General features: G+C 39.8%; 8 protein-coding genes and 1 pseudogene across 8 annotated transcripts; 4 read left to right on the plus strand and 5 right to left on the minus strand.

Annotated features, from left to right (window-relative positions):
* Positions 1-3,172: 3,172 nt before the first annotated feature.
* On the minus strand, positions 3,173-5,604 carry LOC106416530 (UDP-glycosyltransferase 85A4). The gene is made up of 2 exons (XM_013857447.3): positions 4,970-5,604; positions 3,173-4,225 (listed from the first exon to the last, which is right to left on the minus strand). The coding sequence occupies exons 1-2, from the start codon at positions 5,484-5,486 to the stop codon at positions 3,318-3,320; spliced, it is 1,425 nt and encodes a 474-aa protein (XP_013712901.1). The 5' UTR covers positions 5,487-5,604; the 3' UTR covers positions 3,173-3,317.
* Positions 5,605-5,624: 20 nt separating this feature from the next.
* LOC106417554 lies at positions 5,625-18,287 on the plus strand (annotated as a pseudogene).
* A 2,451-nt stretch (positions 18,288-20,738) lies between these two features.
* Positions 20,739-22,552, plus strand: LOC106418419 (14-3-3-like protein GF14 omega). Its single transcript, XM_013859122.3, has 4 exons — positions 20,739-21,333; positions 21,822-21,944; positions 22,043-22,159; positions 22,242-22,552. The coding sequence occupies exons 1-4, from the start codon at positions 20,857-20,859 to the stop codon at positions 22,305-22,307; spliced, it is 783 nt and encodes a 260-aa protein (XP_013714576.1). The 5' UTR covers positions 20,739-20,856; the 3' UTR covers positions 22,308-22,552.
* Positions 22,553-23,965: 1,413 nt separating this feature from the next.
* On the minus strand, positions 23,966-25,141 carry LOC106416444 (VQ motif-containing protein 9-like). The gene has a single exon (XM_013857324.3). It carries the CDS (start codon positions 25,129-25,131, stop codon positions 24,118-24,120), a length of 1,014 nt encoding a protein of 337 aa, XP_013712778.3. The 5' UTR covers positions 25,132-25,141; the 3' UTR covers positions 23,966-24,117.
* Positions 25,142-29,624: 4,483 nt separating this feature from the next.
* LOC106417552 lies at positions 29,625-31,153 on the plus strand. Its single transcript, XM_013858339.1, has 2 exons — positions 29,625-30,373; positions 30,529-31,153. Exons 1-2 carry the CDS (start codon positions 29,625-29,627, stop codon positions 31,151-31,153), a joined length of 1,374 nt encoding a protein of 457 aa, XP_013713793.1.
* Positions 31,154-31,704: 551 nt separating this feature from the next.
* On the plus strand, positions 31,705-32,403 carry LOC106417551. Its single transcript, XM_013858338.1, has one exon. It carries the CDS (start codon positions 31,705-31,707, stop codon positions 32,401-32,403), a length of 699 nt encoding a protein of 232 aa, XP_013713792.1.
* A 5,796-nt stretch (positions 32,404-38,199) lies between these two features.
* Positions 38,200-39,455, minus strand: LOC106418428 (glutathione S-transferase U19). Its single transcript, XM_013859141.3, has 2 exons — positions 38,988-39,455; positions 38,200-38,753 (listed from the first exon to the last, which is right to left on the minus strand). Exons 1-2 carry the CDS (start codon positions 39,300-39,302, stop codon positions 38,409-38,411), a joined length of 660 nt encoding a protein of 219 aa, XP_013714595.1. The 5' UTR covers positions 39,303-39,455; the 3' UTR covers positions 38,200-38,408.
* A 10,122-nt stretch (positions 39,456-49,577) lies between these two features.
* On the minus strand, positions 49,578-50,983 carry LOC106417550 (glutathione S-transferase T2-like). Its single transcript, XM_013858337.1, has 3 exons — positions 50,750-50,983; positions 50,438-50,692; positions 49,578-49,607 (listed from the first exon to the last, which is right to left on the minus strand). Exons 1-3 carry the CDS (start codon positions 50,981-50,983, stop codon positions 49,578-49,580), a joined length of 519 nt encoding a protein of 172 aa, XP_013713791.1.
* A 13,903-nt stretch (positions 50,984-64,886) lies between these two features.
* On the minus strand, positions 64,887-67,238 carry LOC106441091 (9-cis-epoxycarotenoid dioxygenase NCED9, chloroplastic-like). Its single transcript, XM_013882871.3, has one exon. It carries the CDS (start codon positions 66,975-66,977, stop codon positions 65,172-65,174), a length of 1,806 nt encoding a protein of 601 aa, XP_013738325.2. The 5' UTR covers positions 66,978-67,238; the 3' UTR covers positions 64,887-65,171.
* Between the last annotated feature and the right edge of the window lie 3,743 nt (positions 67,239-70,981).

The raw sequence follows: 70,981 nt of genomic DNA on the forward strand, positions 1-70,981 counted from the left end.
TAAATCCATCACTAGCCTTGCCAGAGTAGATCGTGTAGCGGTTGAAAACTTTCTCCCTTCAATGAATCCAGTGAAGATGGAGAGGTACGCGAGCCGCTTGCGATCTTCCCTGGACCAATCCCCGCATCTCTTCAGTGCTGCTATTATCTGATCAGTAGTTGGCCTAGCTTCCAGATGAACTCCCAGCATCCCCCAGAAAGAAACCATCTCTGGGGTAACGTCACATTTTGGTGTCTCAAGGTCCTCGATGTACTCGCAGTTTAGACCAGTGAGGTTTTCAAACTCTAACAGTGAAAACCTCAAAGGTTCTGGACCAACGAGAGACCACATCTCATACTTCTTCTTAATGTCCAGCTTGAAACTGAGCATGTAGTGAACCAGCCTTGAAGCCCAACCAAATCCCTGCTCCTTGAACTTGATGAAAACTCCCAAACTCGACTCCTTGAGCTCTTCAAATTCGTCATCAGTAAGAGCTTTCCTAAGAGCAGTATGCAACTTGCTGTTATCCGTATGATACGAAATGCTATTGTGGGCTTCTGGCTCTTCCCCTGATGTGTATAACCTACGGGGGAGTTCTGGAATATCCATCCTTTTTGTCTGCAAAATAATCAAAGACAACAATATAAGTCCAGACGACTTAGTAGACGACTTATAATTAAGTCGTCTGGAAAGTCTTCCAAATGGACGACTTATATTTAAGTCATCTACTAAGTCGTCCAGTTGGAAGACAAAGCCGGACGACTTAAATTACTTACAAGTCTTCCAGTCGCAGAAGGAGTTGGAGTACTCGTCATTGCGGTTATAGATCTGAAAAAATAAACGTGAAACGGTGAGAATGAGTAAATTGATAGAGACAACGTTTTATGTTCATCTTTTCCTCGAGATTGATGACTTAGCGGCGTTAGGGTTTACAGAGAAACGGCGCTAAGGTTTACAGAGAAGAAGCGGCGGCGCTAGGGTTTAGAAGAAGCGGCGGCGCTAGTGTTTAGAGGAAGCGGCGGTGAGAACGTTGGTGACCACGGTGGCGAGGGCGACGGTTTGTTCGGAAATAGTGGAAGTGGCGGCGCTAGGGTTTAGAGGAATCGGCGGCGCTAGGGTTTAGAGGAATCGGCGGCGCTAGGGTTAGAAGAAGCTGCGTCGACAACGGTGAGAATGAAGTGAGATAGATAGCCGACGTTGAGAACGATGGTTTGTTCGGAAATCGTGGGAATTCGAAATCGCCTTTGAGAGAGAACTGTTAGGGTTTTGAGAGAGAACTGTTAGGGTTTCTGAATTTCGCGAAAAATGAAACAAAAAAAAATCACCTTATATATTGGGTAAATAATCCGGTTAGCTTTAAAAGTACATTGGTAAACTTTAAGGTTTGGTCCGGTTTAGACGACTTATTCTGGCTGATAATGTACAACAGACGACTTAATATTTAGTCGTCTGTTTTCAGACGACAAAATATTAAGTCGTCCTAGACCCTAAAATGAACCCCTAAACTAAAATGACTAGATTAACTAACTAACCACGTTATAAAATCAAATTATACTTAAATAGTGTTTACTATACACAGAAATAAACACGCATAAGTAATTTTAAAAATTTTCAAAAACGGTTTTAATGCTTTCCAAAATCTAACCCTAAGAACACATACAATACTACAACATATGTTGATGAAACATAAACTAAAGAATATCATGACTCACTACTTTCACTCATCTATGCTGAAAACAATTGAAATTTGTTATATCTTAATTTATACCTCCTAAGACATATGTTAATTACATAATTCCCATTTTTCACTTATCAAAATATTTTTTACAAAATTTTTAAATTATGTTTAAGACTAACTGTCCAGACGACTTTCAGTTAAGTCGTCTGGACGACTTATTTTCAAGTCGTCTAAACAGACGACTTGCGAGGGGTAGAAACGTAAAAAAAATTCCGTTTTTTTGTTTGGTCACAAGGGGATAGTTGTAATTTCAATAGCCTTTTAGGTTACTTTTGCCTTTGACCCAAGTTGGGGTATTGCTTTGGGTTTGACTCCAAGTTTTGAGTCACACTTGGCAATTCTCCCTTTATTTTATGGTGCTTCTTTTATTTTCTCCAGAATCTGAAGCACCACAACAAGTATCACTAGACGGCGAAGCAAAACCTACACGTGAATCAACAACAACAAAGAACCAATTTCTTTTTAGTTCTCTTGCATTTTTTTCCAATTAGTACAAGCTAGCTTCACATTCTTCTTACCTACACCAGAGGTAGGCCTGGGCATTTCGGGTATCGGTTCGGTTCGGCTCGGGTATTTCGGGTTTTGGGTAGTTCGGATAGGGGCTAAAGGATCCATTTAGTACTTGACCTATTTTCGGTTCGGTTCGGTTCGGATAGTTTCGGGTTCGGTTCGGTTCGAATAGTAAATGTAGGAACCGGAAAATATCCGGAAAAAGTTTGGTTCTCATTTGGATCCGGTTCGGGTTCGGATAGTTCGGGTAGTTCGGATAATTTGGATAAAATATCGGTTATCTAGAGTAAAATATCAAATAATTAGGATGATTTAGATAAAAAATTTGGATATTTCGGATTACTTTGGATATTTCGGATAAAACTATCTGGATAGTTTTGGATACTTTCGGGTAGTTTGGATACTTTATAATAATTTAGTTATCCTCAACTATTTTTAAATACTTTTAATAGAATTTTAAATTAAAAATATATATTTAGTGATGTTATATGTATATATAATTAATATTTTTATATATTCGGGTACCCGTTCGGTTCTCGGTTCGGTTCCGGTTCGGTTCGGTTATTTCGGATATAAAAATATAGGAACCGTTCGGGTATTTGAGGGTATTAGTCCGGTTCCGGTTTCGGGTATTTCGGTTCGGTTTCGGTTCGGTTCTTCGGTTCCGGTTATTTTGCCCAGGCCTAACCAGAGCTATGACTTGAGCCCCAAGAAGACGACTCAAGATTGTCCAAACTTTTAAAGACGGCTCTATCTCTTTATAATACTCTTGTCATATTTTTTCCGACGGAATCCATATGTAGATCGAGTCCATCATATCCTTTTTACTCACTATTTATATTATTATATAGTTTCAACTTTATCCTATATCATTCATATATTCATGCTTTTCTCCTCTCTTTTTAGTTTTTACCCTCTCACTTGCTTGGGAGTTGGGACTTGTGATTTTATAAAATTTGAGTTTCCCTTGTATTCATCCAAAGGCAGCTCGACTGACAGTGAAAGACATTTCTCCATGCATTTGGCAGATAATATCGGCGTATCAAGAAACAAATGGGCTCTTAGTTACGCAAAGCCCAATAATACCGCTCTAACCGTCAACCATAAGCACTTCATTAACCACCGTTTGAAAATTAACAAAAGACGAACCACACGGTGGCGCCGAAGCTTCTCCCGCCACGCGTCTCCACTCCATCACCTTCTCTCTTATCTCAACTCCTCCCGCTCCGTCCATCACCTCCCTAACCACCGCCTCCACTCTGTCCCTCTTCACTTCGTCGCCGATCTCCATCCCCAACCCCCACTCCTCGCAACAGAACTTCCGATTCGTCAACTGATCGGCGAAGAACGGCCAACATATCATCGGAACACCGGCGAACACACTCTCCATCATCGAATTCCATCCGCAGTGAGTCAAAAATCCTCCGATCGCCGGATGCGAGAGTACCTTCTCTTGAGGACACCATCCCGTAACCACCATCCCTCGATCCGCCGTCTCCGATAGAAAATCCGCCGGGAGAATCGACCGCACCACCCAGAGAAACTCCTTCCCGCTCATCGCTAACCCCCACGCGAACTCTAACAGCTGCTCGCTCGTCAAAACCGTTATACTCCCGAAGTTGACGTAGAGAACACTCTTCTTCTCCTTGGTGCCGAGCCAATCTAAAGATTCCGTCTCTTCTTCCCATAGATTCAATCTCAGCCGTCCGATCTCGCTGTCCCGGTTAATTTCCCGGTCTTCCAACATCGGTAACGGTCCGACCGGGTAGATCCGAGGGTGGATAATCGATCGCAGGGATGAGACGACGTCGTGTTCGAGGTTTTCGAAAGTGTTGATCATTATAGCGGAAGCGCGTTTGGATCTTTGGGTGACATGTGTGATGAAATTAAGCATGAGATGTTGATGATCACTTTTAATGATGAAGTCTGGAAAGTCCTTAAGCTGAATGGTGTTCATGGATGGTATCCAATATATCTCCGTCTTCAAATCGCTCTCATCTAGTAAAAATTTGCGTGTGTTTTAGATCATTTTAAGTGTATTTTTTCTACTAAAGCTATTATTATTTATAAAAATTACAAATAAACTTCAATAATTACTATGATAAAAATTATATTATATTACACAAAACCTGATAAATTTTAGCTTAACTATCAATACTGATTGACGCATTTTTATAAATGACTAATATTTGTTTACAAATATAATAGATTTTGATTGTTACACATTTTTATCAAATACATAATAAACAGTAGTATTAATCTGATTCGTTGGTGTTATAGCCTATGCTTTATGATTTAACAATTTAGACGGTAGATATTTAAATTGTGTTTTTAATTCTTTTACCGTAGATTTATTTTCAAAAATACTCAAAGTATTAAAAAAACTGTAAAAATCATTTTCAAAATTAATATATTTCATTTTATAGTTTTAGCTATTAATTTATGTTTTTAAATATGATTACTTTTGAAAAACAATTAAGTCCACAACTTTTACAACCCTTTCTAATCAATACATATCTTACAATTAAAAACTGAACTTTATTTAAAAATAAAATAAATACCCATTATAAATTTTTTTATCAAAAATAGTTTTTATGAGAAAATGTTTTATTTTAAAATAGGGTTTTGAGGAAAACTAAGTATGAGCTAGAGATGTCCAGTTGACAAAAAAAAGAAGCTTGAGATGTCTTAAGAAAATTTTCAAAACAAAATGATTATAAACCAAGTCGAGATGCATGGTACCTTTTACAGGAATGATTCCTTTCTCCATGAGTTTTTGATAGTGGAGATACAGCATAAGTGCTGTAGCACTGTTCGTCCAAAGCAGAACAACCGGAATCTCAAGCTCCTCCCCCGCGTCAATCGTGAAACTCATGGAAGCGTCAGAGACAATACAGCTAACCGGCGGTACATCAGAACTGGAGTTTAACCGGGTGAGGAGATCTTTGAATGGAGATAAACAGTTGTTCATGGTGGAGTCTATAAGCTTAAGCATGTCCTGCTTAGCGTCGACGTCGGTCCAAGGAAGACCATCCGGGATAGTCTCGAAGCGAAAGGAGGTGAGACCGTCGAGAGCGTGAGGGCCACGTGATCGGAGGATGCGGCGGTGGTTGTAGTCGGTGTTGACAAAGGTGACGTGGAAGCCTCTGGCGTGGAGAAGCTTGGCTACTTTCAGCATGGGGTTGATGTGGCCTTGTGCTGGATAAGGTATGCAAACTGCATGTCGGTTCGGTAAGGGAGAAACAGCTTGTGGCTCCATTTTTATTGTTTTTTAGCTTGTTGTATAACTTGTTAAGAAGAGAAAGACAGTTGTGATGGATGATACTAGACTGTGGAGTAGTCCTCGTTTTTATTATATAGTACAAGATCTTGTAATTTTATGTACATAATGTTTATAAAAACAACTGTTAACGTTTATTTCCATCTTTGAGGTTATTTTTAACTTCTGTAAAAGATATGTATTCATCGATTCATTTAGCACTTTGGACGTAGTTCAACCTTTTAACCTGTTTAAGTAGGATGGATATCTTAAAAGATTCTATTTTAACTGAATTACCCAGAGTATCTATGTATGAAAGTGTCTACGTACCACTGGATCCACGTAACTATTTCTCTTAATCGGTTTACTCTATCTCTACCGCCTTCCACCATCTACGTCGCTCATTCTGTTCGTGAGCTTTATCATGTATGACAATCGCTGCATTATGTTAGAAGTTAGGACCATTTGTTTACTGATTATGTAATATATTTTTTATGTTTTGAGGTGTCACGGATTACTTCTTCACAAATCGATTATTTTTCTAATATTCTATTTAAATCGTATTTAACTTTAAAGTTTTTTTGGACAAGTAAATAAAACATAAAGCACATTAGTATTCAAAAGTAATCAAATCAATTATTTTAAATCCATAGATTTTGAGAATAATTATTAGTCATCAACAATGAGACCGTGTATTGGTGGGGCCTGTACAGTGCCCTTCCATTGCTGATAAGTTAGGTAGGTTGGGACACGTTCTCTACACACCACATGACTGTATCTTTGTGTGTTTCGGAATATTGTTCATATAAGTATCAATTAAAATAAGATTAATACAGGAATGTATGTTTTGTAGGGCCGGACAAAATAGCTGAATCCAAAAATCAAACCGAATTCGATCTAAAAAATAGTACCGAATGCGAACTGAAGTTGGTCAAATATTCAAACTGGTTCAAAATTTTGGTATCTGAAAAAATCGAAACGAATCCTATCTGAATCCATATACTTCTGATATCTAATCCAAAATATATACTTAATTGATTATTTGAGTTCTAATATCCAATATATATATATATATATATATTTAGAATTTTTTAAAAATATCTGAAATTTATAAAAGAATCCAAAAGTAAATATATAAAATAGCTGAATATTATTCAAAACACATATTATTCAAATTAAATCAATTTTTATGTTAGCAAGGTATTTAGACACATGTTATTCAAATTCATATGTTATATATTATTTTTGTGTTTGAATTCTGAAATTTTTTATGCATATATAAATTTATAAGAAATTAAAATAATTTACATGGATATCTGAACTTGAACATTCAGTTTTGATACTATTTCAACACAAAGTCAGGTCCAACATGGTAAAAAGACTATCATTAGTGGGAGTATCTAGTTAGGTCTCTCATCGATAAAATAACTCAAAAATAGGGAAAAGCAGGAGGGATGAGAGAATCGTTCTTCCCACAGAGACTACGCTAAAGTGTTGAGGGACTCAGACTTCCACTTGGCAACAAATTGATGGTCCAATTGATTTTTACTTTTTTAAATATACTTATACAGCCAAAATATTATTATTGTTATTTTTAAAGAGACTTGTGTGGTTTCTACCCACTGTAGATGCCCTAACTTGACACATAACAAGCCCATTTTAAAGTATCATACCTTCCATATATGACCCATTAATTGAAGACTACGTGCCGTTTACGCATAAGCCAAACGCGATGCTCATCCGTCGAACCGACGACGTTCCAAATCTTGTAATATAACATTAGTCGCGTACAACATGCGAAAGACATTTCACGCACTCGGTGGTGATCATACAAGACTCGGATCATCACGCGCCACCGCGTAAATGGACGGAATGACGGCGTTTTTACGGAGAGATCACCGGTCAGAGGCACTCGGTAGTCTCAATGTCCTCCAGGATGAGACCATTTGTATTCTTCTCGAGTACCTTGATCCTCGCTACATCGCTCACCTCTCTTGCGTCAGCATGTATTTCTACATTGACTATGAATCGATTGAATATCGAAAATTGAATTTGAACGTTTGATGTGTAGTGTCATGTATATTTTATGCAATGAAGAACCTCTATGGATGAGCATGTGCCTCAAAAAATCCAAGGGTTCTTTTGAATACAAAGGCTCCTGGAAAAATACCACATTGTATATGTAAAGTACTTTCATTCTTCAATGAAACATTCCAGTTTTCACAACAAGGAAATGACTTAATGGCTCAAACTCTTGGGATAACTAGTATGCCCTGTTCTAAAAATAAGATCTAAACGAAACCAGGAGTTACTCGTAGAGATGTCAAATGGGAGAGCCCATGTCCATTAGCCCATATCCATTTGTCCAATTGTTGTTTGTGGACAGAGAGTGACCATGTCCATTAAGGACCAAACCCACAAACACCCATATTGATATGGGCTGCCATGGGATCCTCCATTAAGGACCATTTAAGAAAATTTCAAATGCAACAATACATAAGTTCAAAGACCATAATACATGATACAAAAGATCATTCATAAACTGATATGAGTCATAGCTCCATAAATGTAATAAGTGCATACATAAGGTTCATATAAAAAGCATAAGTCTAAGCTCCTTTGTTATCTTCTCTTCCATCTTCTCCTCCATTTTATTCCAAGTCCAATTCATCACCTAAGCAAACACATTAAACACAAGAAATTCATCACAAATCCAAAAGCCACAAAACAAGTGAAACTCATAAACCCACAAAACAATTCATCACAATACTAATCACCTAAGAAAAGCGAGATAATTAGTATACTTGATAGAAAGCGTTTCATAGAAATTAGCCAACGAGTTACCCTCATATCAATGAGACAAACTCTCGGAAGTATATTGAAGTTAATACTAACAGAAACCAAAGCAAACCAGAACGACTTAGGGAAGCATCAATAAGACAACAAGGAAAAGCCAAAGCAGCAACTTACACATGAACTCAGACTTGATCAGTTTTCTCAACTTCTTCTCCAACTTCCTCCAAAGGTTCAAAATCCACTTCATCACCTAAGCAAATTCGATTATCAATTTCAAGTACAAAGATAACCAAATTCAAAGATAAAGATGAAAAGAACTTACTGTCTAAAGACTCAAATCCCCTTAGCCAATTTCTTGCACAAATCAGTGCTCGAACATTTGAAGGGAGAAGGGAGCTTCTATACTTGTTCAACACTCAACTTCCAATGCTGAAGGAAAATTCTGAAGCAACTGTGGTGATGGGTATGCTCAGAACATCACACGCCATGGATGAGAGCTCCTTAAACCTATTTGCATTGTTTCTCCAATAGGAGAGAACATCCAAATCCAGATTCACCACCATGTCTAAAACGGGTTCATAAATATACTTATCTAATGCAGATTTTCCACTACCATCAGCACTCTGTGAGAAGAAGGCATAAAACGCCTGCAAACATTCAAACTTTAATGATCAGACATTAATAAAAACAGTAATGAAACAAACAGAGTAAACAAGCAAAGTAAACAAGCAAGGTAAACAAGAGCTTACATCATATCCTGGTAAAGTGGTCGTCTTTGCTGCGTGGTTTGATCTTGAAGTTCCAGCCACATTTTTCTTTGTGTTCTTCTTGTAAACATCAAACAACTTCTTCATCTTCTTCCTAATATGATCCATTTTCGTCTTACTTGTGGCTGCATCTAAAGTTGTGAAGCAAAACTCCAGAAATTTGAACTTCAGTCTTGGATCAAGCACGGCAGCAATGGCTAAGATGTCGCTATAATTCTCCCAATACTTATCGAACTTGAGCTTCATTGAAGCCACCATCTCACAAATTACTTCATCCCCACTGAATTCATTCGATCTCAACCAGTTCTCAATCTTCCACACTTGCATAAAATATAGGTTAACTGTTGGATAAGAAGAACCAGAAACCAGATTGGTCATCTCAGCAAATGGAGCCAAGAATTCGGAAATCAAGCCTGCCCTCTCCCACTCCAATTCACTTGGACAGAACATATAAGCTGCATCAACTTCGGCAAGATGGCGAAAGGCTTCTCTATAAATGATGGCTCTCTCTAGCATAAGATGGGTTGAGTTCCATCTTGTTGCTACATCCATAACCAACCATGGTAACACACCTCTGTTTGGTTCAATACCCACTGTTTGCACACAGCTATCAAAGAGTTTCTTTCTAGTTTATGTCACTTTCACAAACTTGACACTATCTCTTATCTTCTCCAACGCTCCATCAATCACACTCAGTCCATCTTGAACCTATCATGTTCAAGATATGAGCAACACACCTTAGGTGGAAGAATTCTCCATTGCACACCAATCCTCTTCGGAGCTGCTTCTTGAGAATGGACTGCATATTGTCGTTTGCTGAAGCATTACCGACAGTGACTGTGAAGACTCTCTTCTCTAGCTCCCACTCTTTCAGCAACTCTATTATCTTCATCGCTATGGCAACACCGGTATAAGGAGGAGGAAACGCACAAAACTCGAGAATCCTTGACTTCAGACTCCAATCTTTATATATGAAGTGAGCCATCCGACACAAATACCCTTCAACTAAGAGCTCTCCACAGGTCAGTTGTTAAGCAAATCCTTCCTGGAATTTCTTTCAACTTCTGTCTTAGTTTCAGCTTCTCTCTCTCATATACCTTCAAACAGTCGCTAGCAGCTGTATTCCTGCACCAGAACTCTATAGTAGGATTTGCATATGCCAATACTTCCCTTACTCTTCTATACTCAACAAATGAGTATGGCAGGTTATGCTCAATCAAGGCTACTGCAATCATCTCACGAAACACAAGCTGATCTATCATCCTACTAGTTCCAGGTGTACCAGGGACAAGATTCAAACTACAGACCTTCATATGACGCAAAAGAGCTGAGGGTTCCACTCCTATGCAGGTTAAAGGTGTAGGTGTGATTGCAGAATTTGCACTGGATGTCATTCGAACCATCTGGATACTTCTCTCCTGTTATATTAAAGTGCTTCCAACATCTGGAGTGTCTGTGTTTACCTTTTCTTTTTCTGCGGTTTTTAGCTGTGCTCATGAGAGTATCCTCCACTGCTACTGCTTCATCTTCTTCTGAGTTTTGATCCACCATCTCATCCCCACTCATGTAGTCTGTGTCTTCTAGGTTCATAGTATCCTCATTGTCCATCCTGAAACAAGAAAACAGAAAACAATTTTAGAAACTCATCAAGTAAACAAGCAATGAACACAAACAAAGACACTAATCAAGTGAAACCCAAAACACAAACCCGAGTTTAATGGTCTCTGTTTATAAACAATGAAGTTATGCACCAATGAGAGGTTGATCTCTTTGAACACAAACAGAGACACTAATCAAGTGAAGTTTCATAAGCAAAAGATTATACGACCTCTCAAGGTTGATCTCTTTGAAAGAATCTAAACAGAGACCATGAAACCGTGAAATGAACTAAACAATGAAGTTACAATCTAAACGGAGACCATGAAACCATGAAATGAACTAAACAATGAAGTTACAATCTAAACAGAGACCATGAAACCATGAAAGCTCAGTCAATATCAGAAACAAAAACGATCTAGCTCTTCCAACAAATTGTGGAGTAGTTAATTATAAAACCCATCTCACATCACAAACAAGAAACCCATTTTATAAGTTGAATCAAAAACTCATTTTATAAGTTGAATCGACGATGAGATCCGAGATAATCTGAATCAAAAACACATATGGAGTATTGAATCCGAAACCCATCAAACCAGATCAAGCAAACACACTAAACACGAAATCCATCAAACCTGACGAACGGAGAGAGACGGAGACGAGACGAGACGGCTGGAGACGGACGAGACGGAGACGAGATGGTTGGAGACGGACGAGACGGAGACGAGACGGTTGAAGACGGACGAGACGAAGACGAGACGGTTAAAGACGGATGGAGACGGAGAGTGACAGCGACGGACGAAGGCTGGAGATCGTGACTTCGAGAGAATCGCCTTGGGGAGAGTCGAGAGAGTGACTCGAGATGATGAAATGAACTTTTTCCCAAATCGATTTTGTTTCTGTAACCCTAGGTTTTTTAATCTATTGGACACCCCATTTCCATAAAGCTCAATCCCAATAAAACCTACTTTTTAAATGGTTTCCCAAATTTTGTCCATTCACAACCCATGAGAAAAACAGGTTTATCCATATTAAGCCCAATCACATAGCCCATTTGACACCTATAGTTACTCGGTCCAGGCGCTCCTTAATCAATAATCCTTTATAAATCACCTAATTACCGTCTTGCACTTTCTTGAACATTGCTAGTATGTGTTTAAGAGGCCACATGTTCAAATTCTGTTGTTGGTAGGGGTGTGCTCTCCAAATCCAAATGAGAGTTAGTTTAACATGGTTTGAACTTCAGCTTAATGGATTTAGTATTTGAATTGTCATTAGCTATGTGACTCTTTTGGGTAATGTTGAGGGTTACTGGACTCTCCCTCTTTATCTGCTAATCTGAATATGAAATGGTTGTTTTCTCAGAGGAGTTACTCAAGAAAATACATACAGAAAACCTTTGCATTTTGGTGGTAACATTTTTTTTTTCTTCAAGTGTATTTGACTTATGGGGTTTGCTCTTTTTATTTCTTCTTATGATGGACTATTCTCACGTGCATGATTCAGTTCGATGTACTTGTATAAAAGATTCTATAGGTGTAACACATCTCTTGACGGGTTCGCTTTTGATGACGGGAATGTGGAACGTAGAAGAGAAATCTCATTGGATGAGTTTTCAAAAGATTACGACGCCAAGAAACCTGTATGATCTAGTCTTTGTGCTCTGTTACACATTTTCAGACATGAGAGTTTCTTTCGTGATGTTTTTTTTAACTCTTATCTGGTTTAGGTTTTGCTCTCTGGCCTTGCCGATTCATGGCCAGCCAGTAAGACATGGACAATCGACCAATTATCAGAGAAATATGGTGAAGTCCCATTTAGAATCTCTCAGAGGAGTCCCAACAAAATATCAATGAAGTTCAAGGATTACATCTCGTATATGAAACTCCAGAGGGATGAAGATCCTCTTTACGTTTTCGATGACAGGGTAAATTTATATAAAGCTTTATATAAAGCTTTCTTCACATCAGTTGTAAGAGTTGCAGGAGTGAAAATAATCTTAAAAGGATTCAACATTTCATGTAAAATGATCTTAGACAAAGAGAATCGTCCGCGGTACAGATGGCTTATAGTTGGTCCGGAGAGGTCTGGTGCATCTTGGCACGTTGATCCAGCTCTTACCAGCGCCTGGAACACCTTACTTTTCGGTCGAAAAAGGTAAACTCTGTTTTTTTTTTTTGCTTGAACGAGTATTTAGTTTTATAATTTTTAGCAGACTCGTTTGGTAACAAATATATTAAAGCATCACATACAATTTTGGACCAGAAAATAGAATTGAATAGTAGCATTCTAAACTTGTTATTTGAAGTCAATTCAAATATTCCATTTTGTTTTTCTTTTCGTAGTTTTTCATCATTTCAACTTATAAGGACAATGACCACTATAGTTCTCATGTTTCATACGGCTAAGGGATTGTGATCTAACTCACTAGTCCTTGCATTACTTGATCTCACTTTGTTGGACATTACACACAATATATATTAGGACCTGTCCTAGGCCTAGCCAAGTGAAACATTCATCTACCGGCCCCAAAATCTTAGGGCCGGCATATAACTATATGATATTTAGATTCTAAGTTCTTGTCTCCTGCATTATCATTCTCCATTTCTCCATTGATTTATAAGAATTAGGTGATAATATATGTTGTGAATGACGTCATTGTGATTAAAATAGGTGGGCGTTGCCCCCTGGAAAAGTTCCTCTAGGTGTTGCAGTCCAAGTAAATGAAGATGATGGTAATGTCAGCATCGACACCCCCTCATCTCTGCAGGTATATTACTGAACTGTTCAACCATTGCATTTCAATTATTTATTTTCTGTATCCTGTTCTTAGTTTACTATCCATGCACAGTGGTGGCTAGACTATTATCCCCTCCTCGCGGACGAAGATAAACCCATTGCGTGCACACTGCTACCTGGCGAAACTATTTATGTTCCTAGTGGTTGGTGGCACTGTATCCTCAATCTTGAGCCAACAGTGGCTATTACCCAGAATTTTGTGAACAAAGAAAACTTTGGGTTTGTGTGTTTGGATATGGCGCCTGGGTACCAGCACAAAGGTGTGTGTCGTGCTGGGCTTCTTGCTCTTGATGATGGAGATTCTGAAGAGATGGAAGAAGAAGAAGAAACACACGATGAGGACGACAATACTCTGAGCTATTCTGATCTTACCAGGAAAGAGAAGAGGGTACGTATGAATGGAGAGGGAGAGGCTAATGGAGGATCAGAAAGATACAATATGTGGAGAATGGATTCTCTTACGATACTGATTTCTTGTCTAGGTTTCTTGATAAAGAAAGAGACCATTATAATTTCCCTTGGTCTATGGGGAACTCTGTTGGTCAACGAGAAATGAGAGGCAGGCTATCCAAGCTTTGGGTTCTGAAGCCTGACATGAGAAAGCTGATATGAAAGGTAATATCCATGATGAAGATTTAAGTTTATAGTTTTATACTTTTCTTTTTCTTCTTGCATTGCTATAAATGCTGAGAAATGGTTGCTATGTCTAGAGGAAGTATGTAGTTTCCACGACTTGACTTGCCGTCTGTTATCGAAGATGAAAAGCTTCCAGTTGGAACTGGCAGCAATCCTGTGAGTTAACTCTCTCTCTTCGAAACCTCACAAAAGTTCAGAATTATTTCACCTGTGTTCTTACTTTTCTTATTGTTTTCTGTTAAGTTTATCTGTTTTCCGACTATGCGGTAAAACTGTTTGTTGAAGGAGGGCTGGAACAATCTATATACGGTCTTGGAACTGAGGCGAGTAATCTTTATCACAATAATTTTAGCACCCTTTACTAGGCCTGCAGGTTCGGGTAATTCGGTTCCGGTAGTTCGGTTCGAGTAATTTGGTTTTCGGTTAGTTCGGTTCAACATGAATCTTACAGAATTAACCCGAAATAAAGTTTTGTCGGTATTTGGTTAGTTTGATTTTTGAAAGTCCTGCTAAAGTTTTTGATTTCGGTTATATTTTCGTTTAACTTTTAAAAAATTAAAATTTGGATAAGTTTGATTAAATCCGGTTAGTTTGGTTATTATGGTTAGTTCGGTTTGAAATTTGGTTAGTTCGGTTAGTTCACTTCGAGTTTTGGTATAGTTTGGTTACTTCTTTTTTTTATTAAAAAAAACAAAGTAACTGATTGCCGAACCGAACCGAACCATAAACCGATTAAAAACAAAAAAACTACCAAATCAAACCGAACTCTAACCGAACTAACCAAAAATTTCAGTTCGGTTCGGCGGGTCCGGTTCGGTTCAAAATCCCAGCCCTACCCTTAACCATCCCTGATGTTCTAGCAAGCGGGATTCTTGATCTTACAAAGTTGTTCCTTGGGATGGCAAGAGAATCCCAGACATTTTCACTAGCTCCAATCTCGACTTTGATGCATCAATGTTGAACAGCGAGTTCCCATTTGGTATTTGGAACAAAACGCTGTTTGAACATAGAAACCAAGGGAAGCCAGCACCTGGTTCTTTCCGTTCATTGAGTTCACAAGTTTGGCCGTATATTAAAACACAAAGATGCAAAGGGAAGATATTTGCCCATCTGTAAGTTCTCTTTCTCATATTTAGGCATGCGGGTTTGAACAGAACCAAACCAAAAATTTTGGTTATTTTGGTTACTGAGTTGTAATCGGTTAGTTCAGTTTTTCAAAAAAAAAAAAAATTATTAACCAAATTTTGAGCTGACCTAACAGAATTAACCAAAATGTCAAATCAAACTAATCAAAATAACCGAAATTATCCAAATTTAACTGACTCTAACCAAATTTTTAACTGACATATAATCGAAACAAAATTTTGGTAAAAAATATTTTAAAACCATACCAGAATACATAATGGAACCAAAAATTTTCCGGGCCAGTTGGGGAGATTTTGATCGAACCGAACTACTCGAATTTTGAACAACCCTACTAGAACCGGCAGGCCTACTCACATTCATCTACCTTTAAAATAAAAAGCCTGATCACTAATTTGAAGCTGTTGTTGCAGAAGAGATGACCTGACGTGGAGCGACGCTCAGAACTTGGCTTCCTTTCTAGGACAACAACTACGCAACCTTCATCTACTTCCATATCCACCAGTCACACCTCCTGAGTTATTGGATGTTCATGAGGAGTTGAAGATTCCACCAGAATGGAAAGTTTTTGTTGATGCACTATGCCAAAAGAAGAAGGATGTCACTAGCCGTCTGGAAACTGGTACACATATTCTCGTGACTCTGTTTCCATTTGCTTTTGCCGTAAATAAAGCTCACAACCAGAGGTCCTTTGTGATGCTTGTAATGACACAGGCTGGCTTCTGCGAGGGGCTCGTTCCGATGCTGCTCTTGAGCTTCAAACTCACCTAACCACGATTCATCTACCTATGCGCAACTCCCCTCCTGATCTTGTGTACTGGTACATCAACAATGAGTCTCTCGAAGCATTCTCAGCCTCTCGTGTTTGGGATGCCATTCGGCACCGTGAGCCACCTCATCAATGGACAGCCTCGGTCTGGTTCAAGGGCAGAGTTCCCCGGCATGCGTTCAATTTCTGGATTGCTTATCATGACAGACTCCCAACTAAGTCCAGACTTGCGGCCTGGGGAATCAATATCTCAACAGCCTGCATTCTCTGCAACTCTGCTATGGAGGACAGAGACCACCTGTTTTCGCTGTCCAACAAGCGAAGTAATCTGGGCATGTGTACTGCGTAGACTTGGAGCTCATCATCATTCGTTTCATACGTGGACTGCTATGATGGATTGGCTTTCCTTAAATGACTCTAGGACCATCGCTCTCCTGAAGCGTCTTGCGTCTCAAGCGACAATATACAACATCTGGACAGAACGCAATCGTAGGATCCATGACAACGTCATAACTCCACCTGCTATGATTTTCAAAACAATCGACCGTAGCATCCGTGACGTTATTCTTGGTAAGAGAAACAACTCAAATTTCCGGAAGGCAATGGAGTTGTGGCTCTCGTATGAGTAGGATTGTTCTTTAGCACTCCTCTGTTTCTAGGCCTAGCTCTTTTTTATCTTTTTTGCAAGAGCTGATCCTAGTATCTTTTGGCAAAAAAAAAAAAAACAACCAGAGGTCCTTAGCTCAAATGGAAAAGATCCTGACCAGATCCTGACCATTATGTCAGTCCTGGTTTGAGTGACCGGCTGACCGCTAGACCAAACTAATATTACATATTGTAATTTCGGGGGATTATGAGCTTCGGCCCAAACCTCTTGGTTTAAAAAAAGAAAAAAGGCTCACTGTTGGTTATTGTTTGGCTCAAACCTTTCAGGGGAAATCCGATTCCTCGGGCTCTGATGAACAAGATAGACGAATACATTCCTGATGAATTTTTTATAGATTTGCTCCATGTTTTCAAGGTTACTTCTCTCATTTTTATACCTCCTTAAAAATTGGCTTAGGTTTTGAGAACTAAGACAACGTTCTTTTGTGATCATAGGACACAGATGTTGGTAACGAAATCAAGCCCTGCACCTGGATACACTCGGACGTCATGGACGACAACATTCACATGGGACCATACGCAGATGGTGATGGTCAACACAATTCATGGCGTCCCAGTCATATTCTTGACTTCAGCGATCTATCAATAGGTATGCTATCTTAAATTTATAATCCAAATGGGATCAAACTGCAAATTTGAAAAGTTTTCTGAGAGAATGAAGAAATTTGTAGGAGATCCATTCTACGACTTGATACCGATATACTTGGACGTGTTTGGAGGAGACACTGAACTTTTCAAGAAGCTTCTAGAAAGTTACGGCATTCCTTTAATCAGAAGTAAGAATGGAACAGTAGACAGTACGAGGAAGAAAGTATTGTCTCCTTCCTATCGCACAATGTAAGTATTAAAAATGACATTAGCATTGAAGCTTTTCTTGTGTTATTATGTCTAACTGTGTGATTGGTTGGTTTGCAGGTGTTATTGTATATTACATGAAGAGAATGTGTTGGGTGCAATGTTCAGTATTTGGGATGAACTTCGCACAGCTGAATCATGGGAACAGATTGATCTCACTGTTTGGAGTCTTCTTAACTCCTACTGATGTTTTTACATTGAAGAATTCTTCTTACTTTATTGTTTTATAATTGATAGAAAACACAGTTTATACATACTTATGTGATTAATTAATTAATTAATTATGAGATAACTAGTTTTTTTTAGAATTTCAAGTGTTTGGCTATGGGCTTTATGAAATGGTTTGCATATAAGAAAATTTCATGAAGTTTAATTATACAAACCTTATTTTGTTGTAATCGTAAATTCGTAACTTATATTGTAAGTTATTCATATGATTACAACTTGCAAGATAAGCTCATGGATCACATCATTAACAAACGAACAAAAATACCTAAAATCAAGTAGAATTTTAGATAAGAATTAACAATGAAAAACAAAATTATTGGTGGTGGAGGTTGCGGAGCCGAAAGCGTTTCTCAAGCTAAAAAACAAATTGTGTAAAATTATTATTTTGTGCCACTGAAAGTAACAATTTTCATGAAGCTTATACTTTGACCCTTGCAAGAAAAGATTATTCTATATTTGGATCTCATTTTCACATTGGTCGGTGGTGGTCCTGGTGGATTGTAATAAACTATGAGGCTAAGGTCAGATGTATTTGCTAACCCCCCCCCCCCCCCCCCCCCCCCCCCCATTTTCTTACATTAATTTTATTTTAAAAGCTATGTTTATACTTCATAGTCAATTCTGATTATTTATGTGATACATTTTGGATTCTTTGGTAGAAAATACTAATAACAAAAGAACATGCAAATGGTATAATACACATGTATTCTTATTGTTTGAAATTTTGTTTCTTACGTTTAGCAAAAGGTTTATTCAGAGTCGATATATAGTGCATGTTGGAAAACATTAAATTTGTGGACGTTGGTAAATCCACGGGATGAGCCGTTGGACATTAGACACAAACAAAACAATATGTTTAGAAAATATGCATTCACAATTATATATGTTCAAGTGTTGGGAGTACAATCTTTAATGTGCAATACAAACCATACGAGAGACCGGCTAAACCCTAGCAAGTATCAAATGTCATGGCTTCAAGAGACGCCTTCACCGCTTAACCATGTCAACTTGTAAAGCATGAACCAAGCGCTCGTAGCTTGGTGGTAAAGGAGGTACAGTTGTACTGCCCGCCACCCGGGTTCGAGCCTTGGCCACAACAGATTTAACATCCTTTCCGTTGGGGCGCTGGACGAGGGGATAGTTGGGAATGTCGCTGCCCAGATATCAGAGTTATCAAAAAAAAAAAACTTGTAAAGCATGCCTTCTTCCGAGACTTGAAGCACGCATATACTATCAACGAAATTATTGGGTTGGCCAAAGCTAGTAATATCATGTTCCACTAATAAACTAAGAAAAATAAAAAACCTAGCAAAGAAAGTAAGATAAGAAAAAACATAGTCATGGATCAGAATAATTGTGGTTGAATATAATAAACAAAACCGTAAAGGGCAGAGACAAAACTCAGAGCATCTGCATCCCTTAAGGTTTCTTATTTTTTATTTTTTATTTTTTTCTGATTAGAAAAAAATAAAAAACGCTCCAATCGCGGACCGCTACGTGTCGGTGGGACCACAAACAGTGCAAAAACCATCCAATACACGTCTCTTAGAGCACCCGCAATGGAGCCTCTTGCCAATTTTTTAGCTCCAAATCCTAGATAAAAATAGTAAAAAACTTGATGGATCCCGCAATATATTAAAAATTGACCTCTTCATATCTTTTTTTAGGGATCAATTCGCTTGGAGTATTATAACTATTTGCGGACTCCGCTGTTAGGTGACGGCCCACCATTGGTTATCTTTTTTTTTTCTTTTCAGCTGAAAAAATATTTAATAATAATAAAAAAAAAATCTTAGGATTCTTAACCGGGTATCACGGTTACGGATGGTCTTATTCTGCAACATAACATACCGTCTTTTGCCAAAATCGTGGGCCTCCCCACCCTTTAGAGACGCTCACTTCATCGCGATGCAGATGATCTTGTTCTCTAGTAATCCCACCCCAAAAATGTTTTCGTGTAAACTAATCAATAGAGACACGGTTGACTTAAATTTCGATTATCATATAAACACTTCGGGTCAAATACAACATCATATATAATTAGTAACAATATATCAAACAAATCTCGTAGACATCGCCTATAATAACGTTTCTATGATCTGGAGATAGACAATAATATTCACATAACCGTATTTTTAAATTTTCTAAAAAACATATTAGTACTAGTCACGATATTATATGTAACAAGTTGGAGAAGAAATAGTCCTTTGGATCCCCTGACATGCCCACAACACATGTGTGCCCTCTGAGCTGTCTCCGTTTTTGCTAAACCAACTTGCTTCCATTATTGTACTATTTCTATCAATCTAATAACTTTAAAATGGTAGATTTGCTAATACTATTTACAACTCTTGAAAACTAGACTTTAGACCCAACATATTTTAATTCATAGAGTCGGGGAAATTTTGATTTTTCATATACCAATAGTAGTAAAATCTCATTACCATTTATTTCTTAACCGATCAATTTTTAAAATAGTAATCCTTTAGAAATTTGGTACTAAAATCATCTTCAAAGTATTTGTTTATTTTTTCTCTAAAAAATATTAAATGGTTAAAAAAATAGCAGCTACATATGTATAGATAAATACTCCATCCTTTCTATAAAAATAAAAATTCTGAAAAAATGTTTCACCAAATTAACATTGTAATATTTTTTTATAAATTTAATTTATTTAATAATAGAAAATTATAACTTTTAAAAAAATTAATTGAGTTTATTGAATTATATAATTCAGAGATTTATTGAGTTATCAAAAATATTATTGAGTTATCATTGGTTTAATTTTATTAAAGGTTTGATATTCACAGAAAATAATGTATTTATGATATTAAATTAATTAATTTTTAAATATGTGTGAACAATTCAGAAAATTATCAAATACATAAACGAATTAAAAAATCTTACCATTTCAAGGTTTATTTTTAATTTATTAAAAAAATAGGATAAAAACAGGCCAGAAGATACTTTGCCCTTTATAAAGCAAACGAACCCAACGGCCCATATTCAACACTGGTTCCAACATTCACTCGTCTCCTCAAAAACGCATTCATCGCCTCATTAAAAAACACATTTCATTCATCCTCTCCCTTCTGACCTCAATCGATTCTTGAAAATGGTTTCCGCGCGTGAGGAGTTCGTGTACATGGCCAAGCTCGCCGAGCAAGCCGAGCGCTACGAGGAGATGGTGGAGTTCATGGAGAAAGTCTCCGCCTCCGTCGACGGCGACGAGCTCACCGTCGAGGAGCGTAACCTCCTCTCCGTCGCTTACAAGAACGTGATCGGCGCACGCCGCGCCTCGTGGCGCATCATATCCTCGATCGAGCAGAAGGAGGAGAGCCGCGGCAACGACGACCACGTCGCGGCGATCCGCGATTACAGGGGGAAGATCGAGACGGAGCTCACCGGAATCTGCGAGGGGATACTGAAGCTGCTCGATTCGAGGCTGGTCCCCGCCGCAGCTTCAGGTGACTCGAAGGTGTTTTATCTGAAGATGAAGGGGGATTACCATAGGTACTTGGCTGAGTTTAAGACTGGTCAAGAGAGGAAAGACGCCGCTGAGAATACTCTCTCCGCTTACAAATCTGCTCAGGTAATCTCTCAGATCTAAGCTGCGATTCGTTGATTCATAAGCCTTTATCTGTTGCTTCGTGGATTAGATTCGATTATCTTATGGATTTGCATCGTCTAGAATTATTGAGTTGGCTATGAACAAGATTAGCGTGGATTTGAACCGAACCAAACCGAACCAAACCAAACCAAATTTTCCGGTTTTTTGGTTTAGAGTTCCGGTTAAGTTCGGCAAATTTTTTTATCGGTTAGTTCAGTTATTGAAAAGTTAATCTAAACCAAATTATATCGATTTTAATTAAATTTTGAAAAAAATAATCAAATTTTGATCCAAACTAATTAAAATTTCTACTGAAAATAACCAAAATTATTGGAGCTTTTAGTCAAATTTAAACCAAATATCTAATTGAATTAACTGAAAATCGAATTACTTGAACCGAACCCCATGCCTAAACAAGATCTCTGAGCTTGCCTTGGTTTGTTTATATGTGACTCTCTCTCTCGTTACAGGATATTGCGAATGCAGAGCTCGCTCCAACTCACCCAATCCGTCTAGGTCTGGCACTCAACTTCTCTGTGTTCTACTACGAGATCTTAAATTCTCCTGATCGTGCCTGCAGCCTCGCTAAGCAGGTACTTTAATCCACTAGCACTTGCCTTTGCTCAACTCATCGTAAACACTTTGCTAAAGACATAATCTTCGTTGTGGTTGTTGTATTGCTATCATCAAGGCCTTTGATGACGCGATTGCGGAGTTGGACACTCTAGGTGAAGAGTCGTACAAAGACAGCACCTTGATCATGCAGCTTCTCCGTGACAACCTCACTCTCTGGACATCCGACATGCAGGTAAGAATCCTTTGAAAGTTTTCTTCTATTATCGCAATTTTCATGGGCTAAAGTCTTATGTTTGGTGGATTATATTTATCAGGATGATGCTGCGGATGAGGAGATCAAGGAAGAGTCAGCTCCAAAGCCAGCTGAGGAACAGCAGTAATCAAATCTTTTTGACTGAACTGCTGTTTTCTAGGGGTGGTTTGGAACTTTTATTCATTTCATCGTAATCCCTAGCAAGTTGAACCATCAGTCTTTTATCTCTTTGCCTGATTTTCTCCCTTTTTATTTGTTGTTGTTCTGTCTTTTTGTTGTTATTGGATATGTCTGTTTCAGTGTCTGCTATCGAACCTTGCTTTGTGTGTTTCTAATCAATTTGAAAGGCTGTGTCCTTATCTTGTTCTCAAATTTTTAAAATGGGACTTGTTTATTTGACGGTGTCGAGCGAATTACTTTACCAATTAAAAGGGTCTGAAATCAATTATCCAGTTTGATTATATGAAAAGAACTTTAGAATAAGTATATAAAACACTCGTCATTGGTTTACATGAAAGAAAAAATAAAGCCAAACACTCACGATTTCGTCAGGGTTGAAGTTTCAATGGAAAATGAAAGCATCAGTGCAGAAAAAATCAACCAAAGGAACAGTGAAGTGATTGGTATAGCTAGATATCCAATCAATACATTTACTTTACCAAGAAGGAATCAATCAAAGCATTAGTTGTGTTTGTTCCCTATGCAATTTGATCTAATAAAGAAAGAAGAGATGGATCAACAAGTTTTAAGGAAAAGTGTAATCCTTTCTTTTTCCTTCTCTGTTTTTCTTTTTTTTCCAAATTGATATTTATTAGGGCCAAGCCCAGGGCCGAAGCCCGAACAAAACAAGTACAAACCAAAAGCCCAGAGAAACAACGGGCCACAGAAAGCGAACACACAAAGAGCCGAAGCCCATAAAATACATAGCGGCCCAAACGGCCCACAGTACTCGACACGGGCAGTTCGCCCTAAAACGCGCCGCAAGGAAATAGGTTTGGACCACGTGTCTTCATCGTAGCCTTCCGCACACCACGTGGAACCTATCTCGACCTGAACGATGCCATCGCCGGAGATCAACCCCGACACCATTTAAAGCCGGAGCTCCTAACTTGCAGAGCCTCCGCTCATCCAAAAACCGTTTATCAACGTCGAACTGTCTTCACGCCAGAGGGTTCATCGGATTACCGAGAGCGCCTCCGACTTTGGACCACCAGACACACAGGACAGTCGAACCGTAAACCGCACTCACATCATCGTAAACCAAAACCACCGCTAACAAACTCGAAACTAGTTACCTCACCCAAACCAATGGGTTCCAAGTCGGCATCAAGGAGCTGCGTGAGCCTCCTCTCACCGTAATCCAAAAGCCGGCGAAGAGAGCTAAGGGAGCCTCCCCTTCCCGGGAGCAAGAGTGGCGTCGGTGGAACTAAAGAAAACCTCCACCCCCCACGAAGAACCGACGTCGATGGAGCTAAGGAAGCCTCCATCGCCCGGAGAAAAGTCTGCGTTGATGGAGCAAAAGGGACGAGCCACCACAAGGCAAGCACGAACTGCCTCAGAAAGTACCGGAGACGCACGCGCCGGACGGAGGAAGATACCCTCACCCAACTCAACAGAAACCAAGTAGAAAGTAGACTAAAATGAAGAGGAGAAGAAGAGCCTCCCTCACGTAGCGGCGGTGAAGAGCACGGCCAACCACGGAGGGCGATCGCCGGCAAACCGAGAAGGACCGCTCTGTTTCTTCTTTTTTCTCGAGAGGAAACTCTTTTAACTTTTAGATATTGATGAACAAAACAAAGTAATTGGTTTAAAAAAAAACAAATCATCATCCACCACTAGTGATGTACAAAAAGAACAAAGGGAATTTCATAGTAACTATCAAAACGACGACGTTTTAAAATTCTGACCAACAAAGAGTTTTGCTTTTTCTGATCAGATCAGTGACCTTTGAATTTAGGGCTAGGGAGCGGCACCGTCGTCGGAGATCCAGGAAACCTTAACTGACTTGACGATGGCGATAAGAGTAAGCTCGGCGAGGGTAATCCGTAAGGTGATTTCGGCGAACTTAAACATCCGAATGATTGTAGCGCCTGAGCCGACGGAGGAGGAGGATGATGGGGAGGGCGGCTGTTGATTTCCGGCGGCGGAGCGTTTTCCTGTTGCTGTTGTTGATACCATCGAGGCGAAACCAAAGGAGCTAACGGCGATGGTCCAGAGAACATGGAGTTCTGAAGGTACCGCATGTAGGAGGAGACCGGAGATTCCGCCGCCGCGTGAACCGGAGGAAGCGGAGGGAGAGGAGAAAGCGGCGCCGTCGGTCTCGGAAAAAACCCGCCGCTCCAGTTACGATGAGCGTCGTTTAGCAACGGAGGAGGGCGGTTGATAACGTGCGCCAACGGAGGAGGTCGTATCCTGTGTAGACGCGAACTCTGTTGAGCCTTAGAGTGGTGAATCTGCTGTTGCGGCGGAGCAGAGATCCGTTCGTGCGCAGGAGAGCCTGTGAGTTTCTGAACAACGTCTCTGAAATCGCTCTTGCTGATGTTGTAAACAGGAGGCTGGTGCTGGTGGAGATTCCCGTGGTTAATTGGCGGTTGCTGCGGAGGAGGAGGAAGCGGTTGGTGATTAGTTTCTTGATTCACGGCGGCGGAGACGGACGAGGAGGAGGCTGCTGTTGGTTTTGATATCTTATGAGAAAGCTTATTGAGTCGTCTCAGGTAATGATGATCTCTGTTCCCCCCTGTATTGTTACCGGTACTACTCGTTGCGGTGGCTGATACGGCGGAAGAGTCGCCGGAGGAGTTGCAGCTCTTATCCATCTTATAACAAAATCGAGTTCTTCTCTCTATTATAAGCTTCTCTTTTGTTTTTTCTCTTCCAGATTTGGTAGAGAGATAATGGAGAAGACAAAGGTAATGAAATTGTTTTTTTCTTTCCCTGATATGAAAAGACATTCATAACAAGAAGAAAACAAAATGGTTTTAAATTGTAATAATTAGGCTTTAATTGGATTTTTCTAGAATAAGATGAAAATGAAATATTTTGTCTTTTGTATATGGAAAAAGATCTGGCTGGAGGATTAGGTTTCCGAGATTTTAAAAACTTCAATCTCGCATTACTTGCAAAACAACTTTGGAGACTCTTACAATACCAAAACTTTCTTTTGGCACGAGTCCTCAAAGGTAGATACTATCGTCCCTTGAACCCTTTAGATGCCAACAAAGCGAGTACCCCCTCCTACGTGTGGAAAAGCTTTATGGCGGTTCAACCCCTGCTCAAAAGCGGCATTCGAAAATCTATAGGGACGGGACACAATACCCTAGTCTAGGCAGACCCTTGGCTCCCAACAACTCCGGCATGACCAGCCATACCATGCGGCCCTTCCTTCAACCCATCGCTTAAAATCGCGGACCTTTTAGACCCTGTTTCGAAAACTTGGAAGCTTGATTGCTTACAGGAACTTGTGGTTCCTAGTGACATTCCCCTCATTAAGAGTCTCAGACCGACGCGAACTCCCAGAGCAGCAATCTACTGCTGGAACCTCACCAAATCAGGTATTTACTCTGTAAAATCTGGTTATGAACTGGCCATGGCAACATCGGAACCCTCAGAGCCTGCACAAGTCTTGGAACCTAGCATCACCTCTCTCCAAGCTCGTGCTTGGAAACTAAAGACTACCAAGAAGACGACAGGACCTGCCCGAGATTTGGAGCAGACGAAGAAACAACAAACCACCTTCTCTTTGAATGTCCTCCCTCAGTCCAAACTTGGGCTTTGGCAGACATACTGCGTGCTCCGGGATCGTTCCCGTGTAACTCAATATATAGTAATGTAGACTATGTTCTATGGCGAGTAAGGGAGCGTGGGATCCCCGTTAATCTCATTGCTCCAGTCCCGTGTGTGATTTGGTACATCTGGAAAGCCCGTAATGATAAAGCTTTTAATGGCAAGATACCACCCCACTAGAGACGATCCAACTGGCCAAGTCCGAGACGGAGAGCTGGCGCATTGCTGGCCGGCGCGAACCTCCTCCTACTACACAAAGAACTGGCCCGGTATGCTCCACAGACGCCTCCTGGCACAAAGACGATACACGTTTCGGTGGAGGAATGGTCCTGACGACCGAGGATGGGATGACGACTTATGGTTCATTCGCTAGTAACCAAGTCCTAACCCCCTACATGCGGAGTTCCAAACTCTGTTGTGGGCCATGCGATCCTCTATTAAGCTCGACCATAGCTCTGTGACCTTCGAGACTGACTGCCTGCAGCTTGTCAATCTCCTCGAAGAAGACAACGAAGACAAATGGTTGAATTCGATGAATTCCATCGTATTCGTTCTATGTTTACCTTTTGTTATATTTCTTTTATTCCCCGTTCACAGAACGTCCGAGCCGATCACCTTGCAAAAGGTGCTCGTTCTCGAGGTTTTTTGTTCTCCCATGTAAACTCTCAACTTCCAGAATGGATGTCTTGAAACAGAGCTCGAATGACTCGTCTGGATCTCGAGGTGGACAAGGGAATCAAGATTGGCTGAAACAATGCTCGGCGTGTGGAAGGGCAGGACATGAAGCTTCAACATGCTTCAAAGTCATTGGGTATCCTGAATGGTGGGGGAGATCGTCCTAAATATCGAACCGACAACCGCGGGTCTCAGGCAACACCAAACGGACGTGGCTGTGGATATAATCCTAGAGCTAACGTCACACAAATCAATACGGCAGCTGTGGCATCAAGCAGCGAGCTAAATGAACATGATCGACAAGGATTGAGTGGCCTTACAGATGATCAGTGGGCTACAATTCAGAAGCTTATCAACACCGGAAAATCAGCGACTAACTTGAGCGGTAAGAGTCATGATACTCTCTGGATACTCGACACTGGAGTGACTCATCATATGACTGGACAACTCGAGTTGCTCGAGGACGTTCGAGATATTACACCGGTGTCTGTTATGTTACCAGCAGGCGCTGATGTAGTAACTCTGAAGCAAGGAACAGTTCGGTTGACATCACAATTGTCACTGAAAAATGTTTTCTTTGTCAGTGGGTTCCATACGAATTTGATTTCGCTTGGACAACTTCTTACATACAACTATTTGGTGGGACAAGTAATTGATAGACTTGTGGTTTTGCAGGACCGAGTTACGAGGATGCTGATTGGAGCGGGTGAACGAGAGGGAGAGGGGTTGTACCGGTTTCGTGGAATGGAAATCGTGACATCCCTACATACTGAAGTTCGCAGTGATTTGGTTTTATGGCATAATAGGATGGGTCATCCGTCTCTCCAAGTAACTGAATGCACCTGGAGTGCGGAAGTCATCTAATAGTAGTAGTAATGAGCTTTCTGTTAAGAGTTGTGATATTTGTTTTCGAGCTAAACAAACTCGACAGTGTTTTCAAGACAGTTTGAATAATGCAAAAGATAATTTTGATTTGATTCATTGTGACTTATGGGGTCCGTCTAGAACCACATCGTTTTGTGGATCTAGATATTTCTTGACGATTGTAGATGATCACTCTCGAGCTGTATGGTTATATCTCCTCGCAGACAAAACGATGGCACCATTGCAGATTCGTAATTTCATAGCCATGATAGAACGCCAGTCTTCTAAACAGGTGAAACGGATTCGAAGTGATAATGGAACTGAGTTTATGTGTCTTACGCGATTCTTTCAAGAAAAAGGAATCGTACATGAGACATCTTGTGTCAATACACCGCAACAAAATGGACGTGTCGAATGCAAGCATCGTCATATATTGAATATTGTGCGAGCTCTCAGGTTTCAGGCCAATCTACCTATTGAGTATTGGGGAGAGTGTGTACTGACATCAGCTTGTTTGATTAATCGGACGCCCTCTGTCTTGCTGAAGAACAAAACACCATTCGAAGTGTTGTTTGGTCATGCGCCTGGTTATAAGCATTTACGAGTTCTTGGGTGCTTGGCATATGCCCATAATGGAGATCACAAAGGTGATAAGTTTGCTACACGTAGTAGGCGGTGTGTATTCTTGGGGTATCCATACGGGAAAAAGGGTTGGAAGTTGTATGATCTAGATCGAAAGGTCATATTTGTTTCGCGAGACGTTGTTTTTCAAGAAACAACATTCCCGTTTGAGAGTAGTATATTGACAAGTGGATCTTATTCGTTCTATGTTTACCTTTTGTTCTATTTCTTTTATTCCCCGTTCACAGAACGTTCGAGCCGATCACCTTGCAAAAGGTGCTCGTTCTCGAGGTTTTTTGTTCTCCCATGTAAACTCCCAACTTCCAGAATGAATGGCCCTAGCAGCCATCCACCTTGAAGTTTCTTAATAATATATGGAGCTTTCGATGTCAAAAAAAAAAGTATATAGATTTTCTCAATTGAAGTTTTAATATTTATGTGTGAGTGTATGATGAACATGTGCCTCCAATATTCTACTCTGGATCAATTGTAATTGTATTTAGTTTTATCTGCATTTAAGTTAGTTGTAACTGTTTATGGAAAAGCAAAAACAAATGTTGTGATTATGATACACTCTTTCCGTTTCAAAAAGATACATATTTTAGATCTTTTACACATATTAAAAAAATACATTAAAATTTGACTGTAAATGCATTGTTTTTTGTGAATCACAATTTTCTATAACTTTTATCCAATAGAAATTTAATAAACATCATTAATTTTTTTTGAAATGTACAATTTTTTATTAAATAATACTTTGGAAAAGTAAAAAATGTATATTTTTGAAACAATTTTTTTTTCTATAATGTGGATCTTTATGAAACGAATGGAGTACTTGGTTATTTGGCAAATGTGATTCATATTATGTTTTTAATGGAACGGTGTAACTCAAGCATCTCGCTACCTAGTGTGAATTCAAACAAAAGTCACTAAACATTTTGACTGGTGATATTAAATAAAATATGGAATTTAGCAAATGTTATTTATTTTTATGCAGAGTTAACAAATAATAAATTATACTCCCTCTTTTTCTAAACATAGGATGTTTTACAAAATTTTGATGTTCCAATATATAAGATGTTTTCATTTTCTTAGATAACTTTTATTTTACTAAAAACTGTATACCCAATCATATTTTAATAGTTTATTTTATAATTGGTTGAATTCTAGACAAAAAGTAGTTTTCTTAATATGTGTGTTTCTACCTAAACATCTTATATTTAGTACGTAGAATTAACAAATAATCTTATCCGATATAAAATAAATAGTGTCGAATACTCATTGAGAAATGTTGATTTCAAATGTGATACATCATAATTGTTACTAAATTTTAGTTACTTAATTTCACCTAAATAAATGCAGTTATACGTCAGAGGAATCTGTAACTTCTGGAGTCATTTTACCCCCAAATAAATTCGTATTTTCTAAAGATTATCTGTCTATTCAAATAAGTGAAATAAAAGAATAATACAATGATAAGCCGTTCTTCAATGCTCATGAGATGGTGCATGCGCTGAGGACCAATGATAACTTCTCTAAAGATTTCATGGCTATCAAATCTGACATGTCCAAGGCATACGATCGGGTAGAGTGGAATAATTTGAAGGCGCTGTTGACGACTTTGGGTTTTGTTGAGGTATGGATAGAGAGGGTTATGTTTTGCGTGTCATCGGTCACTTTCTCCACACTGATTAATAATCAAGCCTTTGGGTGCATCCAACCAGAGAGAGGGCTCAAGCAAGGTGACCCGATGTCTACATTCCTCTTTATACTGTGTACAGAGGGCTTGATTCACATGTTGAACACGACAGCAAGGAATGATAAGATTCAGGGCATCAGATTCGATGAAGAGGGTCCGATGATTCATCACATGTTATTCGCCGACGACAGTTTGCTAATCTGTAGAGCGAATCAGAACCAAGCTGCAGAGTTGATGAGAATCCTTAAGGTGTATGAGAAAGCGGCTGGTCAACAAGTGAGTACAGCTAAGTCTGCGATTACTTTTGGATCCAAGGTGCAGGAGGATGTTAGAAATGTGATCAAAAGAATTACCGGAATCCATAAGGAAGGGGGTTCAGGTTCTTACCTAGGATTGCCTGAATGCTTTAGTGGGTCCAAGACGGAAATGCTGGCGTACATCTACGACAGACTAAAGGATAGGCTCTCCGGATGGTTCATGAAACAGTTGTCGCTAGGAGGGAAGGAAATTCTAATCAAGGCAATGGCCATCGCTATGCCTATCTATGCCATGTCCTGTTTTAAATTAACGAAGACGTCCTGTGAAAACTTGACAAGAGCAATGGTAGATTTCTGGTGGAACTCCTTAGAGCACAAGAGAAAGATGCACTGGTTGAGTTGGTCGAAACTGTCACTGGCAAAAGATCAAGGTGGATTGGGCTTTAAAGATATTCAAAGCTTCAATCAGTCGTTACTGGCCAACAAGCGTGGAGGATCCTCAATGAGCTGGAATCTATTTTTGCCAGAGTCTTCAAGAGCCGCTACTTCCCCTTCGGCGAGTTCTTAGCTGCCTCAAACGGGCCTAGACCCTCCTATGCATGGCGGAGCATTCAGTTTGTCAAGGAATTACTTGTTATGGGCATCAAAAAGAAGATTGGCAATGGTAAGACAATGTCTGTGTGGGTTGATGCTTTGATTGAAGGCGAAGTGATGAGGAGACCTTTAATGAAAAACATCTTTGTCGACCTCTTGCTATGCGTGGATAAGTTGATTGACGAGGACAATAGATGCTGGAATTTAAACATCCTCCATGATCTGTTCTTTGAGGAAGACGTCGCAAGGATAGTGGTAATGAAACCAGTCTTTGAGGGAGAAGATTTCTGGGTTTGGCAGCACAACAAGCATGGAAGTTACTCGGTTAAATCGGGGTATTGGTTAAAAAACAGAATGGCGAGGGAGGAAGAGATAAGAGAAGCTGAAGCCCTGCCCTCTCTAAATGAGTTGAAGAGTGCGTCGTGGAAACTCAAGATTCCTCCTAAGATTAAAACTTTTCTATGGAGAGCCTTAAGCTAGTGCTGGGCATTCGGGTTTTCGGGTTTTCGGTTCGGATCGGTTCGGTTTATTCGGTTTTCGGGTTATTCGGATTGGGATATTTAGGAACCGTTTAGGAACCGGACATTTTTCGGATCGGTTCGGTTCGGATAGTGTCGGGTACGGGTCGGGTTTCTATTTTTTTTATAAAACCCGAAATGGAACCTTATTACAAATAATTCGGGTATGGTTCGGGTTTAAAGCCCAAAAAACCGAAAAACCCCCGAAAACCCGATCTAAACCCGGAAAAAACCGAAAACATGTCCGGGTTATTCGGGTAGTTCGGATTTTTGTAGATATTTTTTATTTATAAATTATATTTTATATATATTAAAATTAAAAATAATATTTTTTTAATATATTCAAAATATTCGGGTACCCGTTCGGTTCTCGGTTCGGTCCCGGTTCGGTTTCGGTTTTTCGGATTTAGAAATATAGAAACCGTTCGGGTTTTTGTAATTTTCGGTCCGGTTTCGGTCCCGGTTTTTTCGGTTCGGTTCCGGTTCGGTTTTCGGGTTTCGGATAATATGCCCATGACTACCTTGAGCAATGCGATTTCTGTAGGTGAACTGCTTGTGAAGAGAGGGATCAAGTTGGACCCGTGTTGTCAAGCCTGCGGGTTCGAAGGAGAGTCAATCAATCACATCCTTTTCACATGTCACGTTGCGCGCCAAGTTTGGGCTTTGGCGAATGTTCCTTCTCCTTCAGGCGGTTTTGATTTGACCTCTCACTACTCCAACATTCATTACCTATTCTCATTGGGATCTAACAAATCAATCCCAAACAAGGTACGTAATGCGCTGCCATGGATCACTTGGTTTCTATGGAAGAACAGGAACAATCTGATGTTTGAAGGAAAACAATCTGCCTTGTTTGAGCTGGTGGAAAATTTTTTTGTGGAGTCTGAGATGTGGAGTTTAGCGCAAGTGGAGGAGGAAAAGGAGGACTTAGAAGAACGAGGTGATGGCACGGCCTGCCAGAAAAGATGGGTTCCTCCGAGGGGTTGGTTCAAATGTAACATTGGCGTGGATTGGATGAAAGGCACTCGTTTGGGTGGAGGAGCTTGGGTCTTAAGGGATGAGAAAGGTAAGGTGATTCTTCATGGGAGAAGGGCTTTCTCTGAGATTGGTAGCTTTCATGATGCAAAACTGCAAGTCTTGGTTTGGTTAGTGGAAAGTATCATATCTCATCACCAAAACAAGGTGATATTTGCCTTAGATGATGGGACATAACTCAAATGGTTCTTAGACCTAAAGCCTGGCCTAACTTCAAAGGAGAGATATGGCTTATTTTGGATAAATTGTGTGGACTTGAATGGTGGAGATTGGTGAAGGAAGAGAGAGCAAACAATAGAAGAGCTCTCCTCATTGTTAAAGGGGTGACCAAAGGAAGGCAGACGAAGTCATATGTTGCAGCAGAACCGTCGGCGTGGCTTCTAGGTTGCTTTGAGAATGAAGAAGTATCATCCTCTGCTTAGGTGCTTGAGTAGGTTTTTGGATATATTTTTTGGATGGGGTATAGTAACTGTCTTGTGGAGCAGTTCTTGTAGGGGAGATTGTTTTATTCTCATGAGTAGATTTAGCAATTCTTGGCATTGGGTAACTATTAAGTAAGAAGAAACCTTGAAGCAAGATCCTATTTTAAGATGACAAAAAAAAAAGAATAATACAAAGGTCTTGGGTTAACGGGTCGGGTTATTCAACGCCCATTTTGGTCAAAAGCCTCTAAAGTATTACAGAAAACGACATTCATGCGGCCTTTAATCATGAGCTGTTTATTCTCTACTTCTCACTCCACAGCAATCCCCCATCCAAATCAGCAATACGACTTATCCAACGGTTGTAAGCACGAAACAGACAGCTATCACGTGACTTTTAGCCATTTTTTTTAGTCTGCCTATAAATTAGTTACACTGTTAATACTCATTCCATTTTTTTTAATATAAATCGTTTTACAGATATTTTTATGTTCCAAATTATATGACGTTTTTGATTTTCTATGTAAAATTTATTAACAGTTAATGTTATATGCAATGATAAAATACTTTCTATTTTATTATTTACTGATTTGTGTTTCGATAAATAATTAATGATATTTTTGTTTAGAAGTGTGAATACACATTTTTTTTTATATACTTAAATTTATGAATCTCTTGCAAGCTTGAAATTTCAAAGCTTTTTATTGGAGATTGGTTCGGCAAATGTCTTTTTGGGAGCAGGAATGTTTGACATGTTTTGTTTTGTTTTGTTAAAATCCTAAAATAAAGCAATGATGAGTTATTCTTGCAAAGATAAAGCCTGGGGTTGATAGCTTACTCAGATGCATTTGTACACCTGAAACGTATCATTCAATAATTTAACTTTAATTAGTTTTAATTGGAAACGTTATATCGAAACAGTAATCTTAGAGCATGATTAACCCATAACCCCATTTGGGTTTCTTATTCATTATTTTAGTAATTAAAACTAATTAAGAACCTTAGTTAAGTGATGCTTTAATTTTAGGTCTCCAATGGTAGTCTCCTATTTTGGGATTCTTAATTTTTTTCATTCTATGCATTGAAACCTTGTTATCCAAGAAAATTACATCAACAACACATTAATTAACTCTAGACACTAAAGCACATTGTTACTTGACTATTCTAACACTTATGTTCTATCTAAGACAAAGAAAAGATCATAGTTTTAAAATCAGTTTTCACCTGAAAACCTTTCCTACGAGTGATCCCAGTGACATCAACATTACTAACCACCACGAGCTATCAATCACTCATGAAGCTCTGAAATGACCCAACCCAGGCATCGTCATTCTGCAATGCTTCTGTCCTTTTTGCTTCCTCTAAAGGCTTTTGCAGAAGAATAGACTATAATCTGCAAGTTTTCAATACAAGCAATGTGATTACAGTGCGACCTTGCCTCTTCAAGCTAGGAGCAGCGTCAAGCTCAAGAAGCAGCCTCGTCTGACGCCATAGAGAGTGTGACCTTGCCTCTTCAAAGCATAAACAACATCCATAAAATTAACTTTAGACCCCTGGTAGTTATAAAACATACAGAAAGGAAGACAAGCAAGATGTGACATCAGATTGAAACATCGCATTATACTCTTACAAAATCAAGTGAATGATTTGACGAATTCAAAACCTTGGTTTAGAAGTGATCCAGTGATCCATAGCTTCAGGTTAGGCAAGTTCAAGCTCTGTTTGAAACATGTCCCCTGTAACCAGGAAACAAGCAAAATCGGTAATTAGTAAACGTATGTCTCGATCGGACTTGCAGAAACCAGAAGAAAAAAAAGTAGAGCGACGACTGCTAAAATACTCATCGGCTAAAGAGATTCCGATGAGCCAACGGGGTTGCTGTAATCCTTTCCGGAACCACCTATTTCGGTTCTATCTCCACTGGGAGCAGTATCGGCTAGATTAAGCAGATCGGGAGCTCTATGGCAATCGTCGAGCAGATTCTGCAATGTCTTCCGCTTGACACGAATACTATCCAAATCGACGGTATCATGAGTCGAGCTCGAGACCTCGATTTCCATGGGGGGGGGGGGGGTTAAGGTATAATCGAGACGAAGACGACGATTGATTGATTCTTCTTCAACCTTTTTCCTCTTTTTTTGTTTGATTTCAACCGACGGGAATTGGAAAAAAAAGAGAAGAGAGTTGTGAAAGAGATGACAGGGCAGAGAGGTGACACGTATACAATAAGAGGCGTTTCTTATGTAGCTTGTTTAAGATACGTTGCTTAAAGTAATTTGTATTTTTCATTTATTTTTAATTCTAATTAAATTAAGAACCCACCTAAAAAGCTACCGATAATGATGGTCTTATATTTTCCATGTTTCGTATTAAGTGTCATTTCACCTTTTTAAATTTTGTTTTATTATAAGTATCATTTTACATTTCTGATGCAAATATTAAATAAATTGCTAACTCCCTTCGTATCATTTTAAGTGGTTTTTAAAGTTTTTACACGTAGATTAAAAAAATACAAATTTCTATACAATTTATCTTGGTTACATAAAAATATTAATAAATGAAATTAATTCAACCACCAAAAAATATTTAGTATTTTGCAATTGGTCACAAAGTTCAACGATATTAAATTCTATCTAGAATAATTAGAACATTAATTTTTTTGAAACAACTTTTTTTTTCTTTAAACACCACTTAAAGTGATACGGAGAGAGTACTGTTTATCATTTTTAATTCATTAATTAATAAAAATAAATAAAAATTATATTAAATAGAAAGAAAATAGATAATTTAACAATTGTTTTAATTCGTGTTTCTATCACTCTCTATGTTTCATAATAAGTGTCACTTTAGAGTTTTGTTTCAAAATAAATGTCATTTTACAATTTCAACGTAAAATTACTTAAATCTATTTTTTTTATCCTTTTGAATAACCAATAAATTTTTATTTAAAACATTCTCATTTAATTAATTGCACATTAAATAGAGATATATTAGTCTATTACTCCATATGTTTCGAATTATTTATCGTTTTAGAGAAAAAATTCGTCACAAAATAAGTGTCGTTTTAAAGTTTCAAGATAAAATTTATTAATCTTAATTCCCTATTAATTTTTATATTGGTTAAAATATGATTAGGTGTATAGATAATGATGTTTTTCTATTAAAAATATACAAAATTAAATGTTTTCTTAATCTGGATGCATAAATCTAAAACGACAAATAAATCGAAACAGAGGAAATATACAATTTTCTTAATTTTCGTGAAAAATGTCAAAATACTATAAAGGGTATGAAACTGAAAAACATTTGCGACTAGTTACGTAATTTCAGTAAATACTATGCAAAGTTCTACATTACCGAGGAGTTTGGTAGTGAACTAGTAAGCCATATCCATCTCTTAATTTTAAAATGACATATGGTAGTATAATACATGGATTACGATACCCTATTTTGGATATCTTTAGATTGTATGAGTTTGACCGGATCAATCCCGTTTATCATTTATAATATTTGGTTACATCTTTCTTTAAAATCAACTTGTCGGGTTCCGTAGAATATATGGTTTTTAACGAAAGAAAAAGTCTACTTGTTTCGTTTTACGCAAACATTTGACGGCAAAAAGTATACATATTATAGAAAGTTTTACGGCATTTCCAATTCTACTCCATTTTTTCTCTTAAAAAAAATAAAAAAAATATAGAGTGAAAAATATTATAATCATATTCCACTTATAATTTCATAATGAAATTTATTCCATTAATAAAGTAATCTATTTTTAATTTGTTCATTACGCCATTATGAAATGGAAAATGCAGTAGGATTTGAGCATTTTACTCCATATTTTTTTTTACTTTATGTTAAAAGAAAAAATGAAGTTTTACGTTAAAATTGCTCTTAGGTGCTTATGACATTTATCTGATAAGTAAACGGTTAAGATTTCTTTTGGTATAATTTCGGGCAACCGTTAATAAAATTCATTCAACCGACATAAATTTTGGAACCTTTGATTCATTCATACAACTTTTCTTTGGACAATCAATATAATTTTATTTTTTGCACTGTTAAATCCATTTTTTTCCTGATAGTCGATTTGGTATCATTCTTGTGTGCGCTACTAGTATTTATGAAGAATTTGACAACAAAACTTTCTTTTGTTTTCTATGTTGAAAACATGATTTAAAGCATTATTTCTACCATGAAAAAGTAATTGGATAAAGGCAACACATAATATGGGGGATCATGAGTATAATCAGAAACTTGGAATCACATTAGAACTAAAAGAGATACAGTCTCCTGGCACAGAGGAATCTGGTTCACTCATGCTAAGCCAAAACACAGGTTCTGTTCTTGGCTAGCTATTCGTTATCGGCTCACCACGGGAGATAGGATGGTAGCCTGGAACACTGAGATTGATGGGAACTGTGTTCTGTGTATGCAGCAGCTGTAAACGAGGAACCATCTATTTTTTGGCTGTGCTTATTCCTCGTCATTGTGGTACAAACTGATGAATGTACTTATGGGTAATGGTTACTCAGATGAGTGGATGGATGTCATGTTCTTCATACAGCAACCAAACCTCAATCGCACCAGGAGTTTCTTTGTTCGTTATGTTTTCTAAGCCACAATCTATATGATTTGGCGTGAAAGAAACTGTCGGCGACATGGTGAGAGACCCCGATCTCATGACACGCTTTTTGCCATGATTGACAGACTGGTCAAGAACAGAATTATGTCCATTAGAGCACAAGACATGAGACTTGATCGTGCTTTCCAACTCTGGATTGAAGCCGTACGAACGTGATCATTTGGGATTCTTTTCAAATTAATAAGCTAAAGTGGCTCTTGCTGTAAAAAAGAACATTTTTCTTTTGAATTTAATTTAACATTTTATTCAAAAAAAATAAAAATTAAAGAGCATTTTGTACAAGTTCCCATGTAAACGTACTCTCTTGGTGCGTGGTCTGAACTCTTTTGTGTTTGATTGTCAACAAGACTCACCATTTGAGCCAGGAAGGTTTCTTCTGAAGCATTAAAAAAAAGAAGGTTTCTTCTGAACATCTTATTGATAGCGCCGAAACTAACAGTTCAAGTCTTGCTTTCAATTTGGGTCACGGAGGTGTGTCCGAGCCCTTAACAAACCGAGAAGGCCAGAACCAAAGAACTGTTAACCTAAACTTACAATGCTAAACCCAACTATCAAATGGTTTTCTGTATGGTAAACTGCTCTAAAAAGCTTTTACAGCAAATCAAAAGGAAATAGAGAATGAAAAGACACTGCTATTCATAACTGCTTTATGTGAGTTATTCTTTTATGTCTGGTTGATTATCAACCTGAGTCGCCTTACGGTTTTATTTGCACTATGATAAAAAAATCCATAAGTCTTCTTTAATGAATCTGCATAATTAGTTTTTTTTCAAAACTTCATGTGTTAGAAGCACTAATAAACTCTCATTCAAACTATGGACTAAATGGGTTTCCATGCACGAGTTATATGAGTGTTATATTGGGACTACGAGCCATTATGAGTGTTTGATGTAACTAGAGATCTTATGTTACTAAATCATATCATTAACTCCAAGATGCATACAAAGTACAAGCCAGGACATTCACCAAACCCACAATTACAAACATACCCAAACAAGAATATACATTCTATACATCCACAGATACTCTTTAGCATTATAAAAGAAGACATCATCAAAGGAAAACACATAACAAGCGAGGGTAGATAAGAACCAAGAGGACAAAGAAAACATGATCTACTCAAGCATAAACTTCTTCCTGATCTCAGTGACGAACTCAATAACCTTCTCCGAATCAGGCAAGGACTTAGCCACGCTCTCCCTCTGCATACACGTTTTAGCCCAAGCGATCAGTTTCGGACACTCTGACTCGATGTTCAAGTTACCATACTTCTCGTATGCATGGAACCACGAGTAGAACCCAATCAATCCAATGTCTACGTAGCCAAAGTCATCACCACCAAAGTAAGTATTTTCTCCAAGCTCAGATTCAAGTGTCTTGAGCAACTCAATAAACTCTTTCTTGCCTGTCTCTTGTTCCTCACCCTTGGTCCCCCACACCTTCCTTTGGGCATCATACATCTAACAACACAACATGCAACTATGTCAGAAACAGGGACCGATTTTTAATTGAGAGAGTTTTAAAACATTTTAGATGAACTTAATAATTTTTTTTTTGCAATTTAGGAACCATGCGAACTATATATAATATTTCTTTAAGAATTGGGAGATAAGGCAAATGTTTTATTCGGTTGTGCTGAGAACCGATCCTCATAAGAACGTGGAGCTCAAGTAGAAACTAAAAGATTTTAGTACCTTTTTGTCGATGAAATCAACCCAGAATCTAGCCTGAGCTCTCTGGTAAGGATCAGAAGGGAGGATACGGTTCTTGTCAGACCAGACCTCGTCTATGTACTGAACCTGGATTGTAGATTCGCAGACCGGTTTACCGTTGTGGATGAGAACCGGAATCTTCTTGTGAACCGGATTTGTCTCGAGAAGCAAAGGGCTCTTGTTCCACAGGTCCTCGTCTCTGTACTCGAACTCGATACCCTTCTCCCTCAACGCGATCCTCGTCCTCATCCCGAACATGCTAGGCCAGAAATCAAGAAGGATCACTTCGTTCGCCATTGTTGCGACCCCTGAAGCTCACAAAGATAACTGTTTTGTCTTTCTTGAAGGATCTTGTGGTGGGAAGAGAGAGTGAGGGTTTAGGTTATTTGTAAGGCCAAAACTAAAGATAAGAAACTAGTTAGTAAGATACCTCTCGTAGGGCATCTTTATCGCATGTACCTTTCTTATTTTCTTTTTTTTTTCTCATTAAAAAAAAAAATTAAAATCAAACTAATCGCGGGCTCCTATGTGTCAGTGGGGTCCGCGAACATTTCAACAGACGTCTCCTATTTGGCGATTTCTGGAGACGTTTTCTCTGATTTCAGTGTGACCCACACCCACTTTTTCCTAAAAACCCACCCTAGAAACGTGGGATAAAGGTGCTCTTATCTTTTAACTAAGAAACACTAAGATACGTCTCCTAAAAATAAGAGATACGTCTCCTAAAAATAAGAGATACGTCCTCTAAAATAAGAGACGTCTCTTAGCAGAAAAGTGTCAAATCATGCTCTAAGAGTAACATTATTGGTAGTCCCAACATTGGTCCTTAGTGTTTTTGGTGTGGGGCCCACCACATTTTTGCTAGAAACTTTACTCAAATGTCCCTAATTAAGTAACGTCCCAAGGATTGTTTCTAACTGTTTGCGGATCCCACTGACACGTGGCGGTCCACGACTGGTTCATATTAAAATATTTTTTTTAAATAAAAAATAAAAAAATAAAAAATTTTAAGGACCAAAAATGTCCCAACCGATAATCATGCTCTAAGAAACTCAAATGGGTTTCCCCATTTATCATGCTCTAAGAGGGTAACTGAGTCGATCAAGATATTTCGGTGTGAGTGGTGTAGATTATCTGTCTGTCATTTAATATGCTTAGGCCACTACTTACGTCAGTGTTAATGTGTAAGGTCCCCTGATCAAAACCAATTAAACCTTGTCTTTATCTTTTTCTATATTGTAATCAAGGTTTTGGCACCGGATTCTGATCGATGTAAGCAAGATTGATATGACTAGACGGTGGACTTCGCCGGTGGACGGTGGAACCAATATCTTCAAAGCACTTGCGCTTGGAGCCTCAGACATATTCGTTAATCCCAAAAGTTTTCTTGCAAGACAAGAACTACATTTGCTTATCTTGAGAGACAAGAAATCCATTAATGGAACTAGCTCACAAAAGTGGATGCACTTCTTTAAAAGATATCACACGTAACCACATAGTCACTGACTGGGATGCTCCTCAGGCACGTTTAGATCCAAAGCTGTAGGAACATATATACAGTATATTAAAATTGAAAGATAGCACGTATTGTCTTCTTCGTCCTCTACTTTTTTGATTAGGTGTCCACTTAAATTTAAATGGCTATAGTTGATGAATTTAATTCGTACACCTAACTTTTATTAATGGAAGTTGTGTTACAAAAAAGGAATGCCTTTTTGTCTTCTCTCTAATTATCGTCTTTTGTTTTTATGATAACTAATATATAAATTAGAATCAATCCACTTATCACCACCGACTAACTGGTTTTAGTTGGACCTACGTTTCCGCGCTACGTGCAGATTACATATTATAAATTTATTTATTAATTTTCGTTAAAATTAAAAGAATTTGAAGATAGAAAAAATATTGAATGTTTTTTCTTATAACATCCCTAAAGTATATAAGTTAGAATAAATATTTTCAGCTAAATTACTTCATTTTCAATCAATCAAGTGAAAATAATGCTAGGCTTATTTACTTCTAAAAGAATAATTGTAGGGTAATATTTTCTCTATTTAAAACAAAACAAAACTTTATTTCTAATTTTATTTTTATTTTTTCCCTTTTCTATATTTTTTTTTCACTTCATTACTCAGAATTTATATCATTTAGAGTCGTTGTCTTAAGTTAACTTATGTGACAATAAAATGACTCTTATTTAACTTTCTCCTCCTCGTAACCTGCTACACACTAATAATACACAATCATTACTCATTATTATAAGGATAAATAGTTATTGATCAAGTTATGAGACCTCATCGTCATCTTCTTCTTCTTTGGGAGAAATCAGTTGGATTTTGCAGCTGTCATAGTTGGATTCAGTTGAAGGTTGAGTGTCAATAGGACTATAGGAGAGTTCGATAGCAGCCAATAAGATTTTAACTCCATATATAAACTGATCTCATCTGATAACATTAAAGTATTTATATATATGTATCATGATGGCTGATGCCAAAAAACATATAGCTATACAATGAAGAAAAAAAAAGTATTTTTCCAAATCATATATTTCGTTCTCAAAAAGAAATGTAATAATCGTAGTTAAAACTATGCTTTTGTGGAGGCAATCTTCAACAAATCCTGCAGCTGCGCAAGAATACCCTTCCTGAATCTACCTTTGTTCAGATTCTTCGCATCAAATTCTACTGCAAATATTTCACAAACCGGTCTGTGATCTGAACACCGGGATTCTCTTGGGGTATTATGAAACAGGGTCCCAATCATATTCTTTACGCTACTTTGCTAGATTTGAAAATTTTAAAATCAATTTTTTTTCTCATAACAGTACCAAGCAACTTTATAAGAAGCTAATGAATCAATGTAGACTAAGAATTGCTAACACAGTATAAGAGAACATGTTTTCCAAAGATTCTTCAAAGCTATACCACTACTGATATTACCTTGAATTGCATGACCCATTTCAAAACAGAAAAGAGAATGTGAAAGGACATGAATGACAACGGGATTGTTAGAGATGATCGTTTAAGCCATCAGAACAAAAAAATCAACTGAAAATATTCATATTTGCAAGAGCTCAATATGAACAAATATAGGGATGCTAACTGTATAAGCAAATCAGAAGAAATTAATTTAATTATAATATTAGACATTAGATTATAGAGATACCTTAGACTCTAGCATCTTCAAATTTCTGGTGTGGACTGATCTTTTCTTACTTACACAAATTTAGTCTTTATTGGTCGAGCCATCTGTAATAGACTTCTCAGATCAGTGTTTCTAATCTAAGACATCTATCAAGATGATATCAATATAACAACAAACATGATGCATCCAGGAAAAAGATAATCAAACCTCAATGAAAGCCGAACTTAAGAAACTGGTGTAGCATGCATCTTCTTCGGGTGCCAACACTATAAACGTATGTGATTAAAAATATCTAACCTCACACAGAAGTGCATCTTCTTCAGAGGATCATAGTCGTAAGGTATATGTACACCATCTGCAAAATAAAAAACTCATGTTAGGCGTTAAAATAAAACACATAAATACATCATTGTAACCAAACCTTCTTCTACACTGCCTTGTGCTTTTCGCAGTGAACTTAGAAGCAATGTTCGCACAACTGAAATCAGTGTAAGGATCAAAGCCTCCTCCTTTTTTTCCAAATTATCTTGTTTTCATCTAAATTTGTATATGCGGCCACAGAGCATTTCTTTGACCAACGTAGCTCATCAGACTCTGCATTCATGACAAAGAAATGAGACTTATGGAAGTTCAAAAGAAATTCTTTTGTACGTCTCTTACGATCTTCCATCCTCAAGATCGATTCATTGTTACATACATTTTTTTTAATCCAAATTGTCTTACCAGGACAGTCTTGGTCACCACTCTGAGTTGCAAATTGACCATTCGGGGTCTAATCTCCATCTAGTGATGGTCTACACTCCCCGTTAGACATATCTCCTTTTTGTTTGTCAGAGACCGTTCTCTGTCCAGTTCTGCTCATATCTCCTTCACTCTCAGATACACGTATGACAGAATTGGAATCTGCTCACCTAAATGAAGCAAATATATTTGATGTTGCCACAGCAAATAGCAGTTTTAAAATGCAAATGGTGAAACTAACTATATGAGAAACATCACATACCATGAAACACAAAGAAGCGATCCAGAGACCGTTATGACTGAATATCTTCCGACCTAGACCAGTTATCCAGGATCTCCTCTGTGATAAGAAGAGATCACAACAACATTAGGAGATGAGTAGAGAAAACACATAAAATTCAATACTTTGAAAATCAAAATATAAGTATAGAGGAGTATACTGAATAGAGATCCATCTTTCGTCCTAAGACACATATGGGAACATATCCATCCGAGGACCAACAGTCTTTGAGTTTTATTCTCCTTTACCATCGCTATCTCGAGTTCCATCAGCTAGACGATCTAAATGATTGTTAAATTTCGTTAACAAACCAGCAAATTTTTTATTTTTTAAGGAAGCCAAGAGATGTTTCAAGAACAAAGAGAAGAAAGCTTACGCACGTTCACATCTACCGAGCTGATTAACCGCATCAACGAACGAACACCTCCTTAAGTTTTAGTATCCAAAGCATGCGATGTTAAATGTCAGTTCCTCTTTCGATGAGATGATTAATTAACATACTGAACCTGTGTACAAATACAGAAAACATATACGCTAAAGAAACGGAACCTGTGAGTTTGGACTTGTATACTTGGATCGGCATTGGCTTATATTGAATAAGAGAGTGGATTCATATCGTCGGTTTGTATGTTTTGAATGAGTTATAAAGGCTGAATAGATGAAAGAGGATGAAGAAACGATTCATAATCGCCGATTGAATTGTAGGTTTTTTTCTTTTCGTTGGATGACATGGATTTTAAAGCTGAGATGTCAATTTATTGTATAAGAAACTTACCTCTTTTGAGCAGTTGCTCCAATTATTTTTGAACCAGTTTCATCAAATATAAAAAGAGTTGCAGAATCATTTACATCATCTACTATTACTTCAATTTTGAAACTGGAAAATTTTATTTAATTTTAAACTTTAATAATAGATAAATATATATTTATTTATTTATAACTAAAATGTAAATAATGATTAATACCACAAAACTCTAACAGATTGTGATTGAACACATATTTGGCAATGAAGTGATGATTCAGATTTTCTCAATTTTGTTGAGCAACTTGAACATGATATATACTTTCAACAACTAGAGACAATAGTAGAAATGGTTTCGCACACAAGAATATCTTTTTCTGCGGTTTATAGGTTTATAAAAAATTAGAAATAATTGTATATCACAATAATTTAATTAGATATTTCATATGAAAATTTATTTATTAGATATATTTAAATTACCTGAGGAATATAAGATGAAATAAATCCAAAATATTATTAATAGAATATTGAGCTTAAAAAACTTAATTATTCATTCAAGGATTTTCAATCATATCGCCTAGATTAACCAAGCAACCATCATCATAGCTGAAACTAATATAACCAAATAAAAATTAATATATTAATTTTTCTTCAACTAATTATACTTAACAAATAAAATAAACATCCAAAATATTTAAATAGAATTTAGTTCAGAAGATAGTGATAAAAAATTACATGTTGATATGTCTTGATAAAAACTTGTCATGATAAAGTGTGATAAGGAGGATGGAGGTTTAGGTTTTAAAGACATCACTGACTTCAATACAACGATGCTTGGTAAACAATTATGGCGTCTGATCGAGCGGCCGAATACTTTATTTGCTCGAGTTTTCAATGGTCGGTATTACAGGAATGCCTCACACCTAGAACCGATTTGTTCACATTCTCCGTCATATGGCTGGCGGAGTATTGTTTCTGCTAGATCTATGGTTAGCAAATGACTAATTAAATGGGTGGGATCAGGATCATCAATCTCTGAATGGAACGACTTATGGCTCCCAACCACTCGTCCGAGACTAGCAAATAAAAATCAACACAATTTATACCCTGACCTCACAGTGGATTCTCTTATTGATTCTACTTCGTGAACCTGGAACTCCCAGGCACTCCGGGTTTTGATGGATCCCCAGGATGTGAAAATCATAGAAAGCATACCACTGAGTAGAACTCAGATGGTAGATAGAGATGGCTGGAATTTCACAAATAATGGGAAGTATACGGTTAAATCAGGATATCAGATAGAACGGGTCTACCCAGATAGGGAAAAACCACCTTTAGTGTTTGGACCTACAGTTGATGCACTGAAGGCGTTCTGCTGGAAAATATGGTGCCCCCCAAAAATGAAACATTTTCTATGGCAATTAATGACATGGTGCATAGCGGTCAAGAAGAATCTGAAAGCGCGAGGACTACAAGGGGATATATGTTGTGCACGATGTGGAGCGGAAGAGGAATCAATCAACCATGTGTTTTTTGAATGTCCTCCAGCAATTCAGGTGTGGGCTCTTTTCAAGGTGCCTTCAAATCCAGCCATTTCCCCCACAAGCTCCCTCTTTACAAATGTGGATCACCTCTTCTGGCGAGTTACTCCCCAGATGGAGGATCATCAATTCGTGTGGATACTATGGTATATTTGGAAAGGAATGAACAATAAAGTCTTTAGTAATTTGGATATTGACCCTCGGAATACGCTCAAATTGGCAGAGACAGAATCCATTCTCTGGGCTGAGGCACATGTACCAAAGGAAAATAGGAGAGGCTCACCGGTAGAACCTACAACTCTTCCTTTGATTCCAGGAAGATGGTGCTTCACAGATGGTTCTTGGAAGGAGAATGATGTTTTCTCAGGACAAAGTTGGCTTAGTACCTTAGAAGGCTTTGTTGGTTTACTGGGGGCGAGGAATGTACGGGCTTGTCTAACTCCTCTGCATGCGGAGATAGAAGCTCTACTTTGGGAAATAGAATGTATGAAAAATTTACGTCAATTTCAGGTTACGTTTGCAACAGATTGTTCTCAATTGGTGAAGATGGTTTCGGAACCAGAAGAATGACCAGCATTTGCAAATTATTTGGAAGATATCAAGACCCTGAGAGAGAGTTTTTTTTTCGATCAGAGATCATCTATGTACTAAGAACGCAAAATTCAAAGGCGGATAGTCTAGCACGCAGTGTCAGGAAACAACCGTCTTTCGTCGTTCACATGGATCAAGATCTCCCGGTGTGGTTCACAGAGTCAATATGAGTCTGTTTTTGATGACAAAAAAAAAACTTGGCATGATAAGAAGAATATTACATCTTAAATAGGTATACTTGTCCAGCTCATAATGTAGCTTGTATTTCAATTTCACTATAGAATAGAATTTTTGTAGAAAAAAAGAAAAACCAAAATTGCTTAATGGAATTGGACTAACAATTCATAGAGAAAAAATGATACAATTATGGATAAGGCTGGGCAAAAAAACCTGAATCCGAAGAACCGAACCGAACCCGATCCGAAAATGTAATACCAAACCCGAACTGAAATTGATTAAATACCTGAACGGGTTCAAAATTTTGGTATCTAGAGAACTGAAACCGAACCAAAGTATTTCGGGTATCCAAATGTATCCGAAATAGATTTACATACCTACATATATTAATTATTTTAGATTTAATGTATATTAAAAACATCCAAAATATATAAGATACTTTTAAATTATCCAAAATACTTGAAAATATATACAAATAGTCAAAAGTAAATGTATAAAATAGCTAAAATATACTCAAAACACCAAAAATACATAAATATCTATTGATTCCGTATCCAAATTTTCAAACCAAACCAAACTTATTTGTTTAGTGTAGGTATTTTGATATATGTTATTCAATTTTATATGTTATATATTATTTTGTTTATAGATTTTGAGAAATTTAAAGTATATAATGAATTTTTTTTTTTTAAAATAAGTTAAATGAGTAGTCCAAACCCGAACCGAATCCGCAAAGATCCAAACCAAACTCATACCCAAATTTAGAAATACCCGAATTGAGCTGAAATCTTTGACTACAAAAACCCGAAACTCAAAACCCGAATAGATCTGAACCAAACCCGAATGGCTACATGAATGTCCACCCGTAGTTATGAATAGAAAAACACCTTCTTAACAATAAAGTTAGAGTAACTCTTCAGAGGACGGGTGTAGTCTGACTACGAACATCATCTTTTTTTTCTTCATATTATTGATATACCGATTACATCTGCAACAAAATAAGTTTGTATAATAAGATACAAATGTATATATATATATATATATGTGTGTGTGTGTATGTATAAAAATGCGTGAATATTATCATCTAAATAGTTTCTTGTCTCTTTAAATTAAGCAAAATCTTCATAGTTGAAATAAAAAATTTCACGGAGTATTTGAGGTAATGGTTGTTTCACACATCTAGTTGGTGCTCTCACTTCTCAGTCACTCTTATCTGAAATTTATGATCGAAGACTTTATAGTTCTTACAGCAATCTTGCACATTAAAATTGAAGATGTCGATAAGAATTCCTTCACATAGTTCATCTCCAAACTTTTCAAACAGAGAATGATGCACACAATCTTGACTGTATTTTCTTATATAATAAAAAAATTAATTTTAATAAAAATTACAGAAGATTAAAAAAAAATATTTACCTTTTTATTAAGTATGAGAAAACTCCTTCCTATAAGTTCATTATTATTTTTCAAATTTCTTACCTTTTAATATTTCTAACTAATTTAGTGTTAAATAACCTTCTGAATTCATTGTTTCCTTGATAATTCATGGTAACAAATTAAATAAAAAATCTGAGTTAGAAAATAGTAAATATATTTTTTTTCAAACATAGTCTTATTGTAAGAAGCGTCTAGTTAAACTTTTGACTAAATTATTATTTTACAGATATTTTTATGTTTAATATTTATAAAAACGAAAAAAAAGAATTTAGAAAAAGAAAACTACTGTCAAATAAAAACTATCAAATAATATTTTGCTATTATCTTTGTTTAAGATTAAAAAAAGAAAAATTACTATTACATAATTTCTTTGTGTTATCTTATTATATTTATCTTATTAATTATGATAGTATTAACACATATCATTATCTTAAATGTTTAATTGTCATATGTCACGATCATGTTAGTTAGTAACTTTGAAGAACCAAACTTTATATAACGAGAAGGTTTTCAACTACACATGGTGTGAGATTTAACATAAACACACACAAAAAGATAATTAGAGAGAAAACAAAAAGACATTCCGTTTTTTTTAACACAACTTCCATTAATAAAAGTTAGGTGGAAGAATTAAATTCCTCAACTATAGCCATTTAAATTTACAGAACGGCACCTAATCAAAAAAGTAGAGGAGGAAGAAGACAATGCATGCAATCTTTCAATTTTAATATATAACACATGTAATCTCTCAATTCTAAATCAGCTAAACTGAGTGTATGTGTGTGTTTGTTTATTTTTTCTTGGCGGAGAATATATTTGGGATTTTCACACAAATCATGTTCTTTTACTGATGGAAGAAGGTCTGTTATAGAGGAGACTGAACACAGATCATGTTGATAATGTGATCAGTTAGAAAGATTTAGCTGGTATGGTGGCGGAAATTCCATTTTATAGCTAGCAAAAAAAAAGAAAAAAAAAGATAATGTGATCAGTTCATGTGGATACATATAGATTGTTTCATCAATAAATTAGGGTAAGAACCAACCTGGATTTTCCTGCGATCACACATATGTCACGACACGTAGGGACAGACTATGATCGTAACGTGATACATACACAGTTGACAAAAAAACACGCAGTCTTGATACACACACAGAGATCAGCAGTAGATAGAAACAAGAGATTTTTTTTCTTCATTTAAAATTGTATCTAGAAGTCTCTATATAGACCTAACAAATTACAATACGATTTATTGAAACATCGAGTGAACTCACATACTGTACATCGTGGCATTTAGCTTCTATCTACAAACTCGTTACATGATTTTCTATAATATTTGTTCAAAAATGATTTGAGGCGTCAATTTCCGAGACAACTTCAGCATATTTTCGGTAATTATACTATTCAAGGGAGTAACTATATTATATGTATATACATTTTATAAAGAAGGAAATTAAACAACTATATATCTAATATAAAAAAATAGGTAAAAAAATAGGTAAAATATGAACAAAAAAAAAATCTAATATAAAAATAGGTAAAATATGATATACTGTTGTGAATTTTGTTAGACTAATTAGTTTGAGTATGAATATTTTTTCTTGTCATCAATTTGAATAAATTCTACAGAATCTGAAATTAAACATATCTATATGCATATGTATGTCCTATGTAAGAGTGGCTATAAAATACATGTTCAAATCTTAAAAAAGAAGAAGTACATGTTCAAAGAGGAGAATCAATCGCTAATGTAGTAATGTGAAATAGAATGCTTATGTATAAGCTTACGTATACGTACTTCAGAACCAATAAGAGTAGGATAAAAGATCGTAATCAAAACTGATTGCTTCAGAACCAATAAGAAGATATGATAAAGTATTCCTCCAATACAAGCCAAAACTCTGAGATGTGTCCAGTAATCAGTATGCTACATTTGAAACCGCAACAACCTGGACGTATATCCATAAATGATACATTTTCATGTACAAAAATCCAAGTTAAAAGGGGTTTGAAATTATATTTTTGTATTAAAAATAAATAAATAATGTTTTTAGCCGATTCAGGAACATCGTTTGCTTCTGAAAACCAACATCAAGATGTAATTGCGGCTCTAAAATGCTTCAGTATTTTTCATGAAATTAATTAGGAGTTGCATTCTTTAGTTGTCCACTAATTAGAAGGAAAATATCATTTAAATTCTAAGTTTGTCACCAGATGATAATTGCTTCAACAACAAAAAAAACTAGTTGATAATCGGAAGAAGACAACAAAAAGAAGCAGGAAAATAAGAGTAGGACCCATTCCCATAACAGATGTCACATGACATGAGAGATATTTTGGGTTTCAACTTTCCAAGAGAAAAGATTCTTCTAAGAGCATGATTATCAATGAGACTTATTTGGTGGTCCTTAGAGTTTTTTATTGTTATTTCTAGATTAGGACATTGTTAAATACTTTTAATGAAAATGGTGATTATTGGTGGAACTTTTTGTTAGTCCTTAAGTTAAATTTTGAAATAACTAATAACATATATAAGATAAAACATATTACCATAAGTTGAATAACTAATAAGAAAAACAAATTTATTCATTTAATAGAAAATTACAAATATTTTATTACATGTCATAAAAAAAAATACAAACTTCAGAAATAAAAGCAAACACACATTGGTGCTTGAGTTTTGCGAAACGGGCTCACTTGTTTTTCTTTTAGAACTGGAAGTAGTTTTAGGCAGGTTCAGGCTTAACCATTTCTGTTCATATCTCAGGACACACCACACATGCTCAACGGTAAACTTCTGCTTGTGGTCCGCGTAGTAGATTTCATGAGCCAGCTTTAGAACGTCGTTCTCACTTTGTCCACTGGCTTTTTGTCTCTCTGCAGCAGCGAATGCTCCACAGAACTTGTTCATCCATTCGTTGATCTTATGCCACCTCTGCTTACAATGGTTATGTTCTGTCTTCTCACCGCCCGCTCTAACATGAGGACTTGATGCGTAGTAATCTCCAACTCGTTGCCAGAAAGTGCTTGACTTCTGATCATTGCCAACAAGCGCATCCTTAGATGTGTTAAGTCAGGCGCTGATAAGAACCTCGTCATCAGCTGGAGTCCATTTTTTTCTCTCCCGACGCTCCGCGGGTGTGTCTTCAGGTGTAGCTGGAGCCTCAGATTGTTGGAAACTGAAAGGAGGGATTTCTGAGGCTCCGGGATATACACTAGAAGGAAAACTTTCATAAGGAAAGTTTTCGTTGCCAACATTTTCACGTTGGCTGTGAAGAAGCCCGACATAGCTAGTATACTGGCTATATGGATTCCTTGAATCCATAGCACCAGGAACAGATATAAGATTTTTTCGAAAATAAAGCAGAATAGTAAAGAAAGAGGAGAGAAATAAGAGTATAGATGTGGTTGATGAATGAACTATGGATGGGATTTAATAATATGTGAAAGCTAAACAAGTAATAAGTTACAACAACTAACCATTATCTACCTAAGTCTAATCAGAAGTTATTACACATATCTCAATTTCTTTAAATTAAAAAGACAGTTGGTTTAAGTACCATTATCTACCTAAGTCTAATCACACACTTGCCATATCAATTTAGTTACATCAAGACAGAACTACGCAGCAATCGTTCACAACAAACTTAAGTTTTTTCCTTGTCAACTCATTAAAGAAACTATCTAGCACAAACTAAACTTCAATACGCAATACAATTTAGTTATCATCACACTTGGATATCAATTTAGTTATCATCACACTTGCCTTGTCTACTCACTTTAGCATTAACAACTAGAGTCAAATCACTACCAATAAACCAATAACAACTAGCTCGAGCTTTAATGAATGTGATGATTTGTGTTATTGTTGATGAGAGTAGAGAGAAAATTATTTCAAAACACAAAACACATACAATATAATCGCAAACGGAATTACGAACCTATCAAAAGGAAATACTGGAACTCATGAAAATAGACAGAATCTAAACAATACAAAAGGAAACGGATCTATCAAAGCGAAGACAGTGGATCAATACAATCAATCTATCAATACGAACTAGTGGATCTCAAGAATATTGAACTTACTACTATAACTACTCGAACTCTAATCTACGAATCTATCAAACGAAGAAGTGGATCTCAAATGAACTTAATTAAAACGGAAAACATTCAATCGCAAACGACATTCATTTCATCACAAGAAAAACAAACTAGACCCACATGCGGAGGAGTTAAAGCCACAAGAAGAACCACAAAATCTCAAAGCTAGGGATTGAGGAAGAAATACCTTTTCGATTGAAATAGGCGGCGCCGCTTTCGGTGAGATAGCAGAGCAGGGTCGACGGAGCCTTTCGCTGTCGAAATTGCCGAGCCGCGTAGTAATCGGGATGATTTGGGGACCGTAACTGAAGATGCCCGATATCGCCGTCCAGAGAGAAACTCGGGAGAACATGCAAAAGAAAGAAGAGGCAAAACGCAATCGCCCTACCCCAATTCCACCGTCCAATCGCAAGTAAACAGGTGGCACTAAGGACACAAGACCAAAACTTCTTAACTAAAGACAATCCACTCCGTTTCTTCATTATTTCGATCTTTTTTATTTAATTTTGAGCCCAATTTATGCAAGATATCGGGCTAAGATACACCGATATTTATGCTCTAAGAACCTTCTCTTGATCTCTTTGCAGCTCATTCATAGCTCGCAGAGGTATTTGTAATATAGTCTTTCGATTTTAACTCCCTTCTAATATAATACAACCTCGGTATAGTTTATATAAATACGCACCTTCTTGGTGGAGAGAACCATTAGATGTCACGTTATGAAATTAAAAAACGCCATGCCATGCATCTTTGGTTCGTATTCGTAATCCAAGATTGCAATTTTGCCAAATAAAACGACGTTAAACATTGATATTTTAAAGTTTTCCCTTATATTAAGAAAAACTAACTACGTACTTTTGTTTGGTTTTACCAATAAATTTTTACTATTTATATTTTTATATTTTAATATATGTTTTAATTTTAAAAACAAATGCATTAACTATATTTAAAACATCAAATTTTCAAATACAAAAGCAAAATCTAAAATATCAATCATTCAATATCAATCATTCAAAACTGGCTTGTCATAGATTTTTAAGTTTGTGCCCTTTCTATTTAGTGTTGATTTGTTTTTGGGTTTTGTCGAAAGAATTTAGGATTTGGTTTATGTTTGGTGTGTTTGGGTTTTAGATCCCTCTTTTGGGTTTAGCTTCCGGAGAGGTATGTATTCCGCCGGCTTCTGTGTTTTAATTTTGTATCGTTCTAATGTTATCAATGAAATTCAGATGAAAAAAAACACATAATTATTTTAGTTTATAGTTGAACTAAATTGTATAAATTGCATTTTCGTCAGTCCGCCCAAAAATATTGTTCCCCCCTTATTAATCATTTTTCAATAACATAATCACTCAACATTATATTACTTACATAATCATGTAAACTTTTCAGAAGCAGTACGGCGTTTTTACACAATGTATGTACTCGAACTCTTTCTATTTTTGTCAGCTTGTAATTAAGAGATACGAGCCCGGGGACTAATGCATGACAATCCCTCATGCAACACTTCTCTCCTTATGTAGACTGTAACATTTGTAAAACCCTAAATAAATAAAAATGTGAGATTAACACAGCTTTTTTTTTGTCAAAATGTGAATTAACACAAAGCTTGCTTCATTAAATTGTTTGATCGTGAAACGGTAATAAATAGGATGTGGGCTTAAACAAAGACGTCTTATTAATGGTCGGATAGAAAACGTTCGATCGGTTACAAGGAAATAAGAGGAGAGTGCGACAGAAAGGAAACCGGTGGCTCGATAAGCTACCGGAGAAGTATAACTAACGGCGAGACGAAGTAAAGGTGAAAACCCTAATCTAGCCGTCAAGTGTTGGTCAGTGATTTCGGATCCTCTTCTCGTTGTCTCTTCTTTCCCTTATATAGACGTCCCGATGCCTCGCTCTTGACCTAATTTTACGCCATCTTGGTGGGCCTCTTTTGCTGGGCCGAGAGGCCCGTAGGTGTTCGAGCAAACGCTGAGCCGAACGCTCTTCAGTCGACGATGGTCAGCTAGAAGTACTCAAGAGTCAAGCCGAGAGACCTGACTCTCGAGCCGACAGATCGAGCCGTCGCTCTTCCTAACTAAGGCCAGGCCTTCCTATTCCTCGGGCCCTGTGGGATGGTCGAATCCATCCTCTACAGTAAGTCCCCCCCTAGTCCATCAGTGAGCGGGTGATTTTCAGCTCATGATGGATTCTAAGGTTTGAAGGTTTGAGAGAATAGGAGGTCTGTCGGAAGGTTTGAACGATCGGTCGGCGAGTCGCACAGCGTTGCCCTCTCGGAAGCGAGCAGCAGAGGCTTTTATCTCTCCTTTTGGTCGTCGTGTCGTAAGAAGGGTTCGTCGCGAAGGTTCGCTGGATATTTGGGAGAGTTTCGAGGCCCATTAAGGCCCGTTTAGGCTTTAATGACGATACCTCGAATCCCCCACCCTTTTTTTCTTCTTCTAGATGAATCGAGGAGTTGAAACGCCGCGAGGGTCCGCTGGGTTTTTAGGGCGGATTTCGAGGCCCGTTTAGGCCCGAATAGACCTAATGATGGCGCCTCGAGTTTCCCCCCTCTCTTTTCCTTATAAATACGCGGATCCCCTTCCATTCCTTCAAGTTTTTCTCCGCGATCAAAGGTACTTTCTCTCTCTTTCCCTTATCTCTCTAAGCGTTGTTAGATTTGTTCGAAACGTTCTTCGCTGTTTCGCTCTGCGATGTCGTCGGGTCAGAGGTTATCGGAACAATCGAAAGGAAAGGCAGCCGCAGCGACGTCGAATCCGACGAGGAATCCCGACGGGAGTCGTGTCGTAGATTCGGAGGCGATTCATCGCGAGGCGATGATGGACACGGCAAATCTATCTCGCTCTCATCGACTTCTGGTTGCGGATGCTGCGAGACTCGCGAGAGAAGGATGTCAGAACGTCGTTGCGAGGGATGCAGTGGAATGTTCGAGAGACGGTCAGAGCAGGGCGATGCCCGTTGACTCGGTCACCCTGAGAGCTCGATCTGCGGAGGTTTGTCTCTCGGATGGCGATGATTCTGAGGTTGAGTTCTTCCCGACCACTTTTTACCCCGATGGAATTTTCGAGGAGCTTCCTCAACTTCATCCCGACTTATTGCGTCCTGCCTTCTTGGCCGGTCAGGACTGGGAAGGCGTAGAGGAGACGAGGTCGACTCTTGGAAGCGTGAAGAGGGTTCTTCGGGCTGCGGGTGCCGTAGGCGTGACCTTCCTTGTGCCCACGGGAGCGCAGAGACCCTGGTCTCCTCCGATGGGGTACCAGACGGTGTACGAATCCTATTTTCAGGAGGACACTCGTTGCTGGTTCCCCATCCCGCGACTGATCACAGCATACGCCAGACGTCGGGATCTCGCGATCAGTCAGCTGCTGAATGGCTCGCTGCGTCTAGCGGTTACTTTGTCGGTTTTGGCGGAGCAGATCGACATGCCGATGAGCGTTAGGTCGTTCGAGGAGATGACCTCGATAACCGATATGAAAGATGGCACCTACTCGGTGAAGATGCGACCAAACTGCAACATATGTGCCGGTCATCCGAACAAGACGCAGAATTGGCAGCGCTCCTACTTCTTCCTTAAGTCCGACAGCTCGGCCTTCGAGGAGCCTCCCCAAGACGATTACCGAGTTCTTTGGAACCGTTCTTGTGGTAGAATACTCTATCGCGAACCGTAAGCGATTTGTCGATTCTGACCAACCCCTTTTTTTTTGTATGCAGTCGGCCATCCTACCTCCCCAGCTTATCCCGAAGATTTCTTGAGGAGTGTTCGCGCCGTCGCTCTGCTTCGAGTCTATCGCTGGTCTGAGATATCCGTGGAAAGGATCCGTGGGCTTAAAGATCGAATCGCTCGAAGTACGTTCTCTCGCACCTCTAGACTGTGCTCTTTTAGTCGCAAATTTTTGTCGCGTCCTGACTCTTCTGCCTTATGTTTTCAGGAGGGTGGAGATCCGACCTCCCGACCGTTCTTCCCATTCGTGCTAACCGACTGGACATCTTCCCGAGAGATATCCAAAAACAAATTACCGAGGCGAAGAAGATGGGCAATCTCCCTGACTTGAGCGTAATAATAGCGGCCCAGCTGGGGCTGGCTAGCGGGGAAGGACCCCCAGCAGCGGTTCCTCGCTCTGGCGAGGCTCTCCCTTCCGGCGCCAGAACTGCGGGGAAGGGCAAGAAAAGAAAAAGAGACGATGGTTCGGGAGCCGGGAGGGGCGCCGAGGGGACGAGCGAGGCCCCTCCTTCTATTGAGCCCCGGAAGAAGAGCAAGCCCAAAAAGACAAAGAAGAAGTTCGCCGGCGAGCAGTTGGGAGATGCCGATGAGCAGGTGGAAAATGCCAACGAGCAAATCGAGCAAGAGGAAGAAGATGCTCGAGGAGAAGAAATCCAACCCGAAGAAGGGGGTTCTGAGGTCGAAGCCTCGGAGGGACGGAATAACGAGGAAAGAGTGAGTGAAGGAGGGGAGCGCGAGACTTCTCTTAATGTCGCTTGCTCGGATGATTCCGAAGGGGATAGCGAGGGGTCGCCACTCCTGATAAGGAGGGGAAATAATGAAGGCGACGATGAGAGGCAGTCCCCTGTCCTGACGCTTCCTTGCGAGAGAACTCCGATTCCCGTCGGAGGAGGGGCCGTCCAGATCGGCACTTCTTCCGGTGGCTCTGCTATTCTAAGGAGGGCTCCTGGATTCAACTTTCCCGACAAGGTCGCCTTTCACTACGAGGGACCGGCTCCCTTAGTATATGTTCCGGAGAAATGTGGGGAGTTTCTCCGTCAACTAAGAGGGAGGGCGAAACCTCTTCCTGCTGTGAAGGACCTGATCTTCGGGGGTGAATACGAAGAAGCTGCAAGGGTCAAACTGCTGGTAAACGGCTTGGTCCTAACTTCTCACGATTTTTCTGAATCCTTTGACTCCTAACTTCTCACGATTTCTGTTGTGTCGCGCGTTCAGGGTGATAGCACGATGAATGTCGTGATTGATAAATACGACACGGCCCTTAAAGGAGCCTTGGAGGAGCTCGAGCGGGCCAAAAAAGAGTTCGCTGAGAAGGAAGAGGTGTCTGCTCGTCAACTGAACGAGTCGAGGGCTGATCTGCAGAGGCTCGACGGGGTGATGACCCGCACCGCTGCTCGACGCGACGAGTTTAAAGCTGCGCTGGATTCGTCTCGACGAACCGTCCGCGAGCTTGAACAGAAAAACACCGATCTCGAGAGTGAGAGGGCTTCACTCGCCGCCACGCACGAGCGAGAGATGAAACGTCTGAGAGACTCCAGAATCTTGGAGGTGACGAGAGAAAGGGGGAGAGTAGAGGCGGAAATGGCCGCCAAGGCTAATCGTTGCTTTGCCAGGATTCGTTCTCGAGAGGAGCGTCGGGGTCCTTACGACGAGGCTCGGTTACTCTACAGCCAAGCCTTTGGGACTAGGAAGTGCCTCGAGGCCTTGAAGGGAGCCGGGAACGACATACCGCAAGCCTCCATTGATATGTTCGTCGAGTATGAGAGGAAGTACGAACAAGAGGCCGAGCAGCTGAAGGTTGGCGAGATCCCTGAGGGCGACTTTAGACTCTCTCCTCTTACGTTGGAGTCTCAGTTCGTGGATGCCCGGATTCTGGCGGGCCTCGATCCGTTTGGTTCCAACGCCGGCTTAATTGACTCGGAGACCGCGGCGAATCTTCATGTCTCGTTTACTCGCCCGGTTGGAGAAGGGTGCGAGGAAACGACGCTTCGTATCGAAAATCCTTTGACTGTTCGAGGAGGCGAAGAAGACACCGGCGAGGTGTTGGAAGATGCTGCGGTGCAAGTCCTTCCGATTGCCCGCGGATCGAGCGTCGGAGCTTCGGAGCTTTCCGCGCTCAATGACCGCGAGAGTGATCGGGAAGCTTAGTTTTCCTTGTTTGTTGTTTTCTTTTGAGTCATAGATGACTCATTGTTGTAGTTTTTCGAACCTTCGCCTTCGAGGCTTTTATTTTGTTATTTTCTTGTTATCTCGAACTCTTTTAGTGATCGAACTGAATCTCTCAACTTAGCTTTGTCTATCAAAAATCGAACTAAATCTCTTAACTAAGATTTGTCTATTAAAAAATCGTGATTTCTCAAGATTTGAAATGACTCTGTTCGTCCGGTGCGAAATGCTGATTCGAGATGTCGAATCGTTATAGTTTTAAGCTCATTATGACTTTGTCTCGGTCGATCTCTTTGAGTCGCGACCGTTTGCCATTTTGAGTTTTAATTGTTAGTCAAGAGTTTTCGACTTTGACGGTTCCAAGTCGATCCTAACGTAATTTTCAAGCGTTTGGTCGGTCGGACCTTACTTAGTCAATTATAGGATGAATTGGAGTCATTGTCTCGGCCGTGTTGATTTCGGTCGCAACGCGGTCGATTTCCGCGAATATGTGTCTGATCGGGACGTATTCAACGTGGGATGCGAGTGCCGATACGTTTGTTCGAGGAGCCGGGGCGTGCTCGTGTAGGCATCGCTTAAGTGATCGTCTGCTTCTGAGATCGATTCCTCGGGGAGGAGTTTTCGACTTTGACGGTTCCAAGTCGATCCTACCGTAATTTTCAAGCGTTTGGTCGGTCGGACCTTTCTTAGTCAATTATAGGATGAATTGGAGTCATTGTCTCGGCCGTGTTGGTTTTGGTTGCAACGCGGTCGATTTCCGTGAATATGTGTCCGATCGGGACGTACTCAACGTGGGATGCGAGTGCCGATACATTTGTTCGAGGAGCCGGGGCGTGCTTGTGTAGGCATCGCTTAAGTGATCGTCTGCTTCTGAGATCGATTCCTCGGGGAGGGATTTTGTTTTTTTTTTTTTTTCGGCTGGACCCTTTTTCTTTGGGCTGCCTACGTATCCCTTTGCGGGAATCAAGCCATTCGTAGTTCTTTTTTTTTTTTTTTTTTTTTTTTGGGCGAGTAAAAGTGGCCTTTGGGGCGCATTTACTCGTTTTTTTTTTTTTTTTTTTTTTGGCCTTTGGGGCGCATTTACTTTTTTTTTTTTTTTTTTTTTTTTTTGGCGAGTAAAAGTGGCCTTTGGGGCGCATTTACTCGGGTTGGTGTTTGCTTTGTCTAAGGATGGAAGAGGCGGAGATGTTTGGCGTTCCAGGCTCTCGGTACTGCTTCGCCTGTTGAAGTCTCGAGGCGGTATACTCCTGGCTTGATGACTTCGACTATCTTGTATGGTCCTTCCCAATTGGCTCCGAGCTTGCCGGCTTTCCACTCCTTAGTGTTTTCGAAGACCTTTCTTAAGACAAGGTTGCCCATTTCGAGAGGACGTGACTTGACCTTTTTGTTGTAATAGCTTTCGATTTGATGCTGGTAATTCTGGATACGGAGTAACGCTTGGTCGCGCTTTTCCTCGATGTCGTCGAGTGCGTCGAGGAGCATGTCGCGGTTGAGTTCGGTGTTCTGTGGCATTCGTGATCGGCGCAGACTCGTCACATTCACTTCTGCGGGAGCCATTGCCTCGACGCCGTATGCCATTGAGAAGGGTGTAGTCTTCGTCGCCCCGCGAGGAGTGGTTCTGTGGGACCACAGGACACCATCTAATTCGTCTGCCCAGCAACCTTTCTTTAAGTCGAGTCGTTTCTTCAGACCGTCTATGATGGTCTTGTTCGTTGATTCGGCTTGACCATTACTTTGCGGGTTTCTTGGTGTCGACATGTTGAGTCGAATGCGCCATCTGTCGCAGAAGCCCTTAAAATGATGCGAGATGAATTGCGAACCGTTGTCCGTGATTATCTCGTAAGGTAGTCCGTATCGGCAGATTATGTTCTTCCAGACGAAGCGTTGTACCTCCTTGTCGGTTATGTTGGCGTAGGCTTCGGCTTCAACCCACTTGGTGAAGTAATCGGTGAGGACCAGTATGAACTTCTTTTGTCGAGATGCCGGCATCGGACCTATGATGTCCATTCCCCATCGCATAAATGGGTATGGAGCAGTCAAGGTATGGAGAAACTCCGTTGGGCTGTGTATGGTTTTGGCGTGACGCTGGCATTTATCGCATTTGCGCGCGTATGTCTCGCAGTCGGCGTTCATGGTTGGCCAGTAGAATCCGAGGTTTTTAACTTTTAATGCGAGAGCTCGCCCGCCCGAGTGGTTGCCTGCTGCTCCTTCGTGTGTTTCGGCCATGACGAGTCTCGTTTCTTCACCGGCGATACATTTGAGTAGTACCTTTGTTGCAGTCCATCGGTGTAGTTCCCCGTCCATGACGACGTAGTGTGCGCTGCGTCGTTTCAATCGCCGGGCGTCCCATTTCCCGATGGGCAGTAAACCTTCCGCGAGGTAATCGATGAGTTCTTTGCGCCAATCTGTTGGGTGATCATCTGGCGAGCGAGATTCCACTTCGTCAATGTCCATTGCGTCGTCGATTGCTGCTATAATCGCGGCCTGTTCTGCCTTCGTGTCGATGCTTGGTTTCTCGATTTTGTGGATCGGGATTATCCTTTTGACTTGGTCGTGTAGCTTGCTTCCCAGAGCGGCGAGGGCGTCGGCACAAACATTTTCTCCGCGAGGAACCTTCGTGAGTTCGAAGAACTCAAAGTCTCGCGTAAGATCCTGGACTAGTTTGAGGTAGGCGTCCATCCTTTCGTTGCGGACGTCGTAATCGCCGAGGTATTGGCTTACGACGAGTTGAGAGTCGCAGTAGGCGCTGATTCTTTTGGCTTTCACCGCCTTGGCGAGACGGAGCCCCGCGATGAGGGATTCGTACTCAGCTTCGTTGTTCGATGCCGCGAAACCAAAACTGAATGATTGCCGAATGAGTTCCCCTGTTGGCGATTGCAATTGCACTCCTGCTCCTGACCCTTTACTCGTTGATGAACCGTCGACGTGGAGGATCCAGTTTACACTTGGTAAGATGAGGTCTTGCTCCAGCTCTGGCGTCAACTCGATCAAGAAATCGGCAAGGACTTGTGACTTTGCTGCTGTGCGATTCTTGTATACTATGTCATGTTCGCTCAGTTCCATCGCCCATTTGGTCAGCCGTCCCGATTGATTAGTATTTTGCATCACCGTCCTGAGTGGTTGGTTGGATAGTACTTCAATCGTGTGCGATTGGAAGTAGGGTCGCAATTTTCTCGCCGAGGTGACGACGGCTAGGGCCATCTTTTCGAGTGTTGGATATCTCGTTTCAGGCTCCGTCATTCTTTTACTTGTGTAAAAGATTGGTTTCTGTTCTCCCCTATCTTCTCGAATCAATACGCTGCTGACGGCGGAGGATGTGACGGCGATGTAGAGAGATAGTGTGTCACCGGCTTCTGGCTTCGATAGCACTGGTGGGGTCGTAAGATAATGCTTGAGTTGATTGAACGCCTCTTCGCATTTTTCATCCCAGACGAACCTCTTGTTCCCTCTTAGCAGCTCGTAGAAGGGAAGACACTTGTCGGTCGATCGCGAGATGAACCTGTTGAGAGCTGCTATGCGTCCCGTTAGTCGCTGCACTTCGCGGCTGTTTTTCGGGCTTGGAAGGTCGAGAATCGCCGAGATCTGCTTGGGGTTGGCTTCTATTCCTCGCTGAGTGACGATGTAGCCGAGGAATTCCCCGGAGGTGACACCGAAGGTACATTTGGCCGGGTTGAGCTTCATCCCATAGTCGTTCAAGATTTTGAAGCACTCGCGCAAGTTATTTAGGTGGTCGTCGGCCTTGAGCGATTTGACTAGCATATCGTCGATGTACACTTCCATGGTGTTACCAAGCTGATCAGCAAACATTTGGTTAACGAGTCGCTGATAAGTCGCGCCGGCGTTTTTTAGCCCGAAGGGCATCACTTTGTAGCAATAAGTTCCTCTGTCGGTGATGAATGCCGTCTTCTCGCGATCATCGGGATGCATCAGGATCTGGTTGTATCCCGAGAAAGCGTCCATGAAGGTTAGGAGTTCGTTACCGGCGGTTGATTCGACGAGACGATCGATGTGAGGGAGCGGGTAACTATCCTTTGGGCATGCTTTGTTGAGATCCGTGAAGTCGACGCATATGCGCCATTTGCCGTTCTTCTTTTTGACGACGACCGGGTTGGCTAACCATTCGGGGTATCGAACTTCGGTAATAAAACCCGCGTCGAGGAGCCTGTCGACTTCGTCGTTCACTGCCTTAGATCTTTCTGGACCGAGTTTCCGTCGCTTCTGTCGGATGGGTTTGAACGTCGGGTCGACATGCAGTTCATGGGAGGTAACTGCGGGGTCGATCCCCCTCATGTCGGAGGTCTTCCAGGCGAACGTTGAAGCGTTATCTTTGATGAAAGAGATGATCCTTGAACATATGTCGTCGGATAGGTAGACGCCCACTCGGATGATTTTCGTTGGGTCGGATTCGTCAATTGCGACTTCGCGAACTTCCTCCTTCTGGGGGTATATCTTGTGGAGTGGTTTGCCGACGGAGTTGACGAGGGAAGTCTGTTGCTGCATCTTTACAGTTGCAATTAGCAGTTCTCTCGCGGCTTGTTGATCTCCCCGAATCGTCTGTGTTTTACCGTCTTTGCCGGGAAACTTGACGCATTGATGGTACGTCGAGGGAACGGCTTTCATGGAATGCAACCATGGTGTTCCGAGGATGGCATTATATGGTGCTTTGGCTCGGATGACGGAGAACTTGACGGTACGGGTTATACCACCTGCGTATACTGGAAGACGAATTGTTCCGATCATTTGCTCCGAGGCTCCGTTGAAGCCAGTGAGCGTACGAGAAGAAGGCTTCATATCCCTTAAATCGACTCCCATTTTGTCGAGTGTGTCGCGGAAGATGAGATCGACTGAGCTGCCGGTATCGATAAGGACTTTCGCGACTAGGCATTCTCCGATGTCGAGGTCGACGAGGAGAGGATCGTTGTGCGGCATGTGGACACCCTTGGTATCTAGTGCCGAAAAAGTGATCTGGTGATCATTTTCGACTGGAGGTGGCCACTTCTTGGAGGCGGTGGCTTGTCGCTTGTAGTCTTTGACAGCTCGAACTGAGTCGCCGCAAGGAGGTGATCCTCCCATTATGACGCTAATGTGCGGGGTGTGGGCAGCTCGCATTGACTCGAGTTGCTTCCTTAAATCATCGGTTGTGTTCTCGAACTGAGGAGTTTCTGCGGGCTTTTTCTTTTTTGATTCGAGACGTCGTCGCAGATCGGATCCTTTCGAACGGTTGAGTTGGATTCGCAGGTCGTTGGCCTTTGAATTGAGCTGGTCGCGAAGGTCGCCGTTTTGACCTATTCTCCTGGCGCTGGATTTGGAGATGGTCGCGCCGAGATCGGCGCTTCCTACGTGCTCGTTCGTAGCACTCTTTCGCTTCAGTAAGGTGCGCAGGTCTTTGTCTGCTGTCGGGGGAGTGAGAGACTGCTCGACCGTGCTGTTCAGTTTGTCGCGTACATCTGGTTGCATTATCGAGGAGTCGTCGTCAGAGGAGTCGCAAGGGCGAGAGAGTATGACTTCCACTCGTCGCCGGCGACGCGGATGTTCGTCTTCTGACGAATCGTTGGCGGGGCCAACGTTGTTGACAGGAGTGCGCTCAGGGCTTGCTCTTTCCTCGCTCGGGGCCGTGTTCTGTTGAGACTTCTGTGCCTTCTTCTCCTTGTTCTTACTCCAACTTTTGGTGTTTTTCGGTGTCGTTGGAGAAGTGGGCATTTGAATCGTCCCGTTAGTGATCCCGTCGAAGAATTGCCCGATGAGGACTTTGCATTCTTTTGTATCGTGGGAATCCCTTTTGTGGTAGAGGCACCATTTCCTTGGCTCCTCGGAGTTTGAACTCGTTGGTTCGGTCGACTTTGATTGCTTCGAGGCGGGGTCTCGATCCCAGTGATTCCAGCCTTTCTCTCGCGTGATGGCTGCTGATTTTGGAGACTCCTCATCATCGACCGAACTTACGTAGCCTCGCTTCTGAGTGGTATTTCCACCGGAGGAATGCTGGCGAGGCTCGGAGCGGGTATCGTTCGTTCGGGGGGCTCGCTGCCTGGCCGCTGCTTCTTTTGCGAACTTTGCTCTGGTGTCTTCTTCCATGCGGATAAAGTTGTGCGAGCGAGCGATGGCGTCGGAGACAGATTTGGTCGGGTATCGGTAAAGATCCTGGCGGAATGTGGAATCGACGTGCAAGGTGTTCATCAAAGATTCGACGGCGATATGGTCGGGGATATCGATCTTCGAGACAATAGCTTTGAATTTCTCCATGAAGTCGCGGAGACTTTGGTCGCTGGCGTGAGTGAGGTTCCACAAATCTGACACTGTTGCTTCCTGGTTGGTGAACATGATATAGTTCTTAAGGAAGGCCGTTGAGAGGTCGTGGAAACAGTCCACGGAGTTCTCTCTGAGGCCGGTGAACCAAGTAAGGGCCGGGCCTTCTAGGGTTTCGACGAAGAGTTGGCAAAAGCCGGCGTCTTTGTCTTCGTCGGTCAGGTTTGCGCGTCGCATCGCTATGTTGAAAGATGTGACGTGGGTGGAAGGGTCGGAGAGGCCTTTGAAGGTTGGAAGACGGAGTTTGTCCATCTTCTGTAGCCGTACGCCGGTAACTTTTCGCGTGAAGGGTGTACGAAGAGAATCCGCGAGTACATGCTCGATCTGGGGGGCGGACGTCGTCACCTGGTGGATCTTAGAATTGATATCGAGGACCGACTGTTTTAACGCGGCTAGTTCGCTTGCGGTGTGCGCACCGGTGTCGTTACCGGCACTTTGGTTATCGTTATCCCGCGTAGGCGCCAAGTCGGTGGTTCGTTCTGTGGCGAACAGGTGTCGACGATACTGCGCTGTTGACGCTTCGGCGTTTGCAGCGAGGGGAGCGAGGATCTTTGCTATCGCCGTGATTTGGTCAACTGCCGCCTTCTGTGCCGCTTCTTGTAGGGCCAGGCGCGCCAGGATAGTTTCCATGGTTGCGGGATGGGGAAGTGGAGTTGCTGGTGTAGGCGTAGGCGTCGCCTCGAGAGCTTCGCGCTCCTCGCCTGAACTATCATTGCTAACGACCATCGTTCTGACGTTACTTTGCTAGGGCCCCACGGTGGGCGCCAACTGTTTGATCGTGAAACGGTAATAAATAAGATGTGGGCTTAAACAAAGACGTCTTATTAATGGTCGGAGAGAAAACGTTCGATCGGTTACAAGGAAATAAGAGGAGAGTGCGACAGAAAGGAAACCGGTGGCTCGATAAGCTACCGGAGAAGTATAACTAACGGCGAGACGAAGTAAAGGTGAAAACCCTAATTTAGCCGTCAAGTGTTGGTCAGTGATTTCGGATCCTCTTCTCGTTGTCTCTTCTTTCCCTTATATAGACGTCCCGATGCCTCGCTCTTGACCTAATTTTACGCCATCTTGGTGGGCCTCCTTTGCTGGGCCGAGAGGCCCGTAGGTGTTCGAGCAAACGCTGAGCCGAACGCTCTTCAGTCGACGATGGTCAGCTAGAAGTACTCAAGAGTCAAGCCGAGAGACCTGACTCTCGAGCCAACAGATCGAGCCGTCGCTCTTCCTAACTAAGGCCAGGCCTTCCTATTCCTCGGGCCCTGTGGGATGGTCGAATCCATCTTCTACATAAATCATCATTACTCATGAACGTTCCGTGGAAACCGTAAGGCACTCTCGAAGGAAGCGTAACCGTAGCTTCAAGCTTCATACTCACGGCGTTAATGATCTGTAGCTCCGATTTCACTTTCTCCTCGTCGTGAACAAACACCATAATGTAACCACAGTCTTCTCCATAACCAGAAACCTCTGGCAGAAACAGAGGCTCTCCTCCGTATTTCCCATCTCCGTAAACATATTTTTGAACATCTCCGGTCGATAAGTCCACTTTAGCAAAACCGGACACTTTAGGCCACGGTTCGGTTATAGCAAGGTAAGCAAACCGGGTTTTTCTACCTAAAAGATTCCGGTTTACCATACCAGCTTCAAGATTTAATTTTTCGGAGATAATAACCGGTCGACGTGTAGATTCCCCTGTTTTCAGGTTTAGTCTTATCTCCGACAAAACACTCTGAAGTGTTTCGTCGTGTTCTTTGAAAACTGAGTCAGGTGGCGTCATGCATGACCCTACCACGACAACCTCGTCTGTGTCTGGCTCCTCCCAAGCGTTCCAGAGATGGAAACAGAAGCAATCAGGCACTTCGATCCATCGAATCAACGAGGCATCTTTATCGTATTTGTTCAAAACACCAAATCTTGATCTCTTCTCCTTGTCGTAAACCACAGGAGAGCCACCTCTGACCATCTCGGTTAATCTGAACACCACTTGTTGGTCTGGTATCACCACGAAGTTCTCAGTGATCGCGAAGTCGTGGATCATCGTCGGTTCATCAAGTGGAATCTCGACGTCTGGAGATTTCTCACCGTTGGATGTGAACCTGAAGTATTTTAAGAAAGGCTTTGATACGACGTCGTAGCTGAGAGCGAATAGTTCTCCGGTTTCCGGGTCGAGTTTCGGGTGGGCGACCATTGCGGCTTTGAGCTGACCGTTGAAATCGTACCGACCCGAAGTTTTTAAATCTCCGGTTTGGGTGATTATTACATGGTATGGTAAATCGTCTTCGGACATGGCTAAGAGATAACCGTTGAAATAGATTAAACCGGTGTTAGCCACACCGAGTCCGCGGGTCGTGTCGATTAACCCGAGTAGCCCTCGGGCGTTGAAGAGCATGAGCTTGGCGATACCCAAGGGTCCGTGAAGATCTCCAATTGCTTTGGGGAAGATAGATCGACCGAGTTCTCGCTCTTGAACAAACCGGTTTGTTTCGATAAACCGGCATGAATAGCTAACCGAACCGTTATTGAACCGGACAGCGTGTACCATACCGTCTCCATCGAATAAATGGTGGCCGGAGATTGGTTTGTGAAGCGGGTTGGCTCCGTTTCTGACGTAAACTCCTTGAATACACACTGGCACTGTTCCGGTCACCGGGAGGTTATGTATGACTGGTTGCTCCGGGACCGGGAAGAAGTTTCCGGCTATTTGTACGGCGGGGTCAGCCGTTTTAGGGAGCGGATGATGGCGGCGCTCGTAGGAGACCATGGCGTTCTCCACCGCGTTTAAAATCGCAGCGGCGGTTCTCTGTGCTTGGTTCTTCGTCTTAGGGATTAAGGATGCGACGTCTTTACATAGTTTCTTCCAAGAAGTCGGTTTATACGTAGCCGGAGGTTGGAGAGACGACGAGATGGGAAATGTTTTGTTGACGGGGTAAGAAACAGAGCAAGGGGTTGGTTTCTTGTCCCTGAGTGTTGACGAAGAGGAGAATGATAGAGATTTAAGATTGGGTCTCGAAGCAGAAGAAGTAGAAGCCATGGTCGATTGATCCTGTCGTGTTTTGATAAAACGCTGCGTTTATAGGTTTTGTATTGGTTTCTTCATTACCAGGTTTGTGTGTTTGTTTATATTTCGGGAGAGAAAGAGAGATGTATGTATATTGCGGAAACAAAGGCAGGAGGTTCTCTGTATATATATAAGGAAGAAAGAAGGGTGTTATCGCCTCCTTGCTACTCAATTTTACATGTCTTAAAGCTATGTAGTTGTAACAAACTATTTTTTTTTATGAGACATTCGTTAGAGAAATAAATGTTATTTTTAACTTTAAATGATTGCAACTTTTTTCAAGAAAACTGGCTTTTAATCATACCAAAAAAAAAAAGAAAACTGGCTTTTAAAAATTGTTTATGAGATAATATAACAATTAATTTTCCATATAACCATTATGAAAAGAAAAACTACAAAAACAACCATGTAAAGATTTTTTTTTTGGGGGGGGGGGGGGGAGGGGATGTGTCAATTTTTTTTAAAAATCTTCTCTGCATAACTTACATTTTATTCTATACTACACTCATTAAATATATAGGATAGAACAATCTACTACACTTATTAAAAAAAAAGTAGTTGAGAGAAAAAACGGTTAGTGGCGATTGATTGTGCGATGACGGTTTCTTCTCAATAGATCAAGTTTTGACTCCGATGAAGGCATTGAGAGTGTTTCCTGTGATAGTTTACAGGATGTTCTCGATGTTGACAATGGCCATGATTATGGTTATTATCCAGAGATGCATATACAATGCTCTTATATCTCTTTTTCTTCTAATCAACCACGTGGAGGATCATGTTTTGATGATGACGATGAAGACTCTTGATCGAAATCAGAGTATTAACATTTCGAGTTCTTTTCAAGCATCACCAACTGCAAATGCAACACATCACTATCCGGTACGTAATTGGTTATTGGAATCCAATTATAATTTCAGAGTGGAATGTTTCTATGGCAATTCTGTTCAGACATTTTTCATCTCCGCGGTGGAGAGCATCTACTGCGATGTTAGCGTGACAAAATATTGTCAAAATTCAAATGCACGATTGTTATTCCCTCGTGTTAGATAGATTATTGGTCGAAGAATTTGGGATCCAGGAAAATTACAAACCGGATTGAAGAAGGTACACGACGAGATCAAAAATGGAATAGCAACTTCACATAAAAGGTGAAAAATCTTTTAAAATCTATATTTTGATACAATATATTTGGTATCAAAATATAGATAAATCTGATCTAGCGTTGAAACCATAGAAACCACCATGGAAAAAACAACAGTACATGATGAAAGATGTCTTCTCTTTGTTGTATGGCGACATTCTTACAGTCGTTGAAAGTTAGCCATCTCAGATTTTATTCTTCACGGTTGAATCAGTACATTGGTTTCTTTACCGGAGAACATTTATAGCTCTAATCTGGGTCAAGGTTAACATAATACAACAAAGGAAGTTGGTGTTAATGATGCGACGAAGATCTAATGTTCGCAAGAAGATTATTAGAGTTAATACTCTACTAATAAAGAAGACCGCTGTTTTATATCACTTGATCTATTATTGTCTTCTAATCATTTTTACTATACTATTTGTTTTTTTTATTTCATTTGTATTATGTATTTGTATCAAGTTCTAATAATATAATAAATTTCGGTTGTTAAAAAAAAAGATAGAACAATCAGTTCATAGCAATAATATATAGCATGAGGAAGGGTTGGTTCATATTCATAATACATGAAGGAGGATAATGATGGTTGAATCAATTTACAGCAATAATACATAGCATGAGGAAGGAGTTGTTTTATACCCATAATACATGGAAGGAGGATAATGACTGTTGCATGCATTTTTAAAGAAACACATTGGATATACTAAAATAGGGCATACTATACTACATATTGTTGCATAAGATAGTATAAGCAAAGTAACATATAGAAAGAACACCAAATATGGTGGACATGCGAGATATATAAATTGAGAAGTTTCATTGGTTTCCAATTTAAAACCAATTAGCGGTAAGTTGATTTGCCCAAGTCCCTTATATAATATTCAAGTCTCATTTATATTTCCAATGTGGGATCTTCTCTCCAACACTCTCCCTTGATATAATGGTGCATATTACCATTAATCTCGCAGAATCCATCATACCCCCTCCGAGATAATGTTTTATTTTTATAGCAATCTCGGAAGAACTGAGCCTTCTATGGGCCATCAGCGCTAATGGATTGATCAGACCACTTTCCAGGCCAGATTAATGGGTCAGGGTGTGAGCCCGCTCTGATACCATGACAAGTTTCGTTGGCTTCCAACTTAAAACCAATTGGCGGTAAGTGGATTGGCCCAAGTCCCTTATATATTATTCAAGTCTCATTTATATTTTCAATGTGAGATTTTCTCTCTAACATAAACACATATACTAAACATAGTACAATTTCTCATTATCAACTGCACTAGTCAATCCAAATAAAAGGAAAACATCCAACCGATAGAATACAATAAAGGCTAAAACATATTACAATATCTCATTATCTACTGTCATAGTTAACTCAATCAAAAGAAAGAAAGAGTAAGGAAGAAAGAAGGGCGAGAAAAGATGAGGATGATGAAGAGAATGTGGGATCTTCTCTCCAACACTCTCCCTTGATATAATAGTGCATATTACCATTAATCTCGCAGAATCCATCATACCCCCTCTGAGATAATGTTTTATTTTTTCTAGCAATCTCGGAGTAACTGAGCCTTCTATGGACCATCAGCGCTAATGGATTGATCATGCCACTTTCCGGACCAGATTAATGGGTCAGGGTGTGGGCCCACTCTGATACCATGACAAGTTTCATTGGCTTCCAACTTAAAACCAATTGGCGGTAAGTGGATTGGTCCAAATTCCTTATATATTATTCAAATCCCATTTATAGTATTCAAGTCTCATTTATATTTTCAATGTGAGATATTCTCTCCAACATAAACACATATACTAAACATAGTACAATTTCTCATTATCAACTGCACTAGTCAATCCAAATAAAAGGAAAACATCCAACCCATAGGATACAATAAAGGCTAAATCATATTACAATATCTCATTATCTGCAGTCCTAGTTAACTCAATCAAAAGAAAGAGAGAGGAAGGAAGGAAGGTAAGAAAGAAGGGCGAGAAAAGATGAGGATGATGAAGAGAGGATGAAAAAAAAAGATGGACAAGTAGAAGACCGAAGAAAGTAGAAAAGAATGAAAAGAAAGTGGAGAAACATGGGAGAGAGAGAGAGAGAGAGAGAGAGAGAGAGAGAGAGAGAGAGAGAGAGAGTGAGAGAGAGAGAAAGTGTGTGAGAGAGAGAGAGCATTTAGTATACTATTATATACTCCTTCCGTTCCTAAATGTAAGACGTTTTAGGTAAAACACGATTATTAAGAAAACCACTTTTGGCTTTTTGCTGGAAACTTAAATGTCCTCCGAAATTGAGACATTTTGTTTGGCAAGTTCTCTCATGTACTATACTATATCGGTTGCAAAAAATTTAATGTCACGGAGGATTAATTGTGATACCCGATGTAGTATTTGTGGCACAGAGGAAGAATCAGTTAATCATGCTTTATTTGAATGTCCTCTACCTCTGCAAACTTGTGCTTTATCAAAAATCCCTTCAGCCCCTGGTGTTTTCCCAACAAATTCGATATTTACCAATATGGATTATCTCTTCTAGAGATTGTCAAAAGAGCATGATTTTAGTAACTTTCCATGGATTATGTGGTACATTTGGAAAAATAGAAATAATAAAGTTTTCAATAATAGGGATAGAAATCCTCAGGAAATACTTAGATATGCGGAAGTGGAGAGCGAGGTATGGGCGGAGGCTCAGACTACAATTTCAGAAAGACAAGTTTTGGGCCCACAAAACTTTGAATGGCAAGCATCGGGACAGTCAAAAATCTGTTTTATAGATGGTGCCTGGAAGGAGAATGACAAATTCACGGGGCAGGAATGGTTCTGCAGAGAAGTAGGA

The sequence above is a fragment of the Brassica napus genome, chromosome C2 (genome assembly GCF_020379485.1).
Source record: "Brassica napus cultivar Da-Ae chromosome C2, Da-Ae, whole genome shotgun sequence".
Taxonomy (NCBI): Eukaryota; Viridiplantae; Streptophyta; class Magnoliopsida; order Brassicales; family Brassicaceae; genus Brassica; species Brassica napus.

Coding starts and splice junctions, on each gene's coding strand:
- LOC106417550 (XM_013858337.1), bottom strand. CDS start 50,983: ATGGATTCAAGGAATCCATATAGCCAGTATACTAGCTATGTCGGGCTT. Junction 50,693..50,749: donor GGACTCCAGCTGATGACGAG/GTTCTTATCAGC, acceptor GGCAATGATCAG/AAGTCAAGCACTTTCTGGCA. Junction 49,608..50,437: donor AGAAGTTTACCGTTGAGCAT/GTGTGGTGTGTC, acceptor ATATACGTCCAG/GTTGTTGCGGTTTCAAATGT.
- LOC106417551 (XM_013858338.1), top strand. CDS start 31,705: ATGACTACCTTGAGCAATGCGATTTCTGTAGGTGAACTGCTTGTGAAG.
- LOC106418428 (XM_013859141.3), bottom strand. CDS start 39,302: ATGGCGAACGAAGTGATCCTTCTTGATTTCTGGCCTAGCATGTTCGGG. Junction 38,754..38,987: donor TTGATTTCATCGACAAAAAG/GTACTAAAATCT, acceptor TTGTGTTGTTAG/ATGTATGATGCCCAAAGGAA.
- LOC106416444 (XM_013857324.3), bottom strand. CDS start 25,131: ATGTCTTTTCATATCAGGGAAAGAAAAAAACAATTTCATTACCTTTGT.
- LOC106418419 (XM_013859122.3), top strand. CDS start 20,857: ATGGTTTCCGCGCGTGAGGAGTTCGTGTACATGGCCAAGCTCGCCGAG. Junction 21,945..22,042: donor CCTGCAGCCTCGCTAAGCAG/GTACTTTAATCC, acceptor GCTATCATCAAG/GCCTTTGATGACGCGATTGC. Junction 22,160..22,241: donor TCTGGACATCCGACATGCAG/GTAAGAATCCTT, acceptor TATATTTATCAG/GATGATGCTGCGGATGAGGA.
- LOC106417552 (XM_013858339.1), top strand. CDS start 29,625: ATGGTGCATGCGCTGAGGACCAATGATAACTTCTCTAAAGATTTCATG. Junction 30,374..30,528: donor GCTATGCCTATCTATGCCAT/GTCCTGTTTTAA, acceptor TGGGCTTTAAAG/ATATTCAAAGCTTCAATCAG.
- LOC106416530 (XM_013857447.3), bottom strand. CDS start 5,486: ATGGAGCCACAAGCTGTTTCTCCCTTACCGAACCGACATGCAGTTTGC. Junction 4,226..4,969: donor AGGAATCATTCCTGTAAAAG/GTACCATGCATC, acceptor AATTTTTACTAG/ATGAGAGCGATTTGAAGACG.
- LOC106441091 (XM_013882871.3), bottom strand. CDS start 66,977: ATGGCTTCTACTTCTTCTGCTTCGAGACCCAATCTTAAATCTCTATCA.